Source organism: Diadema setosum, chromosome 2 (assembly GCF_964275005.1).
Source record: "Diadema setosum chromosome 2, eeDiaSeto1, whole genome shotgun sequence".
NCBI lineage: Eukaryota > Metazoa > Echinodermata > Echinoidea > Diadematoida > Diadematidae > Diadema > Diadema setosum.
The window spans coordinates 42,688,666-42,760,754 of record NC_092686.1 but is presented as its reverse complement, the minus strand read 5'-3'; the positions used below and the strand labels follow the sequence as shown (position 1 = coordinate 42,760,754).

At 38.0% G+C, this 72,089-nt stretch overlaps 2 protein-coding genes across 2 annotated transcripts in view; both read left to right on the top strand.

Annotated features, from left to right (window-relative positions):
* LOC140245273 (plexin-B2-like) overlaps positions 1–2,796 on the top strand; it is a 4,224-nt gene extending 1,428 nt beyond the window's left edge. Inside the window, exons 3-7 of the mRNA XM_072324859.1 lie at positions 376–551; positions 1,405–1,552; positions 1,876–2,016; positions 2,507–2,584; positions 2,770–2,796. Of these exons, the coding sequence (XP_072180960.1) occupies positions 376–551; positions 1,405–1,552; positions 1,876–2,016; positions 2,507–2,584; positions 2,770–2,796 (570 nt within the window). The remainder of the gene's footprint in view (positions 1–375; positions 552–1,404; positions 1,553–1,875; positions 2,017–2,506; positions 2,585–2,769) is intronic.
* Positions 2,797–36,472: 33,676 nt separating this feature from the next.
* On the top strand, positions 36,473–58,800 carry LOC140245263 (plexin-B1-like). The gene is made up of 23 exons (XM_072324849.1): positions 36,473–36,598; positions 40,815–40,908; positions 41,370–41,560; positions 41,979–42,133; positions 42,586–42,700; positions 43,453–43,586; positions 44,249–44,413; positions 44,801–44,900; positions 45,608–45,847; positions 46,406–46,594; positions 46,739–46,862; positions 47,341–47,480; positions 48,004–48,125; positions 48,466–48,531; positions 50,377–50,443; positions 50,862–51,005; positions 51,982–52,135; positions 54,333–54,418; positions 55,396–55,503; positions 55,746–55,909; positions 56,584–56,722; positions 57,647–57,736; positions 58,717–58,800. The coding sequence occupies exons 1-23, from the start codon at positions 36,473–36,475 to the stop codon at positions 58,798–58,800; spliced, it is 2,997 nt and encodes a 998-aa protein (XP_072180950.1).
* The last annotated feature ends 13,289 nt before the right edge of the window (positions 58,801–72,089 follow it).

Genomic DNA, 72,089 nt, shown 5'->3' with positions numbered 1-72,089 from the left:
CCACAAAAGACAAAGGGGGGGGGGGGAGGGGGCGGCAACGGTTGCGGTCCTCCCTGGATCCATCCCTGTTTGATGTAGAGTTGATGTCTTATTGGAATAGATATGGAATGTCCGTGATTTTTGTAGTATTATGGGAACTCTAATTTGGAATTCATTTAATGAACGAGTGTTGCGATGAATCGTCGTGAGAGGCGACTCAACTTTGAAATCTTAGGAAAACTGTAGGCCTTTACACAATACCATACAATTGTACACTAAACTTGCTTGTACGTATAAATTATAGAGACATGTGCGAAACAGGTTTACGAAGAATGCCATGATTGTATTCTGGTGACACATGTTGGAAATCCAGTCCTTGTTCCCTCTGATTTGCAGAGGACGGTGGAGCCTTTCTTGAATGACTTTCTGTCGTCAGTCTTCAACAAAGTGGACGAGACACCAGCTACACTGAAACACATCTTCGACTTCTTTGACGAAATGGCTGCAACATACTGCTCAGGTTCCGGCCAGGAGAACCCAGAAGACTGTGCTGAGGCTTGGAAAAGTAACAGGTCAGAATTGCCAGGTTATATGACTGTAGTGACGCCCTGTTTCATTTTTTGCCAAATTAATAAAGGGAGGGAGGTTCACAGGTTTGTGCTGCAAACAGTAGCGTGACTTTATACAATGAGACGAGAGCAACAAGAAAAGATGGAAGGCATCTTCAGGAACGAATAAGCTGGCATTACATGTATGATATCGCTTGAAAGAAATTTCTGGTGAAAGTTCAAGTCAGCATGCTTGTATTGGAATAGTATTTTACGTTTCGAAGAATGAACTTAAAATAGCGATGCTATTTCATGATATTTTTAGTAAAGTGAAATATGCGAACGAGGGAATGAAGAGGTAAAAATGACAAGAACTTAACAGTGAAGATTTTTAACAATTTATGTTTCTTTTGTCGTTAAGATTCGAGTCATGATGAGTTACGATATTACTCTACATCATTTTTTATAACTTTCTGTTAGGAATATCGTTATTGTACGTAAGAAGGGAATCGACCTATTATTCGTTCTATACGTCAACATTGTTGTCTTATCGATATGTCCTTTTCATCACATCAACCCCAACTTTCTCGGCTACTGTTGTATTTGACTATGAATGAAATTTCAACATACGCTGTTCTGACTAATGTTCTTTTACTTCGTTTTGTCCGACATAATATTGTTGACATTAATTTCAAGCATGGATGGTGTCATTATTCTTTTTAGTCTACCCACTTCCCCGTGAAACTTCTTGTAATCAACTCAACTTTCGCTTATTCTACTGTTACAAGCAGCGTGTTGCAGTTGTGTTTACACGTTAGTGTTTTTCTTGAAAAATGAAATAAAATGATGTGATCTTTTGATTTATCTCCTATCAAAGTCTTCCTCAACACTACTGGGTGACTACCTTGACCCATCCCTCCTACGTGTTTGACATGCGCCAGTCTCGTTGTGCTGACCAGAGTGTCTCGGTCTTGGCCAACATGCTGGACAACGCCTGCAAGAAAGTCATACCTGAAATGACGGAGGTACTTATCTTTTGTTAAAAATCACACGTCATATCATCGGTTGAGCACTGCGAGTTCCATAATCAATATTAAAGCTAATGAATCACGTATAAGCGAAAAGAAGTTCAGGAAATCCCGTTAAGTGGTCATTTTATTTTATAGGTGTATTTTGCACTGTAGGCTCCTAAGTGATATCTGCAAAGGAAAATACATGTTTTCCATAAACCTCTACTGAAAGTGTTCGTTTTTATAAAACAAATTGTTTCATCACTTCCTTGTCTGCTTATCGGTGTCGTCCTAATACCATATTGTTTTGGATTTCTTATCGTTCCATGTTTTTCCAGGATTCATCATTAAATCGTGTCCTGTTCGTGAAAGATCTTCCTGGATACATCAAGACCATCAGAGAGTACTACGGTGGCATTGCGAGGTGTCCAGCCCCAACTGCAGTCGAGCTCCAACGTGAATTTAACACAATCGGACAGGTATCTGTCTTTTATAGTAACAGTAAACCATCACTAAAGGCCTGCGCTTCACAATTGCAATCCTGGGAAATAGATATGAACAGGAGTACATTACCTTTCGAAAACAAATCCCAAGTGCGCATTTCATTATCAGATCTTTATTTTAAGTTAAGAGTGTTTAGATTAATCATCTACCAAGGTTGGAAGAAATGACAATTGATAAGTAATCTAGAGTTTGTTATGAATTCATCCTACAAGGCAAAGACTCGAATAAGATACAGAGTCCCATTTCGTTCTTGAACCATCGGTTATCGCTCGTAAACTTTCTATACAATTAACCGTCTAGTGCTAGTGGTATATACATTTGTACCCTGCACTGACAACGATATATTGGTCTAATATCAGACAGATATCATGACCGAAGACTTGATATTCAGTAATGACGATGGACATCATTACACATGATCATCGAATCCACGGATGGCATTGTCAAATTCGATTTAATCTGCAGGAGTTCACTGGTCTCTTCAGCCGATTTGGGAGTCTAAAACTGCTGTATGATTTCACCTGCCGCGATGCAGCTGATCTGGTGAGTTACCATCATTTGCCTTTAAGCGATCATTGCTTTTCAATAATACCTTTTTTGTATTCCAAACTACTTGAGGTAACCACTTGGACTTTGTACTTAAGCTATGTTGTCAGGATGCAACACTTCAACTACTCATCCATAATTATTTGTGACACATTTTACACCCTTTTTCATTTCTCCTTCAGCTGGACGCCGTTGCCGAAATGATGTAACGCTGTCGCGGATCAACCCTTCGTCTCATATCCCCGTCTTATATTACTTAGCTTGTTATTATATCGTGATTCAGATCTTTTATTTTATTTTGCCATGTACACTTGAAATATCCTAGGTTATCTAGACGATCAAACTATACTGTATGTATTTTTCCCCAACAAGATTACGAAGTTCCAATTTCGTATGTAGAGATGGCCATTTTGAAATGTTGAATGTATATAGGCGAAATAAAAATAAACTTTACATACTTTACATATTACTCAGACAGAGTTTGTTTGAGTCTACTGTTTTTCTCGCCGTTGTACGGGTTTGTAAAAAAATAAGATAAAATGCAGCTTTTGAGTAGGCTCCTCCTGTGGATAAGCAGTTTTTCTTTTCTTCGGAATTGCATAGACATCATAATTTTTTTTTTTCGTGGCTCACTCATGTTACTTCCACGTATTGTACCTTCCACACGAGTTACTTCGTGTTACTTCATGCTCTATTGCAGAAAATCATGTAAACTTTATTGGAGCCAAGCACTATTGTCTCAAAGAAAAAGAGCACAGAATCCGGCTTGTGATTTTTAAGTTGAAGAAACTACTCCGCTGTGCATACAGTAATGCTATACAAAAGGCAAGGAAGTTATTTTACCATTCTTCTTGTCTTAGTGAGTCTCTTCTGTAATGTCTGTTTGCATCTTAATGAGGATTGTCATATTCAGTATTAAGGTGTGTTCGACTAGAGTGCTCTGTGGCACATACCTTTGTCATTCATGTTATGTCGATATCTGAATTTTAGAAACTGTGAAGCATGTTCTATCTTGACTGGAAATATGCAATACTTGACACTTGTAGGAACAGGATGGGGTTACATGAGAGTAAAATATTTTAAAATAAAAATTGTCTCAGCGTAGAGTTGTGACTATGCATCAATGTAATGATTTTTTTTTTCTCAAACTAAATGGATTTCGGTGATTTGTGATATACTAGTAATACGGCAAAAGTTTGCTCTGTTAAATGTCCTTCATCCGTTTGAGCATTCTTCCTTGTTTGCTATGGCTTTAAACATGATTAGTACTGAGATTATTCGCATTAAAATACTTCGTAGTGATGTTTTGGAATGATCTTTTGCAATCGACTGCATTTAAGTGTGTTCATGTATGTAGCTTTTGCTCAAATATGTCTGATAAATCTCGTAAAAAGACAAACAACTGCGTGAAAATGACAACCGAGGCTGTGTCAGCTAGTGACGGAAATAAATGAAGATCACGAACACACTTGAATTGATGTGAGGTTACTTGTATATATATATATATATATATATATATATATATATATATATTTTAAAGATATTAACCCTTTTGACGGGATATCTGCCGCCACCTCCTCAACCACTATTTGGAATATAGCCTTATAGTCAAATAAAATCAAATGCAGCAGTTTCATCGCACCGAGATTAAGAGAAAACTAAAATTGAAATGAATTTCTTTATTTTTCGACCAATTACATTTAAAATAACCTTTTAAAGAAAGCGAAGAGGTGTAAAATTTGAAAATACTCAGTACATAAATTGTGTTAAATTTGCTGTTGTTTGGTCAAACATACTCTCCATTTTAATTCAGTTAACTTCACCTCTTCTTCATCATGGTCAACTTCAAAATAGATAAACAGTTATATGTATACATAGATTAATACTTACTCTACATACAGACGTTTATGGTTTTCTGTTTGTTTAGATTTACCCAAGTCATCGTCATGTAGAGTCAGTTTAAAGAAATATATGACTAAGATTATGTCGACTTTCTGTAGACGTTTTGAAAAACAAAGAAAAGTAATAATGTAAGGTATACGTGTTAATGTTTATAATTGATATCAATTTTACTCATATCTATCACCTATTATTCGGAAATGAAATATTTATATATGATAGAGGTCTACAGAGATTAATAGAATTGTGTTAATATCCATAGGGATCGTAAAGTTGGTAAAGATTCCTTTTTTTTCTGTTTTTTCACATTTTTTTTTTCTCCACTCAGCGAGTACTGGAAAAAGAAAAAAAGTTGTGTTCTTTTGCATGTATTTGTATAAGCTCTTTCCGCCCTGTAGACAGGTTTGACCATCAAAGTTGACGACTTATGGTAAAGCTTACCAGTAGTTTCCTCTGAAAAAGAAAAAAATCATGTTCATATGAACTGCATTTTTTTTTTTTGGTATAAGTTTTACACCATGTATCTTTCAAACTGTATCAAATAGAATGACATTTATTACTTTACCACAGGACTCCCATTGCATGCAAGCTATATTGTTAATGTCTCTCAACATGCCCAAGGAGAACTAATAAAATTTGAAGAATTTAAATTGAGGTCTGTACATCATTAGTTTAAAAAGATATATTTCTTACATGATAATGATTTCAGATTTGTTGCCAATATCATGCATTCAAAATGCGGAAGATTTGCTATCTCAAAGAAAAAATGCCAAGAAAAAAAAATCAAGTATATAAATTATTGTGTTTCTATCACGCTCTATAATGGCTGTACATAACTGTCAAATGTATTCCACGCAGGATGTGAAGAACAGTCTTGAATATAAAAGTCAATGAATAATACGTATTTGTTTTATCCCCTGCTTCTCTTCTCTACCATGTACTGTTTGGAAAAAAAAAAAAGAAAGTCTGCCAATTTCGACAGTGGGTAAGATTGTTCGAACGATTGATACTCTTCTAGTGTCTTTGGATGTAGAGAATACCAATTTCGACAATGGGCAGATGGGTAAAGTATTAGCTACGGTCACAAAGGTTCGTACGAACGATGCGTTCGTACAAATGTCACTGTTCGTACGAATTCTGGAGTTCGTAGAGACTCGTAAAAGGGGCACAGATTCTTATACGGCCTTTTGACGAATACGAGCGCTGTTTAAGTCGCAAGAACAACTTAAGATTTATGGCCCTAGAATTCGTACTTTTTTCGTAAGAATGCCTTGAGGTATTCTTTCGTCAGACTTACGGCCATCTTATGATTTCTTTTTGTCGTAAGATGGTCGTACGTGCAACTCACGGCACTCTCAAGTCATTCGTAAAAAGATTTACGATTTTTTTTTGTCTACCGCCTCCTTTATGTGTGTTTGTGTGTGTGTGTGTGTATGTGTATGTGTATGTGTGTGTGTGTTAGTGTGATAATAGTAATTGACATCAGTAACCTAATTCAAGGAAGTTTTGGTATTTTCCCTTCGGCTGAAATCATGGAGAAGGTTGATAAGTTTATGTATACGGCCTATCATTAGGGGCCATTGAGCACGAAAAAAAGAATTAACGGCAAATAAGTTTGTCTCGGTTATACAGATTTCCCCATTCATTTTCAATTTCTTTTTCTCATTGAATTTGTGTAGTTCATTTTCGTCCAGAGAAGTCTTGTAGTCCAGGCTAGAAGGCACCCAACCTTGTTTTTTGATATATACAATGTTTTTTGATGGTTTCTTGTCAATTCGAGGGTGCTGATTCCAAATCCGATTGATGCCACTCGCGTAACCTTGAGCATTTTCGGCAAAATGCAAAAATCCAAAATGGCCGCCAGATATGCTAATTCGACCGTGATAAACACAATAATGTGCATTATATGACCAATTATTCCACCAAACTTTGTACATTTCTGTTCCTAGAGTTACTCCATCTGCATTTGCAAGCGAATTTTCATTTCATATAGGTTCATTTAGCATTTAAAGCTCATTTTTATTCAAAATGACCGCCATTCCTATGCTTATGTACTATATGAATGGCAAAACATCTGCATGGAAATATAGAACAAATTTACTGTATTTCCAGTCCCGTACCTGCGCTATCATAAAGTGTTGCATGTGCAATATGTTGGGTGTCACTTACAACATATAGGGGGCCTACATATATGAGCATTTGATATTCATAAACCTTACGATGTTGAACACAATTTCTTATATATTTCATTTTGTCTCAACAAAAGTCTCAACAATATAAGTTCACTAAATGTCTCGCAAGGAATCAATATACCATCATACATTATTCTACATGCCGGTTGAATATAAAAATGTAATACTAACACAATATATTAAGGAGCCTAGATACATGGTATTTATCAAATAATGTTGAAAATGGAGGGGAAGCTAGAAAGCAAAGCTTGTAATATGCATTCCCCTAAAACCATATTAACAAAGTACCGAAAAATACAGTAAGTGCAGAGATACATGGTTGCAGACAAAAACACATCGGACATTAATGACACAACTAAAAACCCTTTACATTGTAGATTTTTTTTTTCCAGCAAGGAGTTGGGGGGGGGGGGGGGAGGGAGCAGTCCTGCACTCTTAAAACATCCGAGTCAGAACTGACCCGGAACTGGGTCCGTTGGGGTCACACACCGTTCTGGGTCAAAAATGACTTGGAATTTGTCATGAAGACCCCGAATGGGGTCACCCTGACCCAATTCATGACTCTGAATGGGTCACATCTGACCCCATTCCTCGTCATTTCTGACCCGGAACGGTGTGTGACCTCAACGGACCCAGTTCCGGGTCAATTCTGACTCGGATGTTTTAAGAGTGTGAGGAGAGTTCGAAATGGATCATAACCTCCATCACTTTGATATGATTTAATTTAGAAGTGTCGCCTTGATTTATCGAGCAAACCTGATTTTCTTCTTGAATTAAAACAACAACAAAAACTGCTGAAGGCATAAACGAAATTGTCCTAATGCAATACCGTACAAACTATTCATTAAAGGACAAGTTCACCTTCATAAACATAAGGATTGAGAGAATGCAGCAGTATTAGTAGAACATATCAGTGAAAGTTTGAGGAAAATTGGACAATTGATGCAAAAGTTATGAATTTTTCAAATTTTTGTGTTGGAACCGCTGGATGAGAAGACTACTAAGGCTCGTGATGTCATATGAGTACAACTGTATAAAGAAAATGTAAAGAAAATTCAACATATTTTCACTTTTTTCGCATAATAAAAGAGCACTTGACTTGCCTCTTTCTAAAGGCAATGGGAATAATGTTACCCGTAACATATGTCAGTAACGAGTCAAGGGAATGTGTACTTTTTTCAAAAGATGAAATTTTGTGAAATTCTCTTTATATTTTCCTTATATTGTTGTACGCATGTGACATCACACACTTCAGCAGTCTTCTCATCCAGCGGTGACTGCACAAAAACTTGAAAAATTCATAACTTTTGAACGGATTGTCCTATTTTCCTCAAACTTTCAATGATGTTTTACACTAATATTGCTACATTCTCTCAATCCTTATGTTAATGAAGGTGAACTTGTCCTTTAAACATCAACCAAGGAGCAATGTGAGATACCTCTTTCAGTTCTCTCACAGTTCCCAGGTGTTGATAATATACACTTTGACATCATGATCTCATTCAGTCTTGTCTTAAAACTAAAACTGTCATTTTTATTGTCTTTAAAGAACCCTTTAATTGTATGTTTAGCAGCAGGCGACATCAGCCCCAAATTTGCAGAATTCTCAGGTTAAAGATGCATATTAGTCCTGCAATTGTTTTAATTGCAACCACATCTGGTGATGTTCAGCACTTCCTCAGGGGTAAGAGGGCGATTATATGCCATAGAAATAGGATGAAGACATGAAGACTTGCTTGATCACAACCCGTTGAAGCCCTGCGGCTTTGTTGCCAGCCCAGAGACAGTGTTGTAGGTAACTTGGGTGGTATCAGAGATGACATCAGACCAGCATCTGCACCAACCTGTTTTGGGGTCAAAGCTTTCAAGTTACAGGAGGGAAATCTATATAGGCTTGTGGGATTTCAGGCGCATTGATGGCAGGTTGTTCAAGGGGGCATTTCATGAAGTGTTTTGTCAGATCTTTTCTTTTTGACAAACTGTTATAAGCTATTAAATCCTTGCATCTGATTGGCTGAGAGCAAATTTGTCAGACAAATTTGTCAGACAAAACGCTTCATGAAATGCCCCCCCCCCCATGCTATCAGTGATGTATGGAAGGTCAGGGAATGCGTTGACGGTACTGGTGACACTTGCCATCCTTTCCTTCCAGTGTGAGGGAGAGTGATCGAGTGCCAGTGAAGGAGGGTGGACTTCCTTAGCCTATGCTTGGAAGGCTTGCCACAGAGGGCTACCTTGAACATAGCGTTGGCAAGATGGTTACTAAGATGGAAGGCATGGGTGTGATGATAATCTAATAAAGGTTGGGGCAAAGTCTCCAGAAGATGAAGTACTCCACTATTGTCTTGAGATGGGTCAGTACTCGGCTCATGTCATCCAAGGACTTTCTATGAGACGTAAAGGCAAGATCATCTGCAAACTTCCTACGTGAAGTGAATATAATGTCACCACATATATGTTCAAAAGACCTCTAGTGGAGTTAGTTTACAGCCACCATTTAGGAGGCCATCATTTAGAGTCCTAACACAGCTGGTCTGGTTACCGAGAGCAATCCTGAATCTGCAAATGCTGAAGATTAAAGACAAGCAGTGTGAAGTTGTTATAACACTGCTTTCAGAATGAGGCAACACTGTACAGATCTCAGAGTCTCCCTCGACATCATAGGCCTGAACTCAAACACATTCACTCCGAAAAAAAAAAAACGGTGGTAAAATTCATCTACCATATATAATTCATCTGGGTTAACATTAAAAACTTTGGGGCATTGTTTTCATTTCAGAGATTTGACAACAGGAAGTGAGGTGGTCCCTTTTTCCACTTTCCCCTGCCTCATGTTCTTTCTCGGATGAGGGGACTGAAAAGTCTGTATAATGTCGCTTTTAGATAATGTAGAACAGGACAGTTATAATAATTGGAAATTTCATTTGTGTCATCATCTAGGATTCAGGCTTTTAATTCAGTAAATCAGAATGAATATTTTGATGTTGAACATCTCAAGGCAAGTAAGTATCAAATGTTCATATCTAATAATTCCTGATAAACGATCTTGATGTTGGCGTCAATTCAAGTTTTGGTGGATTTTTCCAAATACCTATTATGTTATAGGAAAAAATTCAGATTGAGGTAGCAAATTTGGATGTTTGCATCAAAAAATAAAACAGCCTTTGTTAGTAACAACCTTCTGATTTATAATCAGCACACAAATTGCTAAACAGTGTATATGAGTGGCATCCATTTTGAAGTTTTGTATTAAGAAGAATATAATAAGCCTAAAACAATAAACTTTCTGTTTTCTTGTTTGTTTGCTTGTTTTGCTAGTGGCACTCATCAGATTTGCATTGCACATGCAAAACTTGATAAAAGCGTAGGTATGTGACTGAAAATTCGTCTTCTACTTCTATGCATATTTTTTGCCATTCATATAGTACATGAGTATAGGAGTGGCGGCCATTTTGAATTGAAAATAAGCTTAAAATACTAAATGTACCTCTTCAAATGAAAAAATTCTTGCATGTGCAAGTAGAATTACTCAAGGAACAAAAATTTAAAAAACTTTGATGGAATAATTTGTCATAAAATTGACATAACTGGGATTACCATGGCCAAATTAGCATATCTGGCGGCCATTTTGGATTTTTGCGTTTTGCCGAAAATGCTCAAGGTTACGCGAGTGGCATCATTCGGATTTGGAATCAGCACCCTCGAATTGACAAGAAATCATCAAAAAACATTGTATATATCAAAAAACAAGGTTAGGTGCACTTTCTATGGAGCCTAGCCTGGACTATTGAATATGCCAATCCTTCGAAATAAAAGAGCTCAAGTCCAAATATTGTCATGACATGAATAAAGCTCATGCCGAGCTAAGTACGTCTGAGCATGATTGTACCACCAATAACATCAGACTAATTTGTTTGAAAAGGTCATGAAATTTTGCGAACAAAGACGAAATTGATCCTTACATTCTCCAGTCGATAGGCGGCGGAGACAAATTTCAATGACAATTGACAATTTTGAATGCGATGTCATTGCAAGACGAAAAAAATAATTATAATGTCAATCGACTACTTCAAATTGGAGTTAGTGATTGCATGTTGTGTGCTTCTCGGGATGAATGTGAATCAAACGAAAAACAACTCGAAATTTATTATTGAAAATGCAAATGGACGGGAAATCCTGTATCATAAGTGCGTGCCAGAATCTCTCTTTTTACATTAATGTTGACTCGTGTTTGCATTACACACTTTTTGACCTTTCTATTCTGATGGTGAGATATAGTAGAATATAGGAAAATTGTACATGATTTCACTATGACAGCACCCAATGTAATGCTTTTCTCAACACTTGATAGGCTTTATTGTTTAATTGAAATGACTGAGATATCCAAAACAAAGCGATCCTATTAACAGGTGGGACCCAGCTGTTATTAGCAACGCTTTGTTTATTTTGCTTTCGGATATCTCATTTTAGAACCAATTTTAATCAAATAATTGATGACTCGTCATAGAATTGTCTGCTTTTTTAAACATTTCATAAGTGGTTTTTAAGTGTTTTTTAAAAAGTAAGAGAGGAACCACAATCCCAACCAATACCCTATCATCCCTAATAATAAAGATATTATTACAGGGTTATCATAACACCAAGTATTTGTTTAATATGTTGCACAGTTCCGCTATCCCCAATCTTTAAAGCAAATCTTCCATACAATACAAAGCATTTCTGATTTTAATCATGAGGTTGATGTTCTATATCTGTGAAATTTGATTCTATGCACGGAGCGAAATGACACAAACTGTGCAGATTCATGAAAGTGATATATGTCACCTTAACATTCTTACTTAGATAGTTCTCATAGGAACCCCATCAAAGTGTTGCTGCTTTTAGTTTCAGGTTATATCCTTCCAATTGAATCTGAATCATAACTTCTGGTCAACCAGTATTCGCCCTGGCGGTTACTGAATCCGGCATATGTATATGCATAATTATATATATATATATATATATATATATATATATATATATATATATATATGTATATATATATATATGTGAGACGGAAGGAAAACTTGCAGTATAGACGTTGCAGTGGTGTTCAGTCTTGCCTTTATTCCCCGAGCTTTCGGCTATTTCATTAGCCTTTTTCAAGGGCTTGATGAGACATAACATAAAAGCAAAATAGCAACCAATTTGCATGCATTTGAACAGAAGTTTTCCTTCCGTCTCACATATACCAATGATGCAGTTCCCACCACGTACGAGGCCAAGCCCGCTTCACATTATATATATATATATATATATATATATATGTATATATATATATATATATATATATATATATATATAGTGATTGTGTCTTGAGCTGCTAAACCCCTGGGCCGTCGCATCTTAGTATATAATTATATATATGTATATATATATATATATATATATATATATATATATAATTATATATTTGTTTGCAAAAACCGATAAGTCCATATTTCTCAAATGGAGATATTTACCATTAAAGGTCAAGAAAAATAAAGAGAATGATAAGAAAATTTTTGCTTCTTTTGACTATAACTTCAAAAATGTACCTTTATATGAAGTGACCAATATATCATTTAAAAGGTACTATTATTTTGTACTTTATGACAGAGACCGTACTTCAAAATCTTCAAAAATGGACTTATCGGCTTTTGCAAACAAACTCTTCATATATATATATATATATACAAGCGCGCCGGAACACTTCTGGTTTTGGGGGGGCAAAATCTCAACGGGGGCACATTATGTGACGATGCGAGATCCTCGGCGCGGTAGCGAAGCGAGTGAGCGGGGGGGGGGGGGGGGTGGGGGGTGGAAAGGGGGATAACCCCCCCCCCCCCCCCGTAGGGAGCTTTTGTAAAACAGGGTACAAAAGTCGCGTTTATATACCATTTAAAAGCAAATTTCTAAGGAATTAAACATAGTGAAAAATAATCAGTGCGAAGGACTATGATTATTACATACGGCCGAGTACATAATAATGTGATTGTGTGAGATCCTCGGCGAGGGAGCGAAGCGACCGAGTGGGGGAGGGTGTGGGAGGGGGGACACCCCCTCCCACGGTAGGGACTTTTGGTAAAAACAGAGTATAAAAGTCGCGTTTATAGAGAATTTAAAGCAAATTCTAGGGAATTAACATAATTGTATTGAAAACATCAGTTGGAAGGACTATGATCATAACATACGGGAGTACATTAATAATGTGATGGTGCGAGATATCCTCGGCGAGGGAGCGAAGCGACCGAGCTGGGGGAGGATGTGGGAGGGGGACACCCCCTCCCACGGTAGGGACTTTTTGTAAAAACAGAGTATAAAAGTCGCGTTTATAGAACATTTAAAAGCAAATTTCTAGGGAATTAACATATTGAAAAAATAAGTTGGAAGGGCTATGATCTTAACATACGGGGGTATATTATGTGATGGTGTGAGATCCTCGTCGAGGAAGCGAAGCGACCGAGCGGGGGGAGGGTGTGGGAGGGGGATACCCCCTCCGACGGTAGGGACTTTTCGTAAAAACAGAGTATAAAAGTCGCTTTTGTAGAGCATTTTAAATTAAATTTCTGAGGAATTAAACATAGTAAAAGAAATCACTGCGAAGGACTTTGATAATAACTTATGAAAACTTTTCATTTTACAATAAGTACGGGCAGAACGAGCGAGCCACTTTTACTTTGCAATTTATCTGAAATGTACTCATTAAAAGCTTAAACGTGATCGCATCGTTCGAACAATAAAAAATATTCTTATACTGCTAGAAAGCAAAGAAGAAAATGAAATGTGTAAGGTTTACTAAAGGTATGTTTCTGCGGGCACACTCGAGGACACGAGGCTACCATCTATACACTAAATTTATTCATAAGTTACTATTAGTGTATAGATACAATAATGTATGTTGTTAGTGTAGTATAATCTTCGCCCCGTTAGGGGCGAAAATTTTTGCATTTTCAGTTATGAAATTACAACATCTAAACAAGAAATATGCCTTTAGTGTTCATTTTGGTCTTTAAATCAGTGATTAATTATTTGTTACAGGGGGCACTTTGGGGGGGCAAAAACTCGTTTTGCCCCCCCAACATTTTGTTTGGGGGGGGGGGGGCAAGTGCCACCCCTGCCCCCCCCCGCTTCCGGCGCCCTTGTATATATATACTATATATGCTAAGGGAATCATATAGGTGCTACCGGGACACTGTTCTATATTCCCATTTTTAATTTTTCTCAAGCTTTCTGTCAGCCGATAGCCTGTGTCAAGATGTTTAATATTTGTATGATGGACTTACTGGCAAAGATTATATTTTGATTTGATTTGATTTGATTTGATTCGATTTGATTTATTGGTTTCTGTATCATCACGGTACATACACATTCATGTACAAACATAAATATAAGTTGTTCGCAGAGTATTTTCTTGTTCATTGCCTTTGTGCAATGTACAGCAAAAGTACAACAAAACATACAACAATGAATAATACAGAGGGGCTGCAGCTAAGCGTAGCTTGATTTGCGTGCAGCCCCGTAGCATAACATAATATCATAATATACATCGAATGGAGAATAGGAGGGAGGGATCACTTGCATAGAGATAGGATAGTTGATAGGAGAAAGGGAAAGGGGCAGATTGTCTGCTTTCACTAAAGGTTTATACAGAGTAAATTCACCTGTATCACTGATTAACAAGGCATGACGTATGTTCTCACCGAGGTACAAGGGAACAGTTGATACAGGTCATGGTCGGTTACATAATTATCATTACATAATTAAAATGCGTCGATATTTCTGCAAAAGAATTTCGTGTATATTACATTAGCAATGAAATTGGAATTACTGATATCCAGGAAACAACATTGTTTTTACAGCTTTCCTAAAAGAATACATGGACTTTAAACTTCGAATTTGAGAGGAAAGAGAATTCCAAACATCCGGTCCGGTGTTTCTGACAGATTTCAGAGCCATCACCGTTTTGGGATTATATAAATGAAACTTATCAGATTGTCTTGTTGGATAAGAATGTATGTCCTTGTTTAATTGAAATAGTGAGCGAAAAGAAGATGGCAACTGACCATTATGGAAGCGAAACATAAAGAGTGATTTTTGCAAAAAAAAAAAAATAAATAATGTGATTTACCGTAAGTGTTTTTAATTCTGCGAATAAAGGATCTGAATGGTCTCGATAACCTGAGTTGGTGCATATACGTATACATTCTTTTGTAAAAGTAATATACTATCAATGTGGCCTTTTGAAGTTGCCCATACAATGTTGCAATAAGAAATGTGCGGTAATATCAACCAATTATATAACATAAATAAAATATTCTGAGGGACATAATACTTTAAGTATACCAACATTACGAGACACTTTATCAGAAATATATTGTACATGAACATTCCATTTCATATTTTCATTTATATATATTCCGAGGAATTTGATACTTTCTTTTTGTTCCAATAATATACCATCCACCATGATATTTAAATGTTGCATTTCATTGTTATGCTTCTTATTTTAGAAATACATAAAATTTGTCTTTTTTAGTTTAAGTGAAAATCTATTGCTCTTAAACCATATAGATAATTTCGGTAATTCAGTATTGAGCGTTCTTAGGAGCGAATGAAAATCAGAATTGGAACAGAATACATTGGTGTCATCAGCAAACATGATATATTGCAGTGACTTAGATGAGTTTGAAATATCATTTACATTCACTGAAAGTAATAGCGGTCCCAATATGTATCCTTGTAGGACTCCACAATGTATAGGTAATACTTCAGAGTTAACAGATTCATAGTACACATATTGCTTTCTATTCGACAAGTGATCTTTAAACCATTCAAGGGGAATGTCACGAACACCATAGGACTGCAATTTACGTATGAGGATAGTATGGTCAAGAGTGTCGAATGCCATGAAAACACCGATGACATGTTTTTGTTCAGCTAAGGCAGTCGACACTATTGTATAATTGGGCTAGTGCCATATCTATAGAATGAAATTTCCTGAAACCATACTGGTCTTGGTTAAATATATCATATTGTGTCAACAAATCATACAGTCTGTTATATACAAGCTTTTTTTATTACCTTAGAAATACTAGGAAGAATAGAAATAGGACGGTAGTTTGATACAAGAGAAGAGTCATCTTTTCTATATATTGGAGTAACTCATGCAATTTTACATGCATTCGGAAATATACCAGTTAAGAGTGACAAATTACAAATATATGCACTATAAAGGGTGTCATTATACCACCAATAATCTGTTCTTAAAAATACGTGCTCATTTCATCTTGACTAGTTGCATAACTTGATTTTAATGAGTGAACTATGTCAAGAATCTCACCATAATCTGTTGGTTTGAAAAATAATGAATCATCATTTGACGCACCTAAATACTGCGAGAAGTCAGTTTGTGTGGGATCTATTTTTGAAACTTGACATAAGGTCCCGTCACTCTACAGCGAATGCCCAACGAATGCCAAGCGAAAGCCCAACGAATTTGCATGTCTGACGTTCTTTGTATTCATTAGCTATGTGATTCGTAGGGATTCGCAGAGATACGCTGGAGATTTTGGACATGTTTAAAAAAAAAAAAAAAAATCGGCTCCAGCGTATCTCTGCGAATCCCGATGAACAGCTAATGAATACAAAGAACGCCAAGCATGTTACGGACTATATTACCAACGGATGTGAACATGTCTTCAAATTTTCAAATTTATTGGACATTTGTTGGGCATTCGCTGTAGTGTGACGGGGCCTTAAGACCTATATCAACAAAATACTCATTGAAACAACATGCTATGTCCCTATAGCGTTACAGAGTGTTTGACCGTCACGCATAATTTGAAATGTTGACATATTCTTTTGCTTACCAATAACATCATTAATAACTTTCCAAGTGGCTGGCATATTTCCAGTAGCATTTTGAAAGGCTTCTGTATAAAACATCCTACGGGAAAGCCTTATAATTTGTGTCAATTTATTTCTATATGATTTATATCGATTAACGTTGTCATTATTAGGATACCGTATAAACTGTATTCATATAACATATTTCTTTTCTTTATGGATCGGAAAATTCCTTTCGTTATGAATGGATTTTTAATTTTTCTATTACTTTTCCTTTCAATTGCGGGGATATGTTTGTTAATATTAGTAGTCTCTGTTAGCTACAATCATATCAACATGTAAAGGCAATAACGTAAAATTACCTACATATATTATATTATGTTTTATTTTAGATGATTGCTGCCTATCCTTTTCCCTATCACCCCTCCCCCCCCCCCCCTTTGTGTTGCCGTACAGTACTTCACGGAAATGACTTACGATCATCAGTGTCATAATTTTCAAACAGGGCTATACACTAATTCAGGAAGCCACAGCAACTGAAGTCTTTTACAAACGAGTTCAACACCATTCACGGGATAGGGGCGGGAAATTCCCGATTCAAACCGTCTAACAAAGAAAGTCCAATATTTGAGCGGCAATTCAAAGTTATAGCAGTCCATAAAACCACCATAACAGGAGCAGATACACACAACATGAAGTTTTCTTCGTAGTATTTAGGCTGCAAACTGTCAAACAAAGAAAGCCCATTATTAACTTGAACAACAATTCAAAGGTATAGCAGTCCATAAAATCACCACTAACGAAATGAGATACACACAACATGAAGTTTTCTTCGTAGTATTTGACACTGAGCAACATAATGCATTAACTTCCCCGATGTAACTATAATTTGTCGAATTCATATTTGAACAATAATAATGAATTTGTGTACACCAGGAAACTAGCAAGACCATACGCTTCACATTTCATTACTTTATAGCATTGAGTGCATCAACACACTTTTCAAGTTTATTATTATTGCCAAATACTAGGTATTTATTCTTAGTTACTGGCAATTAGGTGTGCTTGCAATCCTTATCAACGAGGATTACATGAATAATCATTACATGACAGATGTTTATCTCAGTGAATTTAAAGATAATCGTGCCTGATATGGTAAATGACCTTTTTCTGCTCATGCGCAAAGTGGAACTACGAAAAGGGTTATTCAGCACGGAATTAAACCTTCTCAAGATCTTAGGGCATTTTTTTATTTTTGGTCCTTTTGTTTTTGTTCAAAAAATGTTACCGTTGTTCATCCAGTTGATGCTGGATTCAAAGAAACCCACCCTCGGTTATGAGTTGCCATTACAACTGACCCGATGTTTATAAGATCAGAGCCAAATTCAACATTTTCTTTATCTTCTACCCATCTTTGCTCTATTTCGGGACAGTGTGACGCCTGCATTATTGTTAACAATATTAACATTGTCTTTTTTTTTATCATAGTTGCGTAGTCACCATTTTAATGCCAATAGTTCTGTCCTGATTACTGTGTGTAATGTGTAAATATGTCCAGATTCTAACGAGGGTCACTTAACATCTTTACAGGTATTGCAACCAATGTGGAAAGAAATATAGAAGCTTTGCCCAAGTATTAAGCTTTCATGCCCTTGGCTTCACCATGGGACAAGTTTGTCATTGCTACCATTCTTTTACTTTTATCTGCCAATGGAACAGTGCACGTCAATTCGTTTACAGTTTCATTACGTGCGAAGGTCATTAAAATGTTATTGACAAAATGATTTCTTCTTTGCGGAAGTAGACTTTAAAAAATGTTGCTCTTTGATACTTCACTTATGACAAACACTCGATTCGCTCTCCTGGCGAATGTCACACAGCTTGAAAAAGACTTTATCCCTGCCTCATATCATTGTCGATGATCTGTGAGTCAAACCGCGAACAGATCTCGCAACGAAAATTGGCTGGTCTGATGGCATTGTAAATTTCTGTCGGAGTTTGCACTGACCATTACATGCGAAGGTTAGTATATCAATATATCAGTTGATCACGTTTATTAGGTCTGCTTTTTAACACTCTCTTTAATTGAATTAAATTGTTAGTATCGTCAGTGTTAACAAATTTGTGTGTGCATGTGTGTGCATGTAATTACACTTGGTAATATTGTAAAGTTCAATACCATTATGTACCACTGACTGGAATGACGATAAATGCTTGCTGGGAGACATATCCCCAAAACCAGCTGTTCACCTCCTGCCAGCAGGAAAGCTTACAGCAATACCGGGGGCAAATTATTTGCTGTATAGGACCCCAATTTTCCTCTCTCCTCTTCTTTCTTTGAAACAAAACAACAATACCGATTAGGAAGTTTGTGATGATCAGCTCAGGAAACTGTAAACAATATCATTCCTTTGTTCACATTTTTTGCTTTCGAAGAGAATCTAAATAGGTCTATTGAATTAACGAACGAACAAGAAAGTCTGAGAGACTACCTACTTTGACTTGACATAGTATATGTTTTACTGTATATAATATTGGTGGCTATATGTCCGCTCATCACCATTTTTCACGTCGTGACACACATTTCTTCCGACGGCTAACTTCACCTATCATCGGAGTATAGCTTCCTATATGAGTTGCCTCAGAGATTACTTCACCAAGTACCAAGTTCTATGTCCTTCGATTTTGCTGTGGAGGAAAACAAGCTTAGAAAAAATTAACAACCTTCTACTTATAACATGTGACATTTATAATCTGAGGGAAACACAACACCTGCCAACAATACCATATCCAAAGTGCGTGTATGACTTTTGATCATGGTCTCTAGCTGGAGAAATCACAAAGTGATTGATGATAACAATAATAATGATGATAGTTATAATGGAGGGAATCTGCAATGTCACCACTCACTCTAGGTGCTTAAATTGCATGAGAATTTAGTTCCTCACAAAACGTAAAGAGAAAAGAGATAAAGGACAGAAAAGGAATAAAAGAAAGTGTCAACTGATGTGTAAAGGTAGCTTATTCATAGATTATACTACTCTTTTTGAAGAGACCAAATTATCGTGAGCTGACTAAAGCATGTTACATGAACAAATTATGAGATGGTTAATGTTTAGAACTGTCCCAAAAATAATCATAATAAGCTCTGAAACGGAAGTAATATCTCGGACATACTCCTTTTTTATGTGTCTATCTTTACATCAGTCAGCATGGCTCGGAGGGGTCCAAAGTCGCAGTCATTACCAAGCTTGCTGTTTTACTCAATCTGCCTATTCATCCTGATTCAATCTTCACACTCTGCGCCTGTCTCCTCCTACCTGGTGTCATCCTTCTCCAGCCCCAATCCCAGGCTGCCTTTCAGACTCATGGCTGTAGATAACACGACTGGTGATGTCTACATTGGAGCTGAGGAGGAGATTTACCACCTTGGAGCAGATTTTAACTTGAGGGAGACCGTTGAGGTCGGATTATGCAATATACAGGGATCCGACTATTTTGGTGAACAGGACAAGAACAGGCTGCTTGTTATCGCACCTGCACCTACAGAGAGACTCATTACATGTGGAACATGTGGTGGTTATTGTGAAACGAGGAATTTATCTGATATAACTGATGCAGAAACATACTATTATTGGAATGGGCAAAAGGTAGTGAGGAGAAATGATGTGCCTATGGTTGGAGTGGTAGCTGAAAGTCCCGCTCAAAGGTCTCAGTATCTCTTTACAGGCATCAGTCATACCTGGGATTATGATATCTCTATTTCGAAATTTGATATAATTTCCTTCTCACCTCGGCAACAAATAGTTTACCAGACAGAGCATGAGCCTGTTAACTACATTCAGGTCATGCTCGAGACTTCATATATCTATTACACAATTCAGCTCATAGAAGCAACAACGTCGCCTGTAATAGGTCGCCTGTGTTTGGACACAACTGATCCCAACTTTGAGTCCTACACACAAATTCAACTAGAATGCGCGGATCAGACAGGATCAAACTACAACATGATCCAGGCAGCTTACATTGGTCCTGCAGGATCCCAGCTAGCAGACTCCTTGAGAATTAGTAGTACTGATGATGTAATGTATGCTGTGTTTACCAAGGAGAGCTCATCACCTGTACAGTCTGCTCTGTGTCTCTACAAGATGAGTGATATCCAGCAAAGATTTACAGAAGCTGTAATTGACTGCGTCACATGCTCATACTGGAGTGATTGTGATGGAAGATCAATCGACTACTTGCAAGACAGCAGGTGTGGTTTGGTAAGTTCAGGTCAAAGATTCAGAGTAAAAGAAATGAATTACAATTGAGTGATTGTCATGGGAAATCAATTTACTACTTAGAAGACAATTCAATGTGGTTTGGTAAGTTCAACGCATGCATGTATTTCAGTGTGTATATAAGAATGACACAATCATAATCATTAGTCCCCTGATTCGAGCCTCGTAGGTGCAGTGGTAGTGCCACTATAGGAAAGGCATGGTAAATTTATTATCCTCCTTGCCTCGTCATTCAGAGCAGACTTTTAAAGCCGTCACTTTCGTGGTATCCTGCTTTAAAAACACTTAGGGCTTTATTTTATTTTATAGTGATTGCGTTATAATCCAATAAGCAATTGAACAATGTCAAAGTACGTAAATGAAGCAATAAATTGATGAAGTGAAAAGCACTTGTAGCAAAAAAAAAAAAAAAAAAAAAGATGTCACGCAACAGGGGATGAAAATGTTGAGTAGATACGCCTATCATCTACTCAATATGCTGGCATTATTATTGTATTAGTAAGTGAATCAGTTTATCACGTAACTGCATTTCAAATATTGTAGGTGAAGCATGAAGAAAAAAAAATACATTTCGTATTTTTCTTATTTCGTATCCTTGTACACTATATTGAGGTATTTGTACACATTGAAAGCTGTAAACTAATATAAAACAGTGAACAGAAGTACCAATATACAACGTGCAAAAATCACGGCACTGAGGAGCATCACAGTCTTCAAGAAAGGAAGAAAAGACTAGGCAGGTACTTTACTCTCTGTTTTCTTGTTCTACGCTTGCCATGCTAGGTCCCCAACTCACCAAATCCAGAAAGCAGAGAGTGCCAAGCTACTGAATATGACGGTGCTTACTACGCCTACCCCAATGGAGTGAACCCTGTGACTACTTCACCGGTACTCACCTTCTCTGATGTGGAGCCTACGTCTATCATCACTACTATAAAGAGAGACTATACTGTTGCTTTCATTGGAAGTGGAGAGGGTGAATTACTGAAGGTATGGTCCACATTGTAAAATGGTAACATAAACAATGATAATGAACAGCTGTGGCACATTACTTCGTTAACTTAGGGAAATGAACGCCAAACATGTCATGTGGATCAGCGAAGCTTGAGGGAAGTCGGACATTCCGTGAAAAGGTTCTAAAATTGTGGAATTTCCGTGCAGCCACTTCTGGTTTAAACGACTACTACATTTCGTGACACTACATAGCCTATATACAATGATATACAAAAATTAATGATTCCACAGACTTTCAGTTTTCAATGAGAGGTGCATCGACTTGTTACTGACATGTTAAGTTTTGTATTCCCCTTGCTATCTGAAAGTGCTTTTTTCATTATGCTAGAATAGTGAAAATATGTTTATAACTATAATAATAATAATAATTACTTCCTTTATATTTTCTCTGCACCGTTATCCATGGCGTGACGTTACAAATTGTTGTGGCATTTTCATCCACCAATGGGGAGCTTTGGATTTTAGACGCGCGGACGTTCAGAGGGAAAAAAAAAAAAAACAAGCGCGCGTCAAGTCGATCTATTTTTTAGCTAGCGTCGCCTGAGTTTTTCACTACGCGTACTGGGCTATTTTTATGTCCGCACAGTTTGCAACGTAGAGAACTACTTCATGCACCGATCATATGGGGGCGCGATTTTATTTTTTATACGTAACGTCCCAGCGTATTCTAAAGCTTCTTTTCAGCACGACGCAGGGGAGAGGAGAACGTCCAGCGCACTCGTCGTCTCAAACGTCCGCGCGTCAAAATCTAAAGCTCCCTAATTGCTGCTCAAGAACGTTAAAAGTGTGAACTTTGCATGTATTTTCCGTATTTTCTCAAACATTGCAGATGTATTTTACTAATATTCCCGCATTCTGTCAATTCACATTTTATGAGGTTTCATTCTTTTTAACATTTTTTCCACATCACCTCTTACAGCAAAACCCGGGTGAAATATTCGCTTCCTATAAGGAGAAATTCATGTTCGTGCTTATTTTATAAAGAATGAATTCAAAAGCATAACTATTCTGGACCAATTTTCATTTCACGATGAATGCAATCCGAAGTTATTGTTGCATTTCGGGAGGCGGAGAAATGTGTATGAAAACATGTCAAAATACAGTTGAATGACCTTTCGCCATTACGAGAAGAAAACACCGGACGATTCCAGGTACGGTTGTGGTGTAGATTTATTACCGCAGCCAAGACGCTTAACACGATTGCCCACCGGAGGGCGTTAACATTATAAACAACAATGATAATAACATTAACAACAAACAAACATGCTGGCGTGACTACTTCTTTTCTCCTTTGCTTACAAAGCTCAATACAATACTTCTCTCTGAAAATCCAATTCGGCATGTCAAACAAGATTCTAAGTAATTCTTGGCAACATGTCTACTACACTGTATAAACAACATCAGTTTATACCTCCAATAAAATGGAGCAAAATATCCTACTCAAACACAAAGAGAGGAAGCTTTATTTATAACATCAACTGACCCTTAACCTAATAAAATATCATCACAATTGAGTAACACTTATAACGCATCATCTCTTTTGGCACTGTCAGCTTGATGTTACACATCAACTATCAAAGTCTGTCAAACTGCTGAGCAAGTCAAAAACCAGCTTGTAACAACGAAAAAAAGGAACCTATATACATACATAAGTCATAACATTCCCAAACAGGTATTACGAAAGGTCAAACAACAAATAACTTACATATCTACTTATCCTGCAAATATGCAAACATTACAATACTTTTATGCCCTTTTACATAACACATGAGCACTAAGATAAATCATAATAAATTTGTAACAATCACTTCAAACTCTATTAAACTTTTGTATCAAAATTAAACAACTGTACCACACCATCATTTAACATACATGTACATACCATCTTCACCACCTTCTCTCTTCAATTCCTTTATGAGAGTGTGAGATAATCGAGACAAAAAAACATAACTACCGCCAGAAGATGTGTTCTTCCATCCCTATAAAAATATCTATCTAACGCTTTAAATCATAGTACGTAGAGACTAAAATCTCCATTGACACACATGTACACTAGTGAAATCAAACACAGTATACTTAAAATCCACCATCTTGTAGTTTACAAAAATAAACATGATACACGTATGCATGGAAAAAATACACGAAGCTATGACATATGCATGCACTTCATATTACCCATAATACACATCAAAATCACTTCATTAAGCAATTACAATGTATACACAGACAGCTCCCTGCATAAATGATACAATACTTATGCACATAAAAAATTTGCAATAACTACTTTATACTTCTACTACAGCATGGTATACTGTTAGTAAAAACACAGAGTCACACGTGGGAATGCTGGACAAGCATAAACACAGGGTCTATAACTATACTCATATATCAAACCAAATAATGGGTGACTTTAGCAAACTGTAACATAAGGATTGTTTTAAAAACCAAACCTAAAAATCTACACTCAAACAGTGACTTACTTGACTGTTGCATAGATATTATCTTCAAAATTATGCATATAACATTTGGAATGCAATTACATGTAATATCAAACACAGAGCATATTTATGTAACAAGTGCTGCCCAGATCACTTCTTTCTGTTCACTGCAAATTGTAAACTAGAAGCACTCGCAATCGAGCACATGTATCCCCCGAACCCATCTCCCATACTCCATCTGGATTACTTTGTAGGCCACAATTTTGTACATGGCAACTGTTGCAGGATACAATAAAATCCAAATAGATGTAGGTGTATAAATTTGACTAAGATACATGTACATAAAAATTTTTTTAAAAGATCAATCAAGAAACAAGGTAGGGTCGCACACACAAGCGGACCCTGTAGAATTTACCTTTTCATGTATAAAGACAGAACAAACGAAGGTGCCACCACCAAAAAAATATGAGCATCTTCATTTCACTATAAAGCACCTTTTTACCAAATTTGAAAAAAATCTTATAAAAAATGTGGCTGATAGAGCACACACAAGAAATAAGCATTGGCATCCAAAGTTGGAACACTGAGGGCGCCATTACCACAAACTGTTGTGTCCTTCATGTGGAATGATCACCCATACTTCTCCCTAGCAAGTCTGAATGAAATCTGTTGGGTAATAATCAAGTTACAGCAACAGAAGAGGCAATAATAAATCATAATATACACAATACTTTATCGACAAGAGGTATAAAACCTGTATAATCTGAAACTAAAACAAGTATTATACAGATCTTGCAGATCAAAATAATTATAGAGATCTGCATAAAACCTATGTAAAAAAATCCCATATGAGGAATCACTCAGATCTCAAATTTGAACAGAAAGTACAAATACCCGAATGAGGGTAAAGTGTAAGAAGTATAAAAACAGATTTGGTTTCCCATCCAAAACAGAGAAATGAAATTGGCTTTACCCAATGATGTAAAACCACACATCTTATAAAAGATAGAGAACCCTCTAAGAACACAACACACTTACATATGTACAAAGAGGACAGAGTCCAAAGGCTTGAGTATGACAGGGACAAACTTGCATTGCAGCAATGAAAGCGATCATAACACATGAGTACACCAACTACATTGGTGAAAAGCAAACAATAAGCTGAGGACATTACTGATAAACAGCAGTACAGTACAATTGTATCTATTCTCTCTCTTGTCTTTGTTTGTTTTTTTTTTAATGAAAACACAAAAATAATCAGGAAGACGTGTATCTATAAAAAGGGGGTACACCTGGTACAAATACTGACAACTGAAACATTACATTTACTTTCTGATGAAAAAACAAACAAACCAACAACCGTAAATGTTTAGAAAGAATGAAATACAATCGTACATGTATACCCGATAAAATCTTATTCATCTGTACATAAAAACACAAAAGAATGAGTTACTGCATGATTAACATGTCCATCAAAGTCTATTGTCTATACTCAATATACACAAAACAAAATGGGCCACACTATCCAGGTGCATAGGCAGCACAGATAGAAGAGGGGCATGACTTGGGGTAGGGAGTCATCAGGGTGTGGGCCAAAGAAGCCGCATGGAGCATGTAGGACATCAGTGGGCTGCTGGCATCAGGGGGGCGCGAATGGGAACAACAAACTCATCCAGAGGGAAGGAGCTTGTACTGCCCGTAAGGGGATGGTGGACGGTGGCCGGCTGGAACCATCAGGGGGATGGTTGTCATCATACGCAAGGTAGGGGGCAGGAGCAGAAAGGGCAGGGACTGGCTGTACCAAAACTTGGCTAGTGACGAGAGGACAATGCTCGGGAACATCATCAGGCCACGGCTGGGGAGGGGTATCCCACCCCATGGGTGACATGTGGTGCACATCAGTCGAGCTGTCAGGAGGGAAACTGCTGGTGCTGGTACACAAAGGATATAGCAATACAGGACCAAGATGGGCATCAGAGGTATCCCCTACAGCGGTCAGGGAGCAGACATCACCATTGTGACAGGAAGTGCTAGGGACAACATTGAAGGGCACCCTTAGCTTGGGGTCAGGTGCACCCACGCGGGCACTACCGGGGTATTGCATCGCTGTTGGGAGACCAACGTCCATGGCTTCAGCCTCAGGGGGTGGACCATGTGCATGGGCAGGGCCTTCTCTGTCTTGGGGAGTCTGTGCGATGTCTATCATGACAGCAGATGGCGATGGGGTGCCAGAGCATGGGATTGATGAGGTGTGCGTTGGCAAGGCTGGGCACGTAGCAGCCAAGGGTGGAGGGTCATTCACGCCTTCCAGCTGGGAGCCGGACGGGGATGTAGTAGTAGGGCAATGAGGATCACAATTGACAGGATGGTGACAGTCATCAGAGCTAAGTCCATACTCAAAGTGGTGTTCCTGCTCTGTATGTAGAAGTCCAGCATGGGCGGCAGGCAAACGCTTGGTGCAAGAGCTAGACTCACACTGAGCTAAAAGCTGAAGGTGACTGGAATCAGGCGTGCTGTCAGCTGCTTTGCAAACAGATTGATGCTGGTTATCATAGTCACTTGCATGAATAGGCTGACAGGAAGGAGGATAATCACAATGCCAATTGTATGTGAACACAGAGTCATCGCTGAATGTGACTTCATGCTTTGAGGGGCGCACTGAGATGTCGTTTGTTTCCATGAAGGGGGCGCCGCCAATTATGTCCTATCTGTGTTGTCATCACTCACGACGATGGCATCAAACAACATCTGTAAGCCATTACAATAAATAGAGACGCAGGTCAGGCCTACTATCTTTGTCAGCATGAGACTATCAGGCAGCTTGAGACTATCTCCAATAGACCAGTAATCATGAATTAAGTGATCATCATATCCATATGAATCAACCACAATATCCAACTCCAACTTCTCTGCCATTGACACTCTGATGATGTTCAGTGGTGAACCACTTCTCAAGTGGACGTCGACCTCCACGGGAGGGTAGAGACCAACAGTTCCGGGGAAGTAGGGGGTTGTGCACGATGTGTCAGCTGCCGTGGTTCCGACAGTAGTCACGGGGCACCGATGTGTCGGTGCGGGTGCGGGTGCCTTGGACTTGGCCGCTGCGGCGCATCGCTGCGTTGATGCATCACACATTTTCAATGTGTATGTATGGGACTACACACACAAAGGTGAAATCAGTACCTGGAACTATCACAGCGCTTTTGCTGAACGTCCGGCCCCTTTTATGTCGAGCGAGATCTCTCCCCGTTCGGATTCCTGTGGACGTTAAATCGGGCCTAAGATTCGGATCCCACCGCTGCCACCACGCCATTACGAGAAGAAAACACCGGACGATTCCAGGTACGGTTGTGGTGTAGATTTATTACCGCAGCCAAGACGCTTAACACGATTGCCCACCGGAGGGCGTTAACATTATAAACAACAATGATAATAACATTAACAACAAACAAACATGCTGGCGTTTAATCTCTGTCTTTGGTATCACGCCTTCTTTGTTACCTGCTGTGCAGATCCACATTTTAAACAACTCTTCAGCCTACCAGTACGAAAATGTTCCCCTTGGACAAGGATCTGTTCTACGAGATGTGTTACTGGATGAGGACAAGGAGCAAATCATTCTGGCAACAGGCTCTGAGAGAGGTTCACAGGTAATAACACGTGTAGTGTGTGTTAAACTGTAACATAGTGAATTTCGAATGCTATAATCAACATCACGATCGAGGTTAGAAAAAGAGGTAGGAGCCCATTTTTATGGTAATGGCTTTAGCACCTTATAGGTGTCAAACAGTAAGAGAAAACAGTTGACATTTACTGAAATAGTCCTATATGTCACATGCATTTAGGAATGGATCGTCATAAGCTATTCAAAGCTGGACTGGGACGTCCATGCAGTAGATATAATTCATACACCTATGTGCATAAATATTGCACGGGAAATTGTATTTTGCATGTTCAGAAACCTCATAAACACCAGCATTTCTCCTTTTACTCAACCGCGCAGGTATTCAAGCTCTCTCTGGCGAACTGCAGTAATTTTTTGACTTGTGAAGAATGTATCGGGCCTCTCGGTGAACACGATGGAGACCCATACTGTGGGTGGTGTACTCTTGAAGGCAGGTCAGTATTTATTCATCTAATGTACATACCCATACGTGAGGTCCATGATAAGAATTGTTTTATAGCACAAATCGGAGTGGTTCAGAATTATTACTGTATTGTGTAGTATGTTTTAAAACAAGATCACAGTCTTCTTGATGGTTCGCCCTCGCTGATATGTACATGGGCAATTCCACGGTAACTGACGTTACGCGTAAGGATTTTCATAAAATTGTTTATGTTGTAGTTTTGTGAATGAAAGCACCCGGGGCTTGTAATTAGCATTGATGAATGAGTTCATGGGAATGAAGAAATAGGTGGAAAGTTTTTTTCACAAACTGCATTTCTTATCACATAGCAAGTGAAAATGTGTCGGTAACTGACGTTACGGAAAAAGGACATGGGAAATTATGGTGTAGATTTAAATGGAAATATCTCATGTCCCTGACTTCTAAACTTTATGTGTTTGATATGGCAATATACCTAGGTTCTTAGGAACAGGTGTGCAAAATAATGTGCACTTTAGATATTTCCTTTTAGCGCCATGCCAATTTCAGTGAAGGCATGACGGTAACTGACGTTACGTAACTGACGTTACGCTTACATTTGCCATAGGGTTTACACATGGAAAATCATGATTAGGAATAGTTTTGTGATATTTTGTAATTCTGACCTTTCATAGTGATTTGTTTGTTATGGAATCATACCTTGGTTCATCAATTATAAATACCCAAATGAAATGAAACATTAGTCCATTTTTTTTATGTTTTATGAAAACTTAAAGGTAAACATGTCAGTAACTGACGTTACGTAACTGACGTTACACATACTTTTGCTATGGGGTTTACAAAGAACTTATTTATTTAACAGGTTATTATACTGCTGCAGTATACCAGTAACAATCCCAGGCATTTACTTTAACAAATTAAAACAAAATCTAAAGACAAAAATGGGGTGGGGCCCTTAGAGGGCAAGCTCCCCCCCCCCCCACGCCATAGCACAGTTGAGCAAAAATAATGTAAATGCACCAGACGACATTTCTCGACATTTGTCTTAAGATTGAATGCTTATTCAACAGTTATGATTACACAGAGCCATTTAGATTCAGCAGTTCCAAGTATAAATATTGACATAACTAAGGTTTTTTTTTTTTTTTTTGATGAACAGGAAAGTTTCTATCTAGAGTACCCCACCCATAATGCCCTGCAGTACTATACAAAACACAGATGTTTTTGTGTGTGACAAAATATATATATCTTTCAGGTCATGGGGAAAAAACACATACAAACAAAAATATTCATAAATATGTATGAAATCTACTGTGGTTCTGTTCTTTATTTTACTCCTTCTCCCTCAAGGCATTGTTAGGGCCACAAATAAAAAAAATGATCTCCATTATCAATAATGATTTAAATGAATAGTGTTACACTTTTAATATTTTTTCTGTGAAGAAAAAACATGCTTTTTTGGTCAAAAGGGCATTATTTGTTTATTCCTTTCTTGAAGGAATGTAATTGTTTTTCTTTTCCTTTTCACTGGTATATCAAGGCTTGCAAATACATCCCTGATACCAAGAAATAGGACTTTGCACCGAAAGAATTCTAAGATCAATGAATATAAACAAATCTTCCTGTTCATAATTATAATGTATTACAAAAATGTCCCTGCATGAATGAAATAAAGTAATCAACAAATATGAACAGTTTTTTATTTTACCCAAGAATCACCTCTCACTTTGAGCAACATCAGTGTTAGTTTCAAACAGTAATGACAGTACATGCCTTATGTCAGGCCTGCTTATGTACGATTTCAAGATGTGCCATATTAACTAAACCACACATTTAAGTGCAAGCGAAGAAATATATCTGTTCCTGCATTTGCCTTGTGGTAGAAACTCCACTAAGCTTCTAGAAAAAAAGAAAAATGCTTGCAAAAGTAGTCATTAGTAAAGATTGTAAAACTGTTGGTATACAGCTGTACACAAGCTTTTTAATAGAAAAAGGTGGTTACCATGCAACCACATCATTGATTAGGCCTACAAATTTGGTAGCTTTATCATCCCGTAGGACAGTGAGTACTGTATAGTAATTTGAGTGCATATATATTGCATGTGGTAAACCTAAACTTCCAGATGATTTAACCTTAAACTTGTGCCGAGCCGAAAATCAAAAGCTCAAGCCCCCCCCCCCCCCACCAAAGAAAAAATATGATAAATAAATAAATAAGATTAAGTGAACAAAAAAAAAGTATCCGTGGACATACAGTGTATCATGGTGATGAGACATCATTCCCTATCAAAGGGATTGCTGCTCTTTGTTGATAACCTTTGACTTCCCAGATGTATTGAAATGGCCTACATTCAAAAAATTTGCCTAAGTTATAATTACTGTCATGGTAACTGACGTTACATACTGGTATATGACGTTTCGGTAACTGACGTTACACATTTTGATGTGTTCATTTGACTCTCCAGTATGCCACGTTTCCTTATTTTCTGGTATTGAAAGGAAGGCATATGGGCATACATTAGAAATCCTAAGTTACATCATACAGCTCACTTTCTTTGATGAATAAAGTTAAAAATTCCTTGTTTTTGGTAACTGACGTTACATCCATCATTGTCAAACTAATTAAAAGGTTTTATGAAATTCTTTAAAGCAACCAGCTTTTTCTTTCTATCATGTGGAAAAAGACTAGTCTGGTAACTGCATGCATATAAAAGATTGTTGTTTAGAGGGATAGTAAAGTGGATATACAGAGGGTAAATTATGTGACAAAACACTCTTTCTTACCACTGAGTTATAGGCATATTTTGGCAGCCATTTTGAAAATCAAAATGGCCGCTTTTATTGAAAAACATAATGATTCTTAAAACTTCAACTCAAGTATTGTCTGAAAATGAATGGTGTTTGAAACAAATATCATTTTGAATTTTCGGCATCTGTGTCCTACATACCGTGGAATTGCCCATATGACATCATGAATGACCTGTGTGTATAACGATGTGCTTTACCAATTTTGTCTTTCCTTTTCTGATAACAAATATTCATCTTTAATATGATCTCGACACAGCATAATATGCTTCTAAAATAAAGTAGAGATTGCATGTATGTTTATTTTTGAAGGTGCACAAGATTTAACGACTGTCCGCTACGTGAGGTATCCACTAGATGGTTGCCTTACGACACCGTGCCATGTGCTTCAATCTCTGAGATCCAGCCTTCAGATAAAATCATTTATGACCAACCTGAGCAAAGTGTAAGTTTTTCATGTGCAAATAAAACAATATTGGTTAGAGTAGAAGCTAATTCATCTGTAATGTTACTTCATCTCCATTGTTAATAAACTTTTGATCTAAATACAAAATATTTACCAACGGGATTTTCAGCTAACAAATCAAAAGCCTTCATTAATCTATTGACACGTCTTCATCTTGATCATGTGACAGTCGATTAGCGGGTCAGAAACTTTCGAAAAGGTATGGCGCCCAAGTCACTGCTGAGAGAAGGGCGGTAGCCCCTGATAGATTTCTTCCTTGACTTCCCTTTCGAAGTACTGTATCGACATTACGCCAGTCCACGTTAAGTAGAGCCGGAGGACAAAGCCGAGGGCACGTTGATCCCCTGTACACAATCCTATACAGGAAGACATTTAAAAGGGGTTTGCCAGGAATCGTGGTGAGGCATAGAACTGCAGATTCCGTGAACCCAGACTCCCCAGGTCCACCTCCTGTTACGTTTCTCAGCATATTCACGTCGAATCTCAAGGACACAACATAGATCTAGAAGCCGTTGAGGTCTAGACCAGGAAACTCAATAATTCGAATGGGGAGTCAAGGAAGCAATCTTTCAGGGCCTACCAACCTTCTCTCAACAGTTACGGGGTTCTGAAAGTTTTACCTGCCTATCGACCGTCATGTGATCAGGTGAATACGGGTAACTAATGAAAGCAGCTGAAAATCCCGGAGCTGGGCCTGAACTGTTTTATAACGAGAGCAAAAGTTTAACACCAATTCAAAAGCACTTGGTTCATAATCATCTTGCAGTGAACTACAGAAGGGGAAAGTAGATATGACTGAAATATCTTTCAAAAATGAACACTCCCTAGGTTTGTTGTTTCAGTGTTTTTGGTTTTCGAATATTTCCCTCATTTCAATAGGTCTTGATCGATATGCTAAAATTGTATTGATTGATAAATTTGATTAAATTACAAGTATTTCTTCCCCTTGGAAATTATATCTGTATAGATCTTTTTTCAATCACAAAAGAAATTATAATTGCATGCAGTCATAACCTTTTTTTTTTCAGTCACCTCACTTTCCGTTTCAAGTTTTCACGACACAAATGGCACGGAAGCAATTTTCAAATCTATCCAATTGTCTCTCATTTTGAATGATTTTATGTCATTGCTGTATTTATCAGGCATTATGTTCTCCATTCCGAAAGCTATTTTAGCAAACTTAATGTTATGATATGTTATGGCTGTCTTCACTTTTTCTTTTCTTCCACATTAGATTAACATCGTCTTGGAACAACTGCCAGAATTGTTTGATGGCAACCAATACATTTGTGCGTTTGACTCATTTGAGGTACCTGGTATTACCAATGGCAGCACAATCAGTTGTGTGACGCCTCCTACCAACGAGTTACCTCAGATACCTCATGGAGGTAAAAGTGCCTATAATAGTGACTCCTTTGCCCATATAATATATGTAATATGTATGTGCTTTTATTGTCATACAATATCTGGTATTGAAGCAACAGACTGCGAACAATTTCTTTCCTGTATTCAGAAATACCTGATTTTCCATTTTTAACGATTTATTCCAACAATAAAGGGGATCACGTCATGATGTCACTGATGATTAAATCAACTGAAAACGGAGTTCCGTTTGCAACGAGGGATCTTTTCTTCTTTGATTGCACCCTTATCGTCTCGTAAGTCGTTTTTTTTTTTCAGAGTTATACTTTTATGCCATCTACTGTAAACTTATTATTTGAGCTAGTTTTGGTCATGTAATGAATCACCTATCTGTTACAGAAATTAAATCGTAAAAAATATACATACATGTTCCTGTGTCAAACATCGGTATTTCTCTCTCCTTATGACAAGGGTTTTCTTTTCCCTAATAACGAAGATGTTATACAAACATGATACAACTTGTCATGCAAGTGAAAGTGAAAATTATTTGTTCAGATACAATTAGGATAAACTTTAAGGGGACTAGAGAGAAAGGTGATGCCTTGATTCAGTAATGTTTGAAATTGTTCCAAAATCTATATTATAATCGCGTAAGGATCGCCCCCATGCCTTCCCGTGCTTTTTTTGTGCGGCTATCTCCTCAAGTCGGGTATCATTGTACTCAGACTGTTTAGGACGGCTTAATATCCACTGAAATTTTGTCCTTGCCGATCGTGCCGCTGTCCATTCGTTTACTGCTTAGCTGCTGTAAAACATACATATTCATAAGACGAGCGGACGTGGGGGAAAACCTCGCTTTGCCGACCGCCTATTTTTGAAATCATACCAAGTTTTGGTTATAAAAATAAAAAGGAGGGAGCAAATGAAGACAAAAATATTCTTTTCTTTCTCCCATAACGTGGGAAAAGAAATATTAAAGAAAAAATACGAGACCCTGAGTCCCATGGATTCTCACGGGTGCGTAATACTTATTAAACCTAATGGCTAACTCCCTCTCCCCAAATTAATGATAATATAATAATAATGATAATAAAATGTTTTAATAGTAATATAATGATAATAATAATGAGAATAATAATAATTATAATAATAATGTTAATAATATAATGATGATGATAATAATAATAATACAATAAAAGTGTACAGTCTGAAGCAGATAAACGGGTGGTTCTTTGATCTATCAAACCAAGCTTCTTTTTTTAAATTTTTCTAAAGCAAAAGGAGGGAGCAAATGAAGACGAAAATATTCTATTTTCTCTCAGCACAATAGCAACAAAAACACTAGGGGGTCTATGAAGTAGCACAATATTACGTGTGTTAGTGCAGTGAAGTAGTTTTTTTTTACAGTTTGCGCAGGATTTTCTTCAGAAAAGCTTTTTATCAAGAGCAGAAATTTGGGGGAAAATGATTTTTACAATTCTTAACAAATTAACATTTCCGCCTCCCTTGGTTCATTCCTATATTATGACTCTACTCTCGATCTCTTCTCCCCTAAATAATTACAATGTTATAGTAATAGATAATAAGAATAATAATAACAATGAACAGTAAAAATGAGATAAACGGGTGGTTCTATGATCCATCAAACCCAGTTTTGATGATAAATACAGAAATGAGGGAGCAAATGAAGATGAAAATATTCTTCGTGTATATCTTCTCTCATAACGTGGGTGAAAAAATATTAAAGAAAAAAATCCCACGGGTGCCTAATACTTAAATAATCTAATGACTATGATTCCCCCTCCCCAAATATCAATAATAATATTGATAATAATAACTGTAAGAATGTTAATATGATGATAATAATAATGGTGATGCACAGAGTGAAGCAGATAAACGGATGGTTCTATGATCTATCAAACCAAGTTTTTGGTGATAAAAACATATAGGAGGGAGCAAATGAAGACGAAAATATTTCATTTTTCTATCATAACGTGGGAAAAGAAATAAGAATAAAAAAAAATGGGAGGCCTTGAGACCAGCCGTTGATTCCTGCATGGAGGCAAGAGCAGAGGGTAATATTAATATCAAAGTCATAGTGTCAAGGGTATCTCCCCTTTCCGACGGGAAGAATCTGTGGATAGAACTTTCGGAGAATCTCATAAGCGTTTTTGGTAATTTTTCCCTGAATGTTTGTTTGTTTGTTTGTTTGGTTTTTTTTTTTTGCGGGGATCGAAATGTGTGTGTGTGTGTGGGAGGTCATGGGTAGAAGAGAGCATGTGCACAAGTAACGAAAGAACGAGAAAACTTTTCTTTTTATTTCATCAATAAAAATGTGCAAAATCGTATATAATTATGAGGGAAAAAAATAAAACCCCTCAGACCCGTGGATTTCCACGGGTGCTGCTAGTATCTTTATAAACCAGAACTGGATACGGTAGAATTATGTACACACACACACACACGCACACACACACACAAATACAATCCAACAAGGACTGTATGGGGAAAGTAGGCCTGTGTCCTATATCAGAGGATAATCCGCAAATTGTGTGGACTTATTTGATTCTAACTAGAATTTAGACTTGTTTCCTCGTTTTTCTTTCACTACAAAGATGTTCCTCTTGCGTCACTCGCCCCTGGCCATGTGATTGGTGTATCTACGAGAACAGATGCACACCTGACAGTTCGGCCTGTTCTGATGATACCCTAATAATTGGAGTGAATGTAAGCAAAGGTTAACGTACTCCTTTTATATGACATGTATTAGATATTTCACTATTCCTTACAATGAACACTTACTATAAGGTTTCACCATTGTACACTCTGTTGCCTTCCCTGCTGGAAAGAACACAGTGTCCCACAGTGTGAGCAACACAGTGTGAACACCGTGTGCCTGAACACAGTGTGAAATCTCTTTACACTGTTAAATTTGTGCGTTTTAACTGTGTGAACACAATGTGAGTCATCAATTCACAGTGTGAAACTAAGCATTACTACCTGAACACTCTGTGAGAACCACACCGCAGTGTTAAATCATCTTCACACTGTTAAATTCGAGCGTTAACTCACATAGTCAACTATGTGAACACACTGTGAACACACTGTGGGACACTGAGTTCTTTCCAGTAGGGTTGTTTACCTTATTCTCTGTTGCAAAAGAAAGTGAAATGTATTTTTTTGTCAATAACTGAAAATAAATTTGAATTCAGCTGAATCTAATGTCTATTTCTTTACTATTACCTTGCAAAAGGCTGTGGTTTCAAACTTCTGAATGAGACCTCGCATTATCTCTGGCCACCAGATATCGCCTATTGTTATGAACTTCATTTGCTGGATTTATTTCTCCTTGTCATTTACTGTGAACCTGTAAGCCTATAGAGGCCACTTTTCCTGCTTTTCATACATTATTTTTTTTATGTTGATATCATGATCAAATAGAATCCCCTGGGAATGGGTAATAGAGGACAGGAATTCTGTCCCCAGCTGCTCGGTGTCCAAGAAGAAATTCTTGTGCCCGTTGGTGTCAACACGGCTTACACTCTCCTAGCGAAACATCTACCCACTGACCAGAGAAAGGTATGAAGTCGAGTGGAGCTTGTAAATTACTAGTTTGGCAGAACAAAGAATCAGACTCATGTTAATCGTAGCATGGCTCAGAGTCATTTGTGTAACGTGTTCTTTACATTCTTCTGCTAGTTTAAGAATTTATACATTGCCAGAGTATTAAAAACACAAACAAACAAACATTGACATACGTAAGGGCTTCCAAAAACGCAAATGGTGTATTTTGATGTTCCATGCATGTGTGCTTAAAAGTTTCAGACTTTCAAGGGAAAACATAGTTTGGTTGGAATTTGGCTTAAGGTTTCCAACTTTTTGTGAGATGATGAGAAATCTCTAGTGACACATTAAAAAGCATACAATTTTGAGAGGAATTCAAAGTTTATTTGATGAAAACCAATGTTAAAATGGCTGAGATATCTCATGATAGCTTTGTTTTACTTTGTTTATGAATATTTCGGCCATTTCAAAACCAAATTTTTATCAAACTTTGAATTCTTCGTAGAATTGCATGCTCTTTAAAATTCTATAGGAGGTTTCTCAATATCTCGCAGAGAGTTTGAATCCCCACCAACCCAAACTATCCACCCCTTTAAAGGTACTAGCTCACATTTGCAAACCCACGAAAATCAAATCAAAACTGCATAAAACAGGTCCAATATGACTTCAATGTACAAGTTATAACGGTAACATACCTCACCTGTTGCTCTTTGTCTATACCATTCGATAAAAGAGAGGAAATCGTCGTTTTAAAATCAATTTTCAAACCGGGTCAACCCGACCCAAAATCGAATTACGAGCGCGGGCTAGCTACGTATAGTAAGGGTACTAGGTCTCGCGCAGGGACCTAATGATCGCGCATAGCGTAACTGCGTATAGCAAGCGATATTACGCCTAGGACTAAGCGCAAAATTTGCCGATACGCCCATGGAATAAACATACCTGACTTACCGCTCAACATGAGAAGGAAGCAGGAAAGAAATTTTGATTTCCAACAAATTTTCCACTAAATTTCCAATTCTTTACCTTGTACAAACCTACCTTCCCTTAAAATCTGTTCTAAGGATGTTGTAGCCTAGACGTGTCTTCTCGCTTGTCTCTTTCGTAGTCGATAGAATTCGTAATTTGTTCGATCGATCGTTTACCACGTGACGTCATCATACACAAGAACAATGTATGCTGCCAGCTACGCTGAAATACTGTTAATAAATGTTGTTTTAAGTCAAATTTTAACACAACGATTATAATATTACAAAGGAATAAATATTTCAGTCTATCGAAGTTGAAGTGTGATTTCAGTTTGAATTTGCTTGTGATTTCTTGCGCTAACTTGTGATATATTTGTGACAGGGCCATAATGATACTGAAGAAAACAAATTATTAGATGAGAGTGTGACAAATGGGTGACGAAAATGAGAGGGTGACGAATGGGTAAGCACACACACACACACACACACACACACACACAAAATATACATTGTATGTTCATATTTTACTTTTTTTCCATTTTATATTACATGTATATTATTGGTTAAAGTGATTAGAAATATTGACAGAAAACTTTATAAATGAAAATCATTAACGATTATGAAAATATCAATGATAAAAATAATGATAATAAGAATGATAAAATGATGATGGTGGTGGAAGTGATAATAATAATAATGAAAATGATAATGATGATGATGATTATGATAATCGATGATGGTGGTGGTGGTATTAGTATAATAATAATAATAATAACAATAATAATAATAATAATAATAATAATAATAATAATAATAATAATAATAATAACACATATAATGATAATAACAATAATATACACAAGTTAGGTAAAACTGCTGTTGCTTAACAGGGACAAATTTAATATCAAGTGAAAAAATATTCTACGAAAGCCGGAGCACGTTACAGCCGCAGAGGGGCAGACACTTTCACGCATGAAACTACAGAGGGCAGCTGCGCGATCTTTACGTACCCCGAGAAATTGAACGCATAAAAAAAAGTCCGACATACAAACGGCGACAGCGCAGTACTCCGTCATCGTATCATCGGGAGATTCTGGGAGGTGATTTTTCTGCATTTTCGTGATATTCATTGAAAAATTCAGGTACGATTATGGAATAACTTCTATTATAAGAGCATTTCAAATTTTCGTGCGCGATATCTAGACCCCTCAACCATACTAACTGCGACGTGCAGCGTTGGGGCTGTGCCGTTTTCGCATTCAGATCGAGGAGTTGTACAAAACGGGTGCCGTTTCGGCGATATATTTCCTTAATTTTTCAACAAAAACTACTAGGAATACTTACATGGGTCGATTAAACCTAAATGATTAATTTCGGCGACTGTTTGATGCATTTCATTGCTTATGATGCAGAAAATGTTGTCTTGTAACGCGAATATCTTCAGCTCACCGATGCTCACTGAAACTCACAATCACTAACCTTGCACAGGCGCACAGCATGCATGCAGTGCAGTGCATTGAGAGCATGCGTAATGCGTATGGTTGAGGGGTCTAGATATCGCGCACGAAAATTTTAAATGCTCTTATAATAGAAGTTATTCCATAATCGTACCTGAATTTCTCAATGAATATCACGAAAATGCAGAAAAATCACCTCCCAGAATCTCCTGATGATACGATGACGGAGTAGTGCGCTGTCGCCGTTTGTATGTCGGACTTTTTTTTATGCGTTCACCTTCTCGGGGTATGTAAAGATCGCGCAGCTGCCCTATGTAGTTTCATGCGTGAAAGTGTCTGCCCCTCTCTGCGGCTGTAGCGTGCTTCGGCCTTCGTAGAATATTATCAACGATCGATCGAACAAATTACGAATTCTATCGGCTACGATCATACGAACGAGACAAGCGAGACGACACGTCTAGGCTACAACATCCTTAAAAAAAAGATTTTAAGCTAAGGTAGGTAAATTATAAGGTAAAAAATTTGAAATTTAGTGAAAAATTTGTTCCAAAAAATTGGAAATTTGGTGCAAAATTTGTTTGAAATCAAAATTTCTTACCTGCTTTCTTCTCATGTTTAGCGGTTGTCAGGTATTTTTATTCCATGGGCGTATCGGCAAATTTTGCGCTTAGTCCTACGCGTAATATTGCTTGCTATACGCAGTTACGCTATGCGCGATCATTACGTCCCTGCGCGAGACCTAGTACCCTTACTATACTAATGGATATAGCAGCAAGTCTCTCCACTGTTGCACTAGGGCAGGCCGCTTATTACTCCTAAAAAAATGTAGAAAATTTTGCAGTTTCTTGATAAATGGGTGAGAAAAACCAAGTCGAAAAGGTAATGTATTAATTGTCACTGTGTTTATGATAGATATGATATTTGTGAAGTCGCCGTGAATGTGGCAGTGATTTTTGCTCCCGCTCAGCTGCGAGGTAGCCGCCAGGACCGCGCCTTGCGGCGCGGTCTCCGGGGCGCGTTTTTTTTTAAGACGGCACAGATTTGTGCCGTCTAAAAAAAAAAACACGCCTCCGGGGCTAGCTACTAATACGTACATGTAACTTACACATGTATCGCATGCAAGTAGTACGTACGTGGACCGGAGCTAGCGAGCGTTATACGCATGCATACGGTGCATTTTTATGAAAGTAATGGACTAATTGGAACGAAATTTTGCACAGGTGTTACTGCAATCATACCCAAACTCCATGCTAACTATGAGACCAATTGCTGCAGGTTTACAAATGTGGGCTAGTACCTTTGAAGGGTATTATGAAATTATGGACCATAATGAAATTCAAAGTGTTCACCATACATCGCAATAACCTCTTTTGCCCTAAAATCCCAATGAGAATACAAACTGTTTAAACAAGTTAACTACACCATATATTAAAAGGGTTTAGCTTCGGCTTCTTCTTTTTTTTAGGTCAGATTTTATGAGTGCATATTGGACGTTGAGGGCGCTGAACAAGCGGTGAGAGCAACGCATTACAACGAAAGCCAAGTCAGCTGTGATGGAGCCGTGAGTTCAAACTCTTTTAGTGTGTCGTTCCATTAGTTTAGAATTTCATGATAAGATCATTCGATGTAAAACATTTGTGCTGCATGGCTTACAATAATTGTCACTCGCAGTTGAAAATTTACAAATATTCAAGCAGCGAGGAATTTTGATTTGAGCACTTTAATTGCTGTTTGACGTTCAGAGAATTATTCCATGTGAAAGTTATTTCTTTTTCAATTGTCTCTTTTTTGTCCCCGTTCTTTCAGTACGCATACAACGAGGAACTTCTGTTGAAAAGCGTTCGTGTGTCAGTGCGCTGGAACGGCAACAATAACATCGATGACGTCACAGGCTCCCAGGGCATGTTCCTTATCTACATGTTACTATGCATTTTGAAGGGAGGGGAATTATCTAAAACGACAATACAGTTTCTTGAATTATGAGAATACGTTCTTATTAAAGCAAAGTAACTGGGTCCTTTATACACACCAATAATGAGTCGTGGCAACGTAAACATAACTTACCGTTTATGTGAGCCAAACTTTTAGTAGGAGCTGGTGGCAAATTCTTCCATGCTTAAAACTACACACATGCCTACGCACTATTTATGAAAAAAAGATGTTGTTACTTTAATTTGAAGGTGGCATATCTTGCACTTTTGATTATCACCACATTATTCAGTTCGCACATGCATGCACTGATCGAGCGTACGGTGTAGAAATGGCATTGATAAGATGTATACGTTTAAATTTAGGTTTGGAGTGAAACTATCAGCATGAACAAAATACATTTAATGAAACTCATTGCTCTTATCTTGCCAGTGACTCTGTACAAGTGCTCGGTGAACACTGAAAGCTGCAGCCGCTGTTTGTCGCCTGAAGTCACCCCCGCCCGTCTTGGCTGTGGTTGGTGTGGCACCGATTGTAATGTCGCTGGGAGCGAAGTCTGTCTCGCCAATGGGTTTCTTAACCAGAACATGTACCTCCGGTGCAATGGGCCTGTCATCACTTCGGTAAGTTGTAGATACAAGACTGATGCGACCGAAGTTTTTTACGTTCTTTCCGTACAACTACTCGTGGCTTAGCCTTGTCGCACTGGTTGATATTTGCCGAGTGTGCAATATGCCTTATTTGATACAACGCGATGTCATTAGAACAAAAATTAGTTGTGCTACTGCCATGAGTGCGAAAGGGAACATTTGGGAACAAGCAATAATGCCAGGTGTATTGCCAATCATCAATCATATCTTTTATCTCTCAAAACATTAATATTATAGTGTTATTTCAAAGACATATTTGTATTTCGCATTGTCGTCAATGATGTTATAAGCTTCTTTCTTAAATTTCTTATTTTGGATCGAGCAGAAATATGGAACTTTTAGCGCTGCTTTTTGTAAAATGATGGTCTGTGAACTACCTTTGATACCTCAGATATTTCCAGCATCAGGACCGCCTGAAGGCAACACAAGGTTGGAGATTCGAGGAAAAGATCTGGGGCTCACTTTCTCCCACATCACCAAAATAAGTATTGGCGACTTTGACTGCGATTTAACAAATATGGAAATTTTCTACGATCCCGGACTAAGGTGAAGAACAAAGAAAAAAGAAATGAACTCGGTGTTTTCTTTCAAAGAAGAAGTAGTATATTACAGAAATGTTTAATAAAACAAAATATGTTTTATATCTTTCATATGTGTTCGTGCTGTGTGAGAATCCGTGGTAATCAATTCAACGGGCAAACAACGAGAATGCAGATAATTCAGACTGACAGAGCGCCTGGTTGAAACTATGTTTGAACGTGATAATCTTGACAAGAAAATACACATTGATATCATAGGGACTGATTTTACGGTACTCACGTGTAAGCTGTCTCATTAAGTGAAGTTTTGTAGTCTAAAAGATACCATTTTCCCAAGTTGATGACAATAGAAATAATCATCATAATGGCAGCCAGATCAAGCCACTTTGAAGTTAATATCTGCATGCCATGATTCTTTCATTTCAATACAAAGCTTGATCTTCTCTTTCTGCTTGACAGTGTCAGCTGCGTGACAGCTCCACACGAACGAATTTCTGCGGAACAGATACAAATCGTTGTTACACTAGGTGATGGTGAACGAACGGCTTATTTTGAAGACCCCTTCTACTTCAGGGTAATTCTGAAAGTATAATTGGTTTAACGAAGCCTCATGCGGATTCACTGATTGAACGAGAAAACTATGTCTTTTAACTTTCTTGGAAATCTTTCAAAGAATCTTCTACTTACTCGATCAAATTAATATTATAAATTAGGTTCTGAGTATCATTATCTCTTATGTCATCATTATTGTGTGATATCAAGTTCATTTAAGTATTGTAGTAAGATAGCTGTATTCATTTCTTAGTGTTTAAGCGTAGTTCTCAACATTGTAAAGCGCATTGAGACGGAACAGCTATGTAAGCTTATTGTTATCATTCATTATCATTATCCTTTAAATGCAAATGAACCACATTTTCATTTTAAATCCCACGAAGAGGACCAACCTCTCATGTTTTACAACATGCGTTGAGGAAAGTAAAAAATGTTTTTGAAGGTATCAACAAGTTAACATCTTTAACATAGATTTTAACAAATCTTGAAAATATCAAAATGATCTTGTCAAAACTTTGCCGATACAGCTTGAATCTTCAGCACTTTTTCCCTTTTAAAGCGCACTCTAAATTCAATAAGTTCTCAGTGTTTATTTTTTCTTCGTTGCATATTGGACCCGCGCTGTACATGCTGGTTAACAATGATATGAAAGGAATTTTCTTTCCAGTTGAGATGTATTCTAGTAGCAACAGGTAACGCAGTTACAGTTGTTAATATTTTCTCAAAGTTTCAAAACATCAAAACAAGTCGATCCTCTTTCCTTTCGTTGTACAGGATCCTAGGGTGACCAGATTTAATCCCACGAAGGGACCCGCAGCAGGAGGGACAAGGATTACGATCTACGGAGAGTTCTTAAATACTGGGAGAAATATCACAGCACGACTTGGCAACTCAGAATGCAGTGATGTGTTAGCTAAAAAATACACTCCTATTTTATCTTAGTGTACAATATGACTGCTGTATATCCGTTCCAAATAGTTTTTACGTATTCAGAAGCAGACTAAGTGCATAGGCATATTCAATGTACTGAGTTGCTCGTATAGGTGACCAAGCGGATACTGTTTTTGTATCAAATTACTTTAGGTGCTTCATTTTGACAGCATTTTTTTTATACAGTGAATACCATTTTTGAAACTTTAACTGGCAGGTGGATGTAGCAAAGGAGTTTTTAGAGCAATATTCTAGTCACTTCGTTTTGTTTCACTTCATTTGTTTGTTCCTACTACACAACAACTGTAGTAGCTAGGGCTTACTATGAATCTGGTGAAATTGATCTTCAATGTTTATCATTAATTAACGACGGTTTTGGACAAAACCAATACATTACCCTGCTACTCCGCTTTTACGAAGTCTCTTCAATTGGGACAGTCGTGAAGGTGTTTGTTCCCCAACGTTAGACCAACAGTATGAATAAAAACCTTCTGACGGAACAGTCAGTAAACCCACTTTCATTTCGCCTTACATAAACAGGCATATACAGAGAGAGAGAGAGAGAGAGAGAGAGAGATAATTATATAACTATATAGACAGGAGTTTTATGAGAGAAAATGTATTTCAAAAATTGCTGTAGAACGTACGAAGGAAGCGAAGCAAGATGCACCACCACTGCTGTCTCTGAGGGAGCACAAAGTTTGATCATGACGTTTGACGGAGCGGATAGATTCTCACCTGACGCTTTCACAGTCCTGCCTAATCCCGTAGTTACGTCCGTGGACCGGGGAGAGACGATCATGTCGTATGTTATCATTCCACTTTTAGGTGGATAATACTTTTTAGTAATGTTGCTTGTTACCAAAGAAGAAGCCCTGCCACATGCCAGCACGGTCTCTCGCGACTTGGTGGTTACCACAGAAGATTTGCCACATACAGTGGAAATATGTTTTGTATACTCACTTCATTTCATTTGTGTTGTAAATGTTATGTGTGTGTGTGTGGATGTTTGTGTGTAGCCATTTTCATATTCTGTCAATAAAAGATACACGATAGAGTTTCAATATTTTCCCCAAAGACTTCAGCACGCTAATGCTACTTCGATTGGTATGAAAAAAAAAATATTGTACCAAAGGGCTTGATGCCATGACAACATGTCTTCATTTGTATTCTTCGTTGTTTTGTTTTTCAGAGGAGGATTACAAATGCACATTACAGGGGAACGATTTGATATCATCCAAGAGTCACGGATCATTTCACAGTCACTGTCATCTGGAGCTATCCGTACAGAGGTCTGATCTTTTGTTGATAGTGGACTGTCTTCCATCGGTCGATCATATTTTGCAAATGATGACACAGTGCAACACCTTCCTATATATTGAGCCTTCGAAGAAATATTTATCAGTTTGAAGTTTATCCTTATTATATCTATTTAAGTGTTATTTGATTGAATAGCGTGAATATAAAACAAATAAATACCACTATAACTCACAAACAGTATGATGCATCCGTCAAACCATAATAGCATAATTGTGAAAATGGCGCATAAAGATCCATGACATCTACTCAACTACAATGACCATTATTCAATGAACCATGATCCTGAATTAGGACAAAAATAAAGTAAACTTTTACATTGCAAAACATTTAGACGAGCAGGAAATATATGTGTATATAATCTCTTGTAAAAAGTACATACATCTGATGTATGTGTTGCTATGTCTTGTATAATTACATCTAATATTATTGTTTCGAGTGTAATTTGTCAAATATTTTTGTGATAACATTGTAAAATGGTAAGAGTTATTGTAAAGCGCATGGGGAAAATCGATTTGATATATGCGCTATGCACTCTAAAAGCTTAAAAATCATCATTGTTATCTGATTGTTATTGGAAGTATAAGCTTTTGAACGGTAATATATTGCTTTGTCAAAAAAAGTTAATGTGCTATATACGAGAGACTCTTGCCCGATAGTAATCGTGATTTCTGCCTCACAGGTGTGTGTGATTGTGTCTCCAACTCTGTTGGTATGTCCCACACCTCCTTACCCGGATGGTCAGTCACACAGGAGAATGACAAGGGAATCCGACGCCAGGGTAGCAAATATAACCTTTGACCTCGATGGTTTCGTCATCAACGGCGGTATCATAACGTATCATCCAGATCCGGTTTATTTCGACATCGCTGAAAGTGATCGAACTGCTATTATCACTGATAATAAGAGGCTTGACTTGGAGGTGAGTTCCTCATGGCGTAATATACCTGTACACCTGTATTTACCATTTTCGGTATTGCTCACTTTTCCAACGTCATAACATCAGGCAGTAAGCAGGCTTAAAATGGCGCTGTGACTAAACTTGTACGGTGAAAAAGAATCAAGGTTCTCTTTACCTAAATACGATTTGAGATTTCTCTTCCGCCTTCACGACCGTCCATCGGGTACTAGTATGATGATCTTCTCCTATAATTGCCCTACCTAACATGAAAACTTATCGGTAAATTCTTTATTAGTAGAAAATATCATCATTATCAGTTGAGATAGGAGTGTTGCAGTTTTAGATTTGGGCCACAAATGGCGATAAAGAAAAACTGGTCACATTTGCTAAAAGACTTTAGAAGAAGAATCGTAAGGAAAGTGTCCTGCAGACATCTAAATGAGTGATTGAGTAATACATTTTGATTTTATTTCATTGTTTTATTATTTTTTTTTTGGGGGGGGGGGGGTGTTCATTAACCGCCAAATCTGTTGCTTTTTGGCAAATTACGTATTTTTTTATTTCTTATTTTTATTGAAGGGACAATATTTAGACACAGTCAGCAACAAAGAGGACGTACAAGTACTGATAGGTCTCGATGGAGTATGTGATGTTCTAATCCTGGAGTTCGACAGCTTGATTTGCCTCGTACCTATCCCACTTCCCGGGGCTGGTGATTATAACGGAAGCCTTGGAGAAGGTCCAAAAAAGTCGCTTCCTGCTGTGGTGGTAAGACAAACCGCTTGATTATGAGTGTTTAAGTACCCGTGGTAGTCTGATTGAGATTCAATTTTATTTTATAGGAAGAAACTTGAGACAATGAATGAAACAGATTTGGTTGATTTTGTTAGCTTTTGATTGATTGTCTTTTAGGTCCAGCATGGAAATTTGGAGTTCCGGCCAGGTTTTGTCAAGACACACTCAGAATCAAATATCCTACCAGTAGTCATCTCGATTACAGTGATCGCCATTCTCGTTCTCCTGGCAGTAGGTGTAGGTATCGGATGGAGACTAACAAAGAAGAGGCAAGAAGCAAATCAAGTTCAAGAGGAATTGGAACTGGAACGACGCAGACTGAGGTCAAGAATAAAGAAGGTTTGGCACTTCACAATAACAACAACAACAACAACAACAAGCTCCACTTCTCTTTATTGTAGCTGCTTGTGTAATTTTGTTGCTTAACATGACATTTAGTAGGCCGACTTTGTTTTGTTTTGTTCTTCTTTTTTTCATTTGGTTTTTCATCATCAGTTGTCTGTATATAGGGTTTATGACGTCTTTTTGTTTTCAAATTGCCTTTATTGCATGTAAAGTTGTATCACTTTCTTCCACATGCTTGGTAGAAGTGAAGGAGGACATTGCATATCAAGCGTTTGTTTTGATAAGTTTTTCTTCTGTTATTGCTTGCTTATAATTGTTTATTTGTTTTATTTTGTTTTGTTTTCTTTTGATTTTGCAATGAACTACATTTGCAGTGCCTGATACTAAACTCGAGCTGACAGATGTGGACGATAGAGTCCAGAAGTACGGCATCCCATTCAGAGATCACAACCAGTACGTGACAGTCATGCTCTTTGGTGGACTTGGAGTTCGTCCTGAGACATCCGATCCAGAGGTAGGAGAAACTCGAGAGGTATTTTACAGCTTAATTGATTCTTACATATATTATTAGAACAGCCTGACCCAAAAAGTACCTTCTTGTTTATGGAAACATGAATTTACTATTGAATTATATCCACGGAAGGCCTTATACAGCGTCCATACCAGTGCGCATTAATATTGAAGCTCCTTGGTAAGTTGCGCTGTCTCGAATTCATGATTTCAATGTCCGATCAACATCTTCCTAATGACGTCACAGGCTAATTTACACGTCTTTCCGAAATACAAACGTATTTTTATTGTGTGCGTAGCAGTTAACACATGTTTCAAAAAGCTATTTATTTCGTACAAACTGTTAAAAAAAAAGACTGCATTCTTCATGAATTTCTGATCTGGTAGACACAAAATGATAAACTTGAGCCACGCCAGGATGTATCCATTCGTCGAGTTGGTTTGCAGGTCGGCGGCACTGAGAAAAAAAAAAGAAGATTTGTTTAACATCTATATCATCTCCTTTACTATCATTGCTTTTATAACAGTATATGGAAGACTTCATGGAACAAGCAATAGTGTCTTTTTATCGGTCGCTGAAGGACGAGGAATCTGCCGTGGCTTTCATCCAAACTTTTGAAATGCAAAGGCAATACGAACAAAGTACAAGGTAGGACCAACGCAAATATGAATTAGGGAATTCATAGTTTTGGAGAGAGCAATTTTCCAATAAAAATATATTATTCGACGGTGTGATTTCTCATGACTTATTCTAATGAAAGATGAAAATGGAATGGATATGAACTGAACTTAATCCAAAATAAGAACAATCCCGTGGACGATATCTGTTGGTATCGTTTGTATGCAACCGTTTACTTCAGTTTGTTTACGATGTTGTGAAATAGTGAGGATAAAGTTTGATGTATCATTAAAACCTGAAAAAAAAGTTTCATATTCATTTGGTTTAGACTCATGACAAAGGTGCACTTTTATACTGATTTCCTTGCCAGGCAACTGATTGCATCACTTCTATCTCTTATCTACGTGAGTGAGGGCAAGAGCATCTATTTCTCAGAGTAAGTGAAATTACGTCTCAGCGGATTAGAAATCGAATAAAGTCACAAACACATCCAGGAGATTTAAGTTACCATGAGATCATCGTGGATGTCCCATAGGTCCTTGAGTAAAGGTTAACGAAATCTTGTTTTAAAGCTTTTAAAATGACACTTTGTGCTAAATTTTGAATGAAGGTTCACTTTCAGTTTCACTTTCATCATGACATTGCAGTCGCAGGCGCTGTTTGCAACAAACTTGTTCAAGTGGTGTCAATATAACATAATTGCTCCTTGTAAAAAGACGATTTATTGTCAGTCAATATGGCATTCGTCGCTGAGAAGATATGAGTTGAAGTTAAATCAGTTTCATATTTGCTCATCTACTTTTCGGACAATGTAACTTTTCATGGAATATCGTTTTCTTATGAAAAGGTTGATTTCTAGGCTGGTTCGAGATAGGGTTGCTGTCACAGCAAGTTCTTCAGGAAGAATGGATGAGCTGTTTAGCAGGTAAGAGTTAAAGAAAATGATGATACCCAAATATACATATAATTATGTACACTCAGTGAATAGGATGATGTTCGTTATTCCGAAGGTTTGTTATTCCGAAAATGATATAAGGTTCGTTAATCCAAAACTGATATAATGTCTGTTATTCCAAAATTTGAATAATCTATGTAAGACCTATAAAAATTACTCATCCAGATGATGATGATGATCATGAAGAGAGAGAGAGAGAGAGAGAGACACAGAGGGGGGGGGGGGTGGCATAAAGGAGGAGGAGAAAACACTGCTTTTTTCATCATTAACTTTATTACAATTACTATTGTATTCCAGTATGTATACATCTGTGTTTGTGGCCGTGTAGGTGTGCGTGTTTTCATTTAATTTTCATTGTTTGATAGAGCCTACCATTCAGAATAACGAACTGTTCCTGAGTCAACGCAGGAATATTATAGAACATGTCATTGAAAAATCGGGCAATCTGTTGAAAGATTATGAATTTTCAAAGTTTCGGTGCTGCCATTGCTGGGTGAGAAGGCTACAATAGTTTTTGACGTCACTGCCTGACAATGATATAAAAAAAATATATTATAAAGACAACTCCATGAAATTCATTTTAAGTGAGAAGTATACAATTCCTTTGATATATTAGTGACGTTAAAGCAACGATTATTCATCTGCTTTCTGAAAGACGTATACTGCCGATTGCCCTTTCAGTAAGCTAGGAAAATGAATTTATTTATATTTTCTTCTCAATAAGTTTGATTGATGAACTTTGAATAATGATGTACTTTGGTGCCATTATACTTTCCAAAGAGAAACTTCATTCTCATTCGTTGTTACTTCTGAGGGTGTATAATGTGTGTTCCCATACATTCTCTTTTCCATATCATGAATATGTGTTACTTTCAGTTATGATTCACGCTTAGAATAATGCATGTGCATATGACGTGTGTGACATGTTTTTAATTTATTAGTCGAGTCACCCTTTAATGATAGTATGCCTTTTGATGTTTACTGTCGATTGCATTGCCACATAATATAATATCTATACGACGTGCTCTCTTTGAAGAGGTAGTTTTTATAACGGAATAGCATACCATGCGATTATCCCCTTTTGTTTTGCGGTTGTTGTTATTGTTGTTTATAAGGCTGTTGTTGTTGTTTTTTGCCTAAAACTCGATGTTATAGAAACAAAAGGTTCACATATGATAACTGATGATAATGAAATAATAATGTTGCAATGATAATGAATTATCGATTGATTGTCTTTATTTTTTTAACCATATTTTTAGTATATAATGGTGTCATGAATATCTGCTAGGACGAACATTTACTTTTTTTTTCTATTTATTGCACCAGGTCGGAATCCATCGTAGACAAACTGGTGGCTAATTGGTTTGCTTTGTGCATGTGTGGGTACAGCAAGGTAAGGATAAAAGTAGTCTTCTCAACTCAATATCAATATCAATTTCAATTTCTCTATAAAACGATATGCATCAAGAATATGTCTACCGTGAATTATTGAAGGTGAGAGGTTTTTGCGAGCAAGTTGTGTCGTTGATTTTGAGGGGAATCACTGGAATACATGACAAGCTTGTTTGTCATCCGAGTTCAAGGAAAATTGGTATCCATTACCACAGTATCTATCTTATATAAGTAAATGAAAAGTGTTATCGCAAAACGGGGATATATATATTATATATATATATATATATATATATATATATATACATGTTTGATAAACGTTTAGGAAGTCAGTGGGTATATTTTGACAAAAATCTCATATTTTTTATCGTTATACGTGTGCTATTACTTACACTTTTATTTGTTCTCATACTTTGCAGCAAATGCTGTACCCGATGTTCATGTTGTATCAAGCTTTGAAATCTCAATGTGAAAAAGGACCAGTCGATGCTGTCACCGGAGAAGCATATTTTACTCTGGATTACAATCGCTTGTTTGACCAGGACATCACTTTTCAAGAAGTGGTAATTACCCATGAGACATTACCACCTCCTTACATGCGACATATTATAGGTTTGGAGAGCACAATGTTACTCAGTGTCACTTATACTACCAATTATGTTTTTGTAATATAGTGTATAATTATACTAGTACTTCATCTTCATAATTATGGTTGTAAGTCGGTTAAGTGCCACGGAAAGAAAATCTCTTACCAACCTAGAAAACGAAAATGTTTTCATAACCGTTGTGAGAGGTATAATTACCTGTAGTGCAAGCTAGTTTCACGCGAAACAGTCTATTTGTGGGAGTACTTGTGTATAACGCGTGCAATAGATCGGCAATACCTTATTTTTTGACAATCAGAATAATGAGCATTTTTAGGACCATAAGATAAAGACTGGATACCTTATCTTTCTGGGTAATGCAGTATTTCCTAGACCCACGTTGATTTTGACTTAACACGCTACAGGCCCGGCCGCGCTCATAGTCACACCATGGCTATTCCAAGCAACGTTGAGGCTGGATTTGCACTGTAACCCAATAAGAAGTCAGTAAATAGTGTGCATACTGCGACGATTTCACAATTTATTTCAAGAATAGAGCAATATTTTTCGTAAATGATGTCTATCGATCGAGGAGAATTGTTGTTCTCTTGATCAGTTTGTGACAATGAGACCGATTCTAATATTCTGGGCCCCGTTTTATCGAAATATATTATTGATTATAGATTTCCTTACCACACAGGCTGCCATAGACTTACGATAGAAATCGACAATATAATCAATTATAACTCTTCATAAAACGGGGCCCTGGTGTTGACACTATTAGCGAAAAAACATTGTATGCTTGCAAGAGGGGAAAATAAGTAGCACTTCCATCTCTGAAAGACATTGTTTATTTTCTGCACTTTGTTTAATGTCTTGGATTTTTTAAAGCCTATTTTCGAATATGTCATACAGTAATTAAGGAATCATATTCAGAACGGCTATCTTCTTCCAGGTACTTTTTGTCGTGGATGAAGACGACAATGCCTTCCTGAAGGTAAAAGTGTTGGATGTCGATACCGTGGGACAGGCAAAGCAGAAAATTTTGGATTCTATGTGGAAAGCTGGACATCGTCTTCTTCCGACCGACGGAGAGTCTTTGGATGTAGGTAGGTCTTCAAATACTCATGAACCACGATGGTTTATGCAATACTCGCCCCATGGCAATATTGACATTTTTCTCTGGTATACGTTCAATTTGATCACATGCTAGAATGAACTGTGTGGGGGCACAAAAAAAGTTTTCGCTTTTGTGTGTGTGTGTGTGTGTGTGTGTGTGTGTGCAGAACTTGAGGCAGTGTGTCAAAAAGAGACTTTCAGTCTAAAATCTGGAAACAAACTACCCAACCATATTATTTGGAAATAGGTGAAATCATCATAGTGTAAGTAAAGTGCAAAATCTGACAAGGAAGTTTGAAAATAGTATTAAAAGCGAACAATTACCCTGTGTGGATTAATGTGAAAAAGTAACAAGTTGCGTCTTATGATCATTCTTGAGATTTGATGCCAATGTAATTGTGTCGCCTGCGTAGCAAAAGCGAGGCATATGCATTACTTTTCCTTCGTAGTCGGTGGCGTCAACAATTTGATGTACTCAATAACTTTCCACAGCTTTGAGCCATGGCCACCAAACTAACATCACAGGTACATACCTGAAAAATGCTGGTCAGGTTTGAGTATGGGTGATCGAAATTTGACAAGATAAAAGGTCAAAGGTCAATGAACTTTCCCTCACAAGCTCTGTACTGGCAGTCTTGTGGTGTACTATCAATAACTTTCCACAGCTTTGAGCCATGACCATCAAACTAATTAATACACCACTGTTGCATAACTTGAAACATGCTAGTCAGGTTGGAATGTAGATGAAGTCCGACTAGGTCCTAAAGGCTAAAATCTCTATGAACATTAGCTGATAAGCACTGTACTTTCAATATTAGGTTCTTCTCTAGACAGGTATATATAAAAGTTTACGAAGCCTTTAGCTGTGATGACCATTTTTTTTTTTTTTTGTTGTTCAGCTTCTTCAGATCTTTATAACACATTCCTGCTTGGAAGCTATGTCGAGTCAACAAATAATATACATGATATACAAACTGCTATATCCAGGCAAGACATCTCTTGGCGTTTGCCTGTTTTTCGACAATAATGAATATCGTCCTAATCATGTGGAAGATTTGAACTGTGTCCTCGAGATAAAAAAAAGAACAACAAAACCCTACAAGGACACCATTAAGAATACCAAAAAAAAAAAAATAAATCATAACATGTAACGAATAAAACCCTGTTCAAAGCTTAATACCCCTCTCCCCCTACTATTTCACACTCAAAGTTTGGTTGAAAGACGCCGGGACATACCTGATCTTGCGAGACGAAGACGAAGGAACTGACGGTCATGTTTCGGGGAGAATGAATACTGTAAAGACGTACGGGGTAAGCGCCAAAACATTATTATGTGATGGCAGGCCAAGCAGTCCTAACCCTGTAATTCCTGCAAAGTATGCTATAGTTTTAGTTTCTTAATGATGGCAAATTGGCAGATTAGGGCAGGAGATCGGCGAGGTTTTTAGTTGACACTCATATGAGCTTAATGTGAATGCCGATACAAGAGTGAGGTGATTAATGTAGCATGCGAATATAGGGTGTCTCTGAAATCCTTAGAGGCTACTTTTATGAATGTGAAATACAGTATACAAAAGATGTTTAAGATTCCTCTGAATGTATCCACGCAATTTAATGCATGCCAATAAGTCCCCTTTTCATCGGCAAGATAAATATTTGGATAAAGCCCGCGTCACAATATAGATCATCATAATAATATGTAACACTCCCGAGACTCATCTAAACATTGTCTCTCTCTCTCGTACAAGTTGGATCATGGATGTCGAGTCACTGTCAGACCAAAGGAAGCTATGGCGGATTCCAGTGGATATCAAGAACTTGTTCCCTCCACATTTTTGTCGAACAAATGTAAGATTACCTTGCTCTACCTTGCTTACTTTAATGCTGTCAATTCTTTGACAAATTATTAGATTTCATATACGTAGGCTATTCATAAAGAATTCATCACCTCGGTATGACTTAACTGTGCAGATTCATCTTGACCATTTTATCGTTCCTTTGAAATGTTTCGATTATTTTGAGTTTCGGTACTACTACTTTTCTTGAATGGTTTAAATTTTCAACGGCAACGTCCAACTTCATCAGTACTGCACTTTTCGAGTGTGTGTAATTTAGTTTGACTCTTGCTTCAGAGTCTATTGTCAATCCTCTCATACACGGCTTGTTGTGTATATCTCCATCTCCCAGACGAAAGTTTGACACCAGATCAGACGTCACCTCCCCCTGGCCTTTCGACCCAAAAGCCGAGCAACCTCGGAGCAACGCATCTTAAGGTAAGGGGTATATCTGTCTGATTTGACTAATCAAACATTAACCGTTGATTTCTGTAAAGTTTCATAATCCTCGTGATGTAAAAGTCATGTCAAGATATTCATCACGCTTTTGTACTTCGAAATCAGCTTTATGTTGCAACGTCACATTGAATTTGACGATGCGGAGCTTTAGATTTCCGGCGCAGACGTTTGAGACGACGCTTGAGCTGGACGTTCTCCTCTTCCTTCCCTGCGTCGTGTTGAAAAGCAGCTTTAGATTACGCCGAGACGCAACCAAAGAGATTTTTCTCCTCTCCATCACTTATTGGGCAAAAGCTCTTTGGACGCAACCTATAAAAAATAAAATGGCGCCCCATTTATGATCGGTGCATGAAGATGGTCTTTACGTCGTGAATTGAGCGGACGTAAAAATAGCCCAGAACGCGTAGTGAAAACTCAGACGATGCGAGCTATAAATAGATCGACTTTGATACCCAATTCTGCGCATTCTCAGAACATTTTTCCCCTCTGAACGTCCCCGTCGCAAAAATCGAAAGCTCCCCAATGCATAAAGTTTAAAAGGTCAAATAGGAATTTCTTTTGATATTGCATTTAATCCTTGTATTTCATCTTGTCTTCTAGTTACAGTGGGAAATCTTTGTCACATAAGTATGACATAGAAATAGGTCTACACTCTTGTGGCAGTATGATCAAGTTTTGATAGCTGTAGTCGGGATGACACATTGCATGGATATCAACTATTCCGTCACTTGGTGATGAAATATCTCATTCTAATTTAGGTGGAGAAAGAAAACGGATGAATTCTCTACAAGCAGTGTAATAAGTGAAAACAGAATTACCCAATAAAGGTGTTATCTTTCTTCTCAAGAGTATAATTATCAATAATCATTCGACATCTGCTTTAAAGAAGAGCAGTCGACATGACATAATTTTTGGCTACCTCATGGCACTTGGAATTACATCATTACCTGTTAAAGGAAACTCGGCAGCTGAGGACGGATGACACCAACACCCCAGTTCACGTCACACAGGGGCGCGCTGGGCTGGGTAGAGATCTCGCTATAGCTCACATGCTGACTACAAAGGTAGGCCTTTTATACACAAGTATTATTTACATGTTCAAGTTCATATTTTACCTACTGTCCACATAATGTGCATTTAACCTGTTGAATACTCTAATATGATTTCGTCATAATTTGTGGTAGCAGTAATAATTTATAGAATTGTTATCATCATCTTATCACCATCGTCATTCTTTCCATTACCATTACTGCTGTTGTATGAAAATGGATGAAGAAGATGAATGAGAAATTCTCGTCCTTCACAGGCTGCAGTCAGTCCATACGTGACGAACGTTTTGGAATCGATGTTCAAGTTTCCACAAAAATATCCACTCCCGATCAAACATCTGTTCGACACCTTTGACGAGCTTGCCAGAGAATATGCAGTTGGCGGTAATACCAACGTGGCGGAAAGATGGAAAAGGAATTGGTAATGAAATGTTGATATAGCGTGATTTGATTAATGTGTGTATTATCTAACTGTAACACTACGTTTCCAAAACTCGTGTTCTCAAGGCCCTGAAATATGCATCAGGGCCGATCAACTTCATTTTCACCGTGATATTGTTAACAGACCATATGGAAACAGTAGCAACAGTGACTATAACCTTGAATACCTTTACGATCAATTACGTGCGTTCTTGATTGTTGTACAGCTTTTGCTGCTTTTTTTTTCACGATGGGGCCATTAAGTCTCAAATCCTTTCCTTTCTTCCACAAGTAATTAAGGGTGACTCACTTCACATGAATGAGCGCTTAACTTCAAAACCTCTCTCCGGTAGACCTGTTGCTATTCCTGTAGGAACATTTGATATTTATGACTTGTTATCAACTTATAGTTCTGTACCTTCGCTATTAGAATTTTACCCTAATTCAGAAATTCGATTTGATGATTTTTCCATCGGTTTTGTCTTGTCGACATTTCGGCTGATACCAATATTATTAAGGCATTCACCATTCAAGAACTTCAGTGGGTATTGTGGGGGATTGCCTTCGATAACTTTCCGAGCCGAAGCACTGTTATCGGCGTTCTGAAAAATTAGTGTTACGTACACTTAAATATCAAGCGTTTTACATGCAAATATCCTTTCTGATTCGTTCCAGCTTGACGCAATTCTGGGTGGGGCTTCTCGCTAGGATCCCTTATCTGTTCAACATGCCGAGGTCAGACCCAGCGGACCAATGCCTGAACGTGCTCGTTGATGCCATCTACCACGCCTTGAAAGATGAGCCACCTCCAGAGGTTCGTCCGCCTTGGTCTCGATGTTTGTAAAGGCAACGGTTGCTAATCCCGAAAATGAAATGGTTTATCGGGCATGCCGAAGGCTGAAAAATAAATAATCATCCTGACATTCTTACTGTGCCTTGAACTTAAAATGAATTACTTTTCTCCTTATTTGGAAATTGAAAGATATTTATTTAGTGATAGCTAACAAACCTCGAAGAGTACTATAACAACGTTTACAATATAATAATTCTTTGCATAGGCGAATGAATATGGAATATAAACGTCTTTTAGCTAATCATGAACAATGGTGAAAACACTTACTAGATACATGTAATCATATCAGAAATTGATTAACGGCTGCAGGTCATGATTATTGCATGATTATTCCGGTTTTACCTTCACCAGCCGGTTATACTTTTTTTATGAGTTTGTTTGCTACCGGTGTCTTTTTGCCAGGTTGCACATAAATTCCGTATGGAATTTAAAGAAAGTTTCGATGATGGTCTGAAACCGACTAAGAAATAAATGATAATGATTTAGTTCATTTAGTTAGATCACCGTCTTGATCCAAGAATTCAAAAAGAGTGATTGTCATCACGCAATATGGAACGTTCAAGATTTTACTACACAGCTCCTCAATGAATGTCAGGGTGTGGTAAGAAAACTCCGGTTAACCTCACATAGATATTTGTTAACGACTCAAATTTCGATCTTTGTTTTAGCAATACCTGAATCTTGACTCAAAATGGTAATATCAATACTGTTCGTGAAAATTGGGATAATAATCATATGGATATGATACAATATGTTTAGGGAAAATGAGCTGTATACGGGGGAGGTCTATGTGTAGCTAGCTCCGAGCTCTGTTATTCTTTTCATTTAGAATAATTTCATGTACTAATATATCATACTCTATACATTGCACCATCTCAAATTCAGACTTCAAAGCAACAACCTTACTTCGGAGATTACGCGCTCCAATCGCGTATGGTGACCACGTTCTGCAAGGGCGTGTCAGGTCTACCCAAAGTACGCCAAACAAAGTTGTTCAGTGCTTGCGCCACTGTCACAAAGGTATTCAAAAATTGAAACGTCGGTAGGAAATTAGCCTTGTCTCATCGTGTACTCATAATATATCCTGCTGTAATCCATGAAAGTTGCTTTCTTCAGCATGTTCTTCGACGCCAAACGCTTCCAGGTGATAAAGATATATGCCATGTGGCTAATCTGTTTTAGAGTTTGTCGTGAAGGGCGATGATACTATTTTGGTATCAAAATGATCTCCCTCCCCACTTTTATAGGTGTACTGGAAAGTTGTTTCTTTATAATCATGCTCGTATATATTTTGATTATAAAAGCTCTACTCTTAAAATGACGCATGAAAAAAAAATCATTATCTTAACATTATTAAAATTCATTTATGCAAAGGTTGTAACCAATTGTAATAAGTAGGACCTAATTGTGATAACTAGTTGGTAATATGTGCAGTATTTCTTTGCCACTTCTGGAGTGAAGTGCTGCCAAAACGAAGTACAAATGAAAACCCAGAAAATACATTCATAAAGAAATTTAATGTAGAATCAGTTTGTTCAAGAAAGATTATACTTGTGAGACGATCATCATACAGCTATTTTCAATGACTTATAAAATACGATGTAATACTTCAGACATGTAAGATGATTTTGGTAAGCAAAATCATATCAAACCTTTTACAAGTCAAAAAAAAAAAACAACAACCGCCAACTCTACTGGATCGAGCAATGTGACGAGATACTCAAAAAGAAAGAACAAACAAAAACATACAAGAATTAATGATGAAATCAAATGAAATTATAGATGAAAAGAAATGAATGAATGATAAAACAATGTTTAAATATGCGATAATACAATGATTATGCATTACGAATTTGTTCACTACCTGAACGTTGAATCTACTGAATTGAATTGTAATAAATTGATCATGATGAACAACTTTGTTATTAACTGAAGACACTTCACTTTTGAAACAGGAGTTCCGAGGGCACTTTAGCCATCACGCCGCACTCCTGCAGCTCTTCAACCTGACCAAACACGACCTGCAAGACATGCTTTAGTGAGCACACGGGACATCTGGTTGTCGGCTTCATCAGCGTCAAAGCATCACTTCAATTTCACTACAAGACAAGACAAGACATAATTATGTTTTATTCTCGCTATATCCCTTTCGTGTACATCAATGTATGGCTTCGTACCAGTGCAGTGTCAGAGTTTAATACAGCAAGGTCCGCGAAGTACTATATTGAAGAGGCTGTAATGTGTAAGGAAGTCCAATTACCAAGAGAAACAGAAGCAGAATGGAGTAGCAGTTTCATCGCTGCAGGGAATATCCATGCCACTGAGGCTGAACTCATACGGGATGCTCGCCTCTCCATTCACCATCTTCTCCTTCATAATGATAAGTGAAAATGTAAATACTTTGCGCTGTACATATCCGCTTTACCACCAAGCAGAATGATAACACGCAGTGAAATTTTAGAACTGGAGGGAAAGAGAGCAAGTTTGGAATGCCTTTACCCTGATGGTATACCTCCTTGCGTAATGTATCAAGGTATAACAAGAACAAAAATGCAAGTCGCATAAATATGAAATCTGCTTGCATCAAAGGTTATCAAAGGGGATTTACCCGAAATGTATATGTATAAGTGAATGTAGAAATCCGTATAGAACTCTTCAATGAAGTTTTAGGAAAATCAGACAATTCCTTCAGAACTTACGAATTTGTGAGTTTCAATTCCTCAGTGGCTGGATAATGAACACCACAACGCTTTGTGATGTCACAGTAAAACAACGATACAACGTATAATGCATTTATTATGTTTAAAGCTCTCGATATTTTCTTGCCCTTACTCAGTATGATGAGGAAAGACATGCATGTCTCAAATTAATGTCAAATGTCACTTTTTGATCATGGCTGATTATTCATCAAACTTTGGATATCTATCGCAGTAAAATGGTGTTGGCTAAGTAAATATTTGGATACCATTTTATAGATGTGCTCTATTGAAGACAAATGAGATAAACCTCATTATTGCATTAGGTGGTTGGATAAGATCTTTATGACTTTGGGGCCTTGATGTCTGTTTGATTGCTGGATGAAACAGTTTTGCGGTTTACGAGGTGATGGTCTCTTGAACGAGCAGTTTGGTACGTGTGGATAATCAACTTTAATACAATGAAATATGTTGTGGAACAGTAAGGAAGAAGAAAGTTGATTTGGTATTAAGTATATGCCAACATAATGATAATCGAAGGAGAAATATTGATCTTGAAGACGGGCAGAACGGAATATATTCATTTGCATATACAGGTATTATTTTATTATGATTTCTGCTGCAGATTACGGATTTAAATGGCACGTTTGATATGTTTACTTTGTTTGATTCTATTATTAAATTACAGTAACATACAGATACAAATTGTGCAAACAGTATAGAAGATATATATGTGTGTGTGTGTTTATTGTGAACTTAGCTCCTGTGTGGATCAGACGACTTTTTTTTTTTTTTACTATAAAGTTAAGTATTGATCAAACTTTGAAAATGTATCGCAGGATATTGGTGTTAACTGGGTAAGTATTTGGATATCCATCAGTCCATTATTATCAGATGTGCTCAAAAAATGCAAAAGAGTTACTACTTGTAACGTGCACTAATTATTTCAGGTGATTAGATAGCATGTGTCAGACGTTGGGACAGTTTGGTCTATTTGATTTGTGAACCTAGACATTTTCGGGATTAACGAAGTGATGGTCTTTTAATGAGCAGTTTGATACGTGTGGATATTAAACTAACAATATGGTGTGCAAGAGTTAGCTATGGTAAGGGTCAGGGAAGCTGATACGTTGAGTGTACTTGAAGATGAATACGCCTCCTGATGTGACTATGAAACGAAGCTTTTTACAAATCGTACCTTGGCATATATAATGTTAAAGGACGGGGGCAGGAGAGGCGATTGAGTGACAATAGCGAAAACAGTTACCCACAACCTCTATTTCACAAATCTCCAAAGTCTCCCAATACATTTTTTCTTTGTCTTTAACAGTGAGATACACACAGGAAAATGAAATAAATGACTGTGAACATAATCCTTTGTGAAATAAGAAATCCGTAGAACACTTCAATGAAGTTTTAGGAAAATCAGACAATCCCTTCAGAACTTACGAATTTGTGAGTTTCAATTCCTCAGTCGCTGGTTAAGGAGACTACAACGGTTTGTGATGTCACAGTAAAACAACGATATAATGTATTTATTATGATTATAAATCTTTTCTTGGCCCTACGATATACTCAGTACGACGAGGAAAGACATGCATGTCTGAAATTAATGTCAAATGTCACTTTTTGATCATGGCTGATTATTCATCCAACTTTGGATATCTATCGCAGTAAAATGGTGTTGGCTAAGTAAATATTTGGATGCCATTTTATAGATGTGCTCTATTGAAGAGAAATGAGATACACATTATTGCTTTAGGTGGTTGGATAAGATCTTTATGACTTTGGGGCCTTGATGTCTGTTTGATTGCTGGATGAAACAGTTTTGCGGTTTACGAGGTGATGGTCTCTTGAACGAGCAGTTTGATACGTGTGGATAATCAACTTTAATACAATGAAATATGGTGTGGAACAGTAAGGAAGAAGAAAGTTGATTTGGTATTAAGTATATGCCAACATAATGCTAATCGAAGGAAAAATATTGATCTTGAAGACGGGCAGAACGGAATGTATTCATTTGCATATACAGGTATTACTTTATTATGATTTCTGCTGAAGATTACGGATTTAAATGGCACGTTTGATATGTTTACTTTGTTTGATTCTATTATTAAATTACAGTAACATACAGATACAAATTGTGCAAACAGTATAGAAGATATATGTGTGTGTGTGTGTTTATTGTGAACTTAGCTCCTGTGTGGATCAGACGACTTTTTTTTTTACTATAAAGTTAAGTATTGATCAAACTTTGAAAATGTATCGCAGGATATTGGTGTTAACTGGGTAAATATTTGGATATCCATCAGTCCATTATTATCAGATGTGCTCAAAAAATGCAAAAGAGTTACTACTTGTAATGTGCACTAATTATTTCAGGTGATTAGATAGCATGTGTCAGACGTTGGGACAGTTTGGTCTATTTGATTTGTGAACCTAGACAGTTTCGGGGTTAACGAAGTGATGGTCTTTTAATGAGCAGTTTGATACGTGTGGATATTAAACTAACAATATGGTGTGCGAGAGTTAGCTATGGTAAGGGTCAGGGAAGCTGATACGTTGAGTGTACTTGAAGATGAATACGCCTCCTTATGTGAGTATGAAACGAAGCTTTTTACAAATCGTATTTAGACCTTGGCATATATAATGTTAAGGGACGGGGGCAGGAGAGGCGATTGAGTGACAATAGCGAAAACAGTTGCCCACAACCTCTATTTCACAAATCTCCAAAGTGTCCCCAAACATTTTTTTTTTTGTCTTTTAACAGTGAGATACATAGAGGAAAATGAAATAAAAGACTGTGAACATATCCTTTGTGAAATAAGAAATCCGTAGAACACTTCAATGAAGTTTTAGGAAAATCAGACAATCCCTTCAGAACTTATGAATTTGTGAGTTTCAATTCCTCAGTCGCTGGTTATGGAGACTACAACGGTTTCTGATGTCACAGTAAAACAACGATATAATGTATTTATTAATGATTATAATTCTCTATCTTTTCTTGGCCCTATGATATATTCAGGACGACGAGGAAAGACATGCATGTCTCAAAGTAATATCAAATGTCACTTTTTTATTATGGCTGAGTATTGATCAAACTTTGAATATCTATCGCAGGAAACTGGTGTTGGCTGGGTAAATATTTGGATACCATTTTATAGATGTGCTCTATTGAAGAGAAATAAGATAATTATTGCTTTAGGTGGTTGGATAAGATCTTTATGACTTTGGGGCCTTGATATCTGTTTGATTGCTGGATGAAACAGTTTTGCGGTTTACGAGGTGATGATCTCTTGAACGAGCAGTTTGATACGTGTGGATAATCAACTTTGATACAATGAAATATGTTGTGGAACAGTAAGGAAGAAGAAAGTTGATTTGGTATTAAAGTATATGCCAACATAATGCTAATCGAAGGAGAAATAATCTTGAAGGACGGAATATCTTCATTTGCATATAAATATACAGGTATTACTTTATTATGATTTCTACTGCAGATTACCGATTTAAATGGCACGTTTGATATGTTTACTTTGGTTGATTTTGTTGTTAAGGTTCAGTAACATACAGATACAAATTGTACAAACAGTATAGAGATGTATGTGTGTATGTTTGGTGTGAACTTTTTTTTTCTTTTTTTTTTACTATAAAGTTAAGTACTGGTCAAACTTTGAAAATCAATCGCAGGATATTGGCATTAACTGGGTAATTTTGTATATCCATTATCATCAGATGTGCTCAAAAAATACAAAAGAGTTACTACTTGTAATGTGCACTAATTATTTCCAGTGATCGGATAGCATGTTTCAGACGTCGGGAATGTTATGTCTATTTGAATTCTGAACCTAGACAGTTTCGAGGTTTACGAAGTGATGGTCTTTTTAATGAGCAGTTATACGTGTTGATATCAATCTTAACAATATAGTATGGTGTGGAGGAGTTAGCAATGGTAAGTGTCAGGGAAGCTGATATGTTGAGTATACTTGAAGATGAATACGCCTCCTTAATATGTGAGTATGAAACGAAGCTTTTACGAATCGTATTTAAACCTTGGCATGATGTTAAGGGACGGGGCAGGAGAGGCGATTGAGTGACAATAGCAAAAACAGTTGCCCACAACTTCTATTTCACAAATCTTCAAGGTGTCCCAGCACATTATTACGTTTAAACGGTGAGATACATACAGAAAAATGGAATAAGTGACTATTAATATATCATATGTAATACATTGTCTTGCCTCTCATCTGATGCCTTTCGAAGTCTGCCCAAAGAAGAAAAAAAAAATCCTTTGTTACTTGTTCCTCTTTCCCATGATTTCCTCCGATTGCTATGTAAACTGTGTTCCGTAAAACACCTAGTCGTCCTTGTCTTGTGGGAAGAATGTTTGTTACGTCAAACTACAATATCGCACATATTAAGTAAATATAAGCTATGGAAAATGGTTTCACTCGTTATTACTGGATGGTTACGTCGATTACAATAACTTGTACCAATCAGATGAAGGATAGGTCTAACTACTGTATATAATAATTCCTTGTCTCGCACGGTAATGATAATGAGAATGAATGATATTATGACATACTTCACATCACATATGACGCAAACATTGCATTTCGGATTTTTTTTTTTTTTTTGGGGGGGGGATAAAGGGAATAGCAAATCATACATACATTGGTCTACACGCACAAATGCTTGTGAGATTTTATTCTTTATGAAACGTTTCCAAAGGTGTTTTATTTCAGGAATATTGTTGACTAATTACAAACAGCTTTAAATTTTAGTTCTGTTCCCCTGGAAACATACAACGATTATGTTCGATTTCATTCTTCTTTCTAAAAGAAAGGACATTCGCGAAAAGGACATACATTTGCAGTAATCGGTATAATTGTTTGGATTTTATCTTCCATATCGATGACAATATCTGTTTATCGTTTTTAACTGTTCGCCTTCAAATATTTTTGTGCGTGGAGGAACAAAAGGGTGTATGAAAATATACACGGTGTGATACGTCATTTGGACTGAACTGGAGTGGAACAACCAGTGGGCGAAACAATGGGGAGCTGATTAAATGGGCGTGAGAAAATCACAATGAAATCTGAACTCCTCGTGTAAAACGCATTGGCAAAGAGGAAGCAGGATATGATTTAAACAAGTTTGTGACAGATTATGAAAACAAAGGACAAAGGAAAGGACATTCGCGAAAAGAACATATATTTGCAGTAATCGGTATACTTGTTTGGATTTAATCTTCCATATCGATGACAATATCTGCAAATGTTTACCGTTTTAATTGTTCGCCTTCAAATATTTTTGTGCGTGGAGGAACAAAAAGGTGTATGAAAATATACACGGTGTGATGCGTCCTTTGGGCTGAACTGGAGTGGAGCAACCAGTGGGCGAAACAGTGGGGAGCTGATTTAATGGGTGTGAGAAAGTCACAGAATGAAATCTGAACTCGTGTAAAACGCAATGATAAAGAGGAAGCAGGATATGATTTAAAGAAATTTGTGACAGATTTTGAAAACAAAAATGAAAATATTCGAAGTTCCAGAGGCGACAATTGCATTTCTTTATTTACTCCAGTGAAATCAAGGCACAATCTTAACAAAATTAGCAATGCTCAGCCCGTCTTTTCGGGGGGGGGGGGGGACACACTCTTACCTGCAGTTGCTTTTGTTACCGAATTGAAAATTTCAGTAGTTGCTCAGGCATACGGAAATATCAACCACTTATCGTGTATCACGGAGTATTCTGTTTGTGCCTGATGTTCCTGTTTGACAAAGTGGTGACATTATGCTAAATCGGGTGGATGACTGCATAAAAAGATATGGAATACTTCAATCTCACTTCCAATCTTGTAATTTCGTAGATGTCCCCATCTGCTGAATTTACGTCAGAAGTGTTACAAATGGGTTTGTGGTTATTTCATGTCAATATTTCATAGATATTCAATCATCAAGTTATGTCAGGTGTTTCAGGATATTTATTGACAACTTGCATAATGTATATAACAATGGGGTGGGAGATTGTAACCTTCACGTGGTCCACCCTGTTCTTTACTAAAGCGATCAACCCGATGCAATACAACTTCGTACAAATTCTCTGCACTATACGTACCAAGATTACAACTTTGAGCTAGCACTTTGTGTAATCCTTGCCATGGCGACAGTGGCCAACAACCGAAACGGCCCTTCTCAGGGCCAACACACCCGTAAATCCCTATGTATCCTCAAGCAGAATGGGGATGGTATGTGTCGAGCAAAGAATGACTACATTTCTCATATTGCCAAAGATCTTGATGTTGATGTTCTCCAAGAGACGCATATCGTAGACACGTCCTCTGTTTCCAAGTTGCGCATTTGGCTCTAAGCTAGTTGCCTGTGTTGGCCATGAAAAATATGGCATTGCTGCCTACCTTAGGCATGATCTGAAGGATTTTTCTGTCCTTCAGGAGTCTAGTTTCGGTGATATTTTTGTCCCATCTGTCAGGGTTGGTGACATCACCGTCACTTATGATTGTGTAGAAACCCCCTGCGGTCTCACGGCCTGTCCCAGCATTGCCGATCTTCCGCCACCCAGAGATACATGCAGGAGATTTCAACAGTCACTCTTCCTGGGGCTATTCTACCAATGACGCCAATGGCGAACTTCTGGGTCAATGACCGTCTCTCAACGACCGCTTCTTCCTTCATGATGCCAAGCAACCTTGTACTTTTTACTCCAGCAGATGGAGACGAGACTACAATCCAGACCTTTGCTTCACTTCAAGATCAGCTAGTGGCCTCCCCTTCTTGCTTCACTTTAAGATCAGCTAATGGCCTCCCCCTTCTTGCTTCGCGGAAGATTCTCCTCATTTCCCCTACAGCCAACACCGCCCAGCCCTGATCCACTTTGGGCTGCAGATTCCAATCTTGCTCTCCAAGACCAAGCCCCAATGAATTTTCAGAAAAGGTAATTGGGAAGACTATCTGCAAGATGTGGAAGAATCCATCGCTGATCTCGCTTCAGTATCAAAGAACTATAACTTCTGCAGTATCCTGAAACGAACAGGAAACACATCCCTCGAGGTTTCCGAAAGGCTTACACCCCATGCTGGCAACCTGAGTCTGAAGAAATGTTGGATCTTTATGAATCTACAGGAGACCCCGACATCGACACTGAACTCCTCGCATCACATGACATTGCAAGGCGCCAAAGGTAGCAGGAAACAATGGATGATTTTGATTTCACTCACTCCAGTAGAAAGGCTTGGAACCTCCTTCGTCACCTTGGTTCAGCTCCTCCGGATCAGCACCAGCCTCCTAAAGTGTCTGCCAACAAAGTTGCCTGTCGTCTGGTTGTCAACTGAAAGGTCCCCTTCTCTAAGGCAGCTCGACAGAAAGTTTCTAAGGGCCACCAGCCGCCAGTTCAGGCAACCATGTCTCCACAATTTGTGGAGACGTGGTCTCCTTTTGAAACTGTCCAAGATCATGAATTGCCAGACTATTCTGCGCGCTGCTTGTCTTCGGTCCTCGGCAATCAAAAATTCAGGGTCCCTCTGGGTAACCAGACCCCAGCTCTGTTAGAACTCTCACTGATGGCCTCTTCCAGGGTTCTGTGGTTGTCCCAACGTCTTTTCAGTATATATGTGAGTGACATGCCCACCACTTTATCCAGGAAGTTTGTTTATGCAGATGACCTCGCCCTTACATTTCAGGGAAGGTCCTTGGATGACATCAGCCAAGTCCTGACCAAAGATCTGAAGACAATGGAGGAGTGCTTCATCTTATTGAGACTTCGCGACAATTCTACCCTGCAAAGACTACCATTACTGCCTTCCATCTTAGTAACCATCTTGCCAATGTTACGCTGGAGATAGCCTCTTGTGACAAGTCTGTCAATCATGAGAAGTTCCCCACGTACCTTGGAGTTACGTTGGACCGCGCTCTCACATTATACCGAGAACACCTGAAGAGAGTTGCAGACAACTTGAAATCACGGGTCAACATAATCAGGAAACGCGCAAGCAACAATTGGGGTTCAAAAGCCAGTACTCTCCGTATTGCAACTACTGGCCCTCGTCTACTCAACTGAAGAGTATTGTTCATCCTCGTGGGCCAACAGCTGCCACACGAAACGAGTTGACACGATTCTGAACTTGGCAATGCGGGTAATCTCAGGCACACTCATGAGTCCACACCCCTCTTTACTGGCTGCCTGTTTTGACACACATCACTCTCCCCTCCCTACCCAGGAAGGAAAGGATGACAAGGGTCGCCAGTGCCATCAATGCAGACCCTGACTTTCCAATCAACGATGACCTAAACAACCTGCCATCAATGTGCCTGGAATCCCGGAAGCCAGTCTGTATGTCCCTTCTATCACTGGAGCACTTTGACTCTAAAGCCCAGTCTTAACAGACCTTCTCCCGGGCGCGCCCGGGCGCACCCGGGTGTTCGCCGGCGAAGATTGCATTCCACAGATTCCATATAACACGAGTTAAACGCCGAGTGCCCCGTTTTAACAGACATTGCTCGAAAACCTCCGGGGAGGATACAATCTCAATAGCCCCGTCTTAACAGACCTTCTCAGGGCGCGCCCGGGTGTTCACCGGCGAAGATTACATTCCACAGATTCCATATAACACGAGTTAAACGCCGAGTGCCCCGTTTTAACAGACATTGTTCGAAAACCTCCGGGGAGGATACGATCTCAATAGCCCCGTCTTAACAGACCTTCTCCGGGCGCGCCCGGGTGTTCACCGGCGAAGATTACATTCCACAGATTCCATATAACACGAGTTAAACGCCGAGTGCCCCGTTTTAACAGACATTGCTCGAAAACCTCCGGGGAGGATACAATCTCAATAGCCCCGTCTTAACAGACCTTCTCCGGGCGCGCCCGGGTGTTCGCCGGCGAAGATTACATTCCACAGATTACATAAAACACGGGTTAAACGCCGAGCGCCCCGTTTTAACAGGCATTGCTCGAAAACCTCCGGGGAAGATATGCTCTCCTTGGCCAGTCACATTATAGATACGCTGAAAATAAAGCATTTCACATAATTTTCACTGTACTAGCATATGATTGTGGACTAAAGTGCAATGTGTACTGATACAGGCATGTGGGCCTTGGTATCTACCGAGGCGTTTCAATATATTAGGCATACTTTTTTTCCTTACGGTATTTTTACTGTGAAAGCGCCTTTTATTTCTTTTCTTAAAGATCCTTTAAAAAGAAATAAAGAAAGTAGAAGTCGTGAAATCAGCTATATGTTTAATCAGAGCACGTGTATTACGATACCGTTACCCACAAAACACGATGAGTGTGACGACTGTATACATACTAGGTGTTCAACAAAAATCCCACTTTTGATCCTTAATAGTTCAAAAACTATACATCAGATAACATTGTCATTGATGTGAGTAATAGCTGAATAGTGTACAGTTTAGTTAGAGGTGATTTGAATATGAGAGCATGTATCAGTTTCGTTAAATCCATAATTGATTTCAAAGTTAAGTTCCAGATTTTGGTCAAATTCGAACCCTCTGTACAAAATTGAATTTTACACAAGGAGCAATTATGTATTTGAGTGTGTGCTTACAACGATTCTGAACAATAGACATGAATACAATGAATACCATCTTTTTTAGAACTCTGCTGACTATATAGGCTTCTGGACTCTTGCTCCCGGGCACATGAATGTTTTATTAATAATTCATGATGGATTGCCCTGGGCACTGCTAGTCTGAATTCATGGTAAAGGGTAAATGCATGCACTTGAAAAGAATAAGCACATGATTTTATGGGCTTGCATACACTACATCTCAAGATGAATAAAGACTAGCTGTGATAGTGGAATTTCTCATGAATATGTAATAGAGCATTCAAACCCTTGCCATTGTTCAAGGACCATTGTCTGGGTGTTAACCACACACTCCCATTATACACATCAATTGACCCCTGTGCAAAATTAAAGTTTTGTACAGAGGGTAGAAAATAGAGCAAAATCTGAAACGTAACTTAAAGGTAAATCTTGAATCTAATGAAACTGATCAACATGCTTTCATTTTTGAATCACCTCCAACAAAATTGTACTCTATTCAGCTGCTGCTCATATCTATGCCACTGTTATCTGATATATTGTTTTTGAACTATTAGAGATTAAAAGTGGATTTTCTTTTTTGTAACGCCTAGTACTAGTAGGTAAGTACACACAGCCCAATACACGCTGTGCAGAAGTCGCCGTGCTTCGCACGGCGTACCGTTTGGTCATGCTAATACATAGAGAGAGTTCGTAGTATTTGTGTGGTGCAGCGCCGGTTGCCCGACTTAGTGCTGGTCACGTGACGCTTCGGGGGAAGATTCACCCCGCGAGCGTTCTAGCAGACACCATCGCAGGATAGCCTCCGGCGGTTTGCCCGAGGCTACCCCGCGTCTACCCTAGTCGATCGCAGGGTACGAAGATTTCGCCCGAGGCTACCCCGCGGCTACCCCGAGGCTGTCCACTGTGTTGCGTCTTAACAGACACAAGGGAAGATTCTTCACCCGAGGCTAGCTACCCTGCGTTTTATGGCTTGTTAAGACGGGGCTTAAAAGTGAATGACCCGACAGCAAAGCCAGAGGGATTCAATCTCCCTCTGAAACAGTGGCTCACCCTAAACCGCATCTGAACCCTCCAATTAAACAAGGACAGGGGAATGGGGGGGGGGGGGGGTTCGGCTAGCTGTGACTGTGGCCATCCTGACCAAACTCTGCATCGCATCTTGGAAGACTGCCACCTGCGCAAGTTCCCAGACGGGCTTGAGGAGCTTGCTCAGGCAGGTGGTGCTGCCCTGGACTGATTCCGCAGCTTGGATATCAACCTATAGGGTTCAACCCTCACCCACCCCATTGTATTGCATCATGCCACAAAAGAAGAAGATGATGTATTTAAAAATGATGTATGCTATTGGTATAATGCGTTATACTCTATCATAAAATTCTCCAACTATAGCATTGACCGAAAACTTCTCACGTAACGTGACAATGATTTCACCATGAAAAGAAAGTGGGTGTGGCGACACGTCAGCCTCGGTATATTTTTCACCCCGGAGATATTTTGACGTCACTTTTTGTCAATGAAGAGATACATAGCTATCGATATCGCAATCGGAATCCCTGAGAGCCAGCTAGTGCGTGCATGCAATGTAGCATTAGAGGGTGTAGCGCAGCGCAGTGTAAGTGCACTGCACATTGCACTGCACCACTGCACTTCGCCGAGACCGGCATGCGCTGCGCTCTGCGCTGCAGAAGCCTGCACTGCACTGCCATGCACTCACAAACTAAATTGAACTGCACTGTGTAATGGCTCTTGGCTGATGGTACCACTTGGTAATGAGGACTCTGCACTACTACAACTACACTCATTCAATTTGCGTGGTTGCGTGATAAATATTTACGATGAATAACTGAAGCGTATTATTATAGACATCGGAAGTGTCTTTCGAGTATTTCAGCTTTCATTTTTTCTAATGTAACTCGATTCAACTTCATGTTTTCATTATTGTTGCCTCTTTGATAATGACCTTAGGTGCCTTTAAGCAAAACGAGCAATATAGTTGCTACGAATTGATGCATCATTATCATATCATCTTTATTGAAGAGTAGATTTTTCTGTCGTAGGATATTAATCAAATATGACATGAACTACAGTATTTTCGAGATAGCAGCTGAAATTATGGATTCTTGACTGACATGGTTACTATTTTCTTCACAGCTGCGCCCCTCAGAAAATAGTCTAATGCCAGTCAAATTCAGGAAGGGACAACAAAGCGCGATCCGTGGGTTAAGCATTGGGAAATTACCGAGCTCAAAAAAGAAAAAAAGAAAAGAGGAAGTTCAAAAATCAAACCATAGTCAAATATAATACAAGAGCAAACACAGACAACACAACGCTACATCACCATCACATTATAGTCAAATATAATACAAGAGCAGATGCAGACAACACTACGCTACAATCAAACCACGGTGACCCCTAGCCCTCTATAACCATTTGAACAGTAATTCTCAGCCTTCCCTATTCATTGAAAATTACATTACACTTTCTAGGCTCACGTTTACGTTTGTAAACTTGATAATTGAACAAAAATCTTGTCATATCCTGGATGGGCAGTGTTGTTTAGTTCGTGGGAGAATCTCTCATTCTTGGCTATAACTATACCATAGAGGACAGGCTGGACAAGTTTGGTATCTCCTGCATGTGTTGCATGTGGTTACAATTCGGTATTCTGAAGGTTTTATTGCGTAGGTTCGTTATAATTCCGAACGTTCGTTGGTCCGAAATTGAAATAACGTTAGGGAATCTGAAAATGAAATAAACATCTTTTAGCGTCAAAATAAGGCGCTGAAATTCAAAAATTATTACAGCATGGTACGGAGTGAAAATTGGTTATTGTCTAAGGGGAGGATGATACATGTGTATATTCTAAGGCAAAGCACATGTTGCCTTAAGAATTGGCGTAGATCAACATGATCAAGAATTTTGATTTTGATTTTATCTGAGCAATTGCTACCCGAGCAAAAGGAAAGAGAGTATTGGGACTTTGTGTTGGTTATTTGTAGCCTACTTTCAGACTATCTGCGGATACATTATGTTTGCATATGAA

What these genes read in the sequence shown, in the direction of transcription:
- LOC140245263 (XM_072324849.1), top strand. Translation starts at nt 36,473, where the DNA reads ATGGGTAATAGAGGACAGGAATTCTGTCCCCAGCTGCTCGGTGTCCAA. An exon ending in TGACGTCACAGGCTCCCAGG is followed by an intron (nt 40,909 to 41,369) that starts GCATGTTCCTTA and finishes TTATCTTGCCAG; the next exon opens with TGACTCTGTACAAGTGCTCG. An exon ending in ATAAGAGGCTTGACTTGGAG is followed by an intron (nt 45,848 to 46,405) that starts GTGAGTTCCTCA and finishes TTTTTATTGAAG; the next exon opens with GGACAATATTTAGACACAGT.